The sequence below is a fragment of the Bufo gargarizans genome, chromosome 8 (assembly GCF_014858855.1).
Source record: "Bufo gargarizans isolate SCDJY-AF-19 chromosome 8, ASM1485885v1, whole genome shotgun sequence".
NCBI classification, from domain to species: Eukaryota; Metazoa; Chordata; class Amphibia; order Anura; family Bufonidae; genus Bufo; species Bufo gargarizans.
In genome coordinates this window covers 166,281,578-166,353,666 of record NC_058087.1, presented here as the reverse complement: position 1 = coordinate 166,353,666, position 72,089 = coordinate 166,281,578, and positions in this window count along the sequence as shown.

The following is a 72,089-nucleotide window of genomic DNA, read 5'->3' as shown; positions in this document are numbered from 1 at the left end:
GATTCGTCATCGATGTTGTGGCTCCTTTAAACACAGAAGGCATGATGCTAGCTTGATTTTAAAGGGGTTTTCTAGGTCTTCTATCTTGATGACCTTTCCTCAGGAACTTATCCTCCTGTGAAGGTCTCAGGCTCTTCACAGCTCACCAAGCCAATTCCATCCATTGAATAGTATCTGCTCGGTATTGCAGCCCAGCCCTGTTTACTTAAATGGGACTGAGCAATGCCTCGCCATGGGACTAATGAATGGGACGTCACAGGCCCTAGGAAGAGTGCAGCAGTCTATTTAACCTGCTGATTGGTAGGGGTGCCAGGAGTGTGACACCCACCAGTCAGATATTAATGACCTAACCTGAGGCTAAACCATCAATATCCAAATCAATCAATGTTGTAAAAGTGGATCTTTTTTTAAGCAGATATGAATCAATATGGGAATTATGACGCAGTAACTTTCTCAAAAAATGCAATTTTTAACACCAAGGCAGAAGAGGGATTATCAAGACCATTTACTGATAACGTGGAATTTGTCTTCACCTATAGCAATGTTCCAGCCAACCATGTATTGGTTTCTTTTGTACCTTTACCACTTTGTATTCACTTCAGTAGACCATTTTGTTTCATGGTCATCATAAAAGATTAGTTTTTCAAAAACTTTTGATTTGTTAGAATTTGAATTTCTTGAGATTTGATTCAGGAGGATTCGGAAGAAAGAGAGGGAGAGAGAAAGTGCATCTATAGACTTTAAGGCTGGGAGACAAAGCACAGTAACCAACGTCTCTCCATAGAATCTTGAAAAACTCTGAAATTCCTCTTATCATTATTGTGACCTTCGCACATTTAATGAATGCTTTCATGATACATTGTGGTTGCCAGGCAGCTACTGCCTGGCAACAAGCCCATAGGAAAGTGGTTGATATTGTTGTTGAGCCTACCTTTTGTGAGTCCATTGTTGTGAGAAGGTACAGAAGTACCTCTAGGCCCTATTTATGGCATGCCAATAAAAGATGACCTCCACAAATCAAAGCTAGAGATAGAAAGACAATGTAAGTGATACATTTTTAACTTGAGAAGTTTGTTGGGGGGGTTGGAAAGATATGTTTTCTTCATACTGGAACTCTTCTTTGAGCATGTCAACCAGTAGTCTCCAAGCTGTCGCTCTACAGTTGTTGCAAAACTATAATTCCCACCATGCTGAGAGTTGTAGTTTTGCAGCAGATGTAAAGCCACAGCTTGGAGACCCCCGTTTTCCTGCACAGTTGACTTGCATAAATCATAAATAGGCTTTTATGTATTCCGTAAGTCAAGGAATGGTCACCACCAGCAGTCTTGTGTAATCTACAAGCTGGCTTTGCCATGGATTTGGAAGCTGCCTACTTTCCTGCAGTGATATGTTTCTGTAAAAGCTGTGCAGAGCGGGAGGATGTAGTGGTGATAAATAAGCCTCTTCTATATTGATTCATCAGAGATCACAGCAAGAATCTCATAGAATCAACAATTCGACTCCAGTTCTCTAGCTAATGGTCGAAGCGCTGAGTTTGCCAGGCAGGAGATGTAAGGAAAATCTGCCTCTGGCAAGACAGTTCAGTCTTGAATTCTGCTTATAGGTCTTAGTTAAATAAAAGTGAAATCCTGCAAACGGAAACTGAGGAGATATGATGGAGGACATCAAGTGATTTCAAAGAAGACGTGTTGTAAAGTAACTAAAATTATATAAAATATCAAGTAGAAGGATCCATAAAATGAGATACCTTTTATAGTTATGCATGGAGGAAATGTCATTAGATGTTGTCCCCTGTGGGAGCTTGTTATTAAGGGCACTAATGCATCCAATTAAATTGTTTAGAAACTGCAGTCTGAATATATGTATACATGAGATATATATATGAAATAAAAAATAATTGGTGTCCCCATTACTGACCCCATTATATGAAACCTGTTCTGGGGAAAAAAGAATCCTATAACAACACAACTGGAGGACTTGGGCATGGTTTATGGATAATAAAGGTCATAAATCACTCATATTCCTTTCAGGGTTTGCATTATTAAACTGATACTAACATATGGTGAGATGTATGGTTCTTATGGAGGAGATCTAGCTATGGTATATAGTTTTACAGGCAATGCTCCATGGGAATATGTATGCAAATTAGCTATCATCCAGAAGGAAGAAAGCTATCTGGTTCTCAGAAGATCCAGTTGAGGTAAAGCATCTTACAGGCAATGTTCTATGGGAAAATGTGTGTCAACTAGGGATGAGCGAACTCGAACTGTATAGTTCGGGTTCGTACCGAATTTTGGGGTGTCCGTGACACGGACCCGAACCCGGACATTTTCGTAAAAGTCCGGGTTCGGGTTCGGTGTTCGTCGCTTTCTTCGCGCTTTTGTGACGCTTTCTTGGCGCTTTTTGAAAGGCTGCAAAGCAGCCAATCAACAAGCGTCATACTACTTGCCCCAAGAGGCCATCACAGCCATGCCTACTATTGGCATGGCTGTGATTGGCCAGAGCACCATGTGACCCAGCCTCTATTTAAGCTGGAGTCACATAGCGCCGCCCGTCACTCTGCTCTGATTAGCGTAGGGAGAGGTTGCGGCTGCGACAGTAGGGCGAGATTAGGCAGATTAACTCCTCCAAAGGACTTGATTAACTGATCGATCTGCAGCTGTGGATCATTGAGCTGCTGATCCTCAATTGCTCACTGTTTTTAGGCTGCACAGACCGTTTGTCAGTCTCATTTTTCTGGGGTGATCGGCGGCCATTTTGTGTCTTGTGGTGCGCCAGCACAAGCTGCGACCAAGTGCATTTAACCCTCAATGGTGTGGTTGTTTTTTGGCTAAAGCCTACATCAGGGTGAAGCTGTCACACCAAGTGCATTTAACCAGCAATAGTCTGTTCATTTTTTGGCCATATACAAAATCAGGGGCAAGCTGCGCCTGTCACCAAGTGCATTTAACCCTCAATGGTGTGGTTGTTTTTTGGCTAAAGCCTACATCAGGGTGAAGCTGTCACACCAAGTGCATTTAACCAGCAATAGTCTGTTCATTTTTTGGCCATATACAAAATCAGGGGCAAGCTGCGCCTGTCACCAAGTGCATTTAACCCTCAATGGTGTGGTTGTTTTTTGGCTAAAGCCTACATCAGGGTGAAGCTGTCACACCAAGTGCATTTAACCAGCAATAGTCTGTTCATTTTTTGGCCATATACAAAATCAGGGGCAAGCTGCGCCTGTCACCAAGTGCATTTAACCCTCAATGGTGTGGTTGTTTTTTGGCTAAAGCCTACATCAGGGTGAAGCTGTCACACCAAGTGCATTTAACCAGCAATAGTCTGTTCATTTTTTGGCCATATCCCAGTCTAATTCTGTCACTAAATCCATACCGGTCACCCAGCGCCTAAATACTAGGCCTCAAATTTATATCCAGCTAAATCTGTCCCTAGTGCTGTAGCTGGGCGAGTTATTTAGTGTCCGTTCAAGCACATTTCTTGTTCTGGGTTGAAATACAATTCCCAATTTAGCAATTTCATAATTTAGTGGTTCCTGCTATATCAGAGCTCTTTGAAATCTATCCCAAAAAGGGTATATAATATTGAAGGTGCACATAGGGTCATTCAGAGTAACTTCACACACACCCGCTACTGTGTATTTCCAAGTCTAATTCTGTCACTAAATCCATACCGGTGACCCAGCGCCTAAATACTAGGCCTCAAATTTAATTCCCTCTAAATCTCTCGTTACCCACCGCTGTACTGTTGTTGCTGGGCAAGATATTTAGTGTCCGTCAAAGCACATTTTTTGTTCTGGGTTGAAGTACAATTCCCAATTTAGCAATTTCATAATTTAGTGGTTTCTGCTATATCAGAGCTATTTGAAATCTATCCCAAAAAGGGTATATAATATTGAAGGTGCACATAGGGTCATTCAGAATAACTTCACACACACCCGCTACTGTGTATTTCCAAGTCTAATTCTGTCACTAAACCCATACCTGTCACCCAGCGCCTAAATACTAGGCCTCAAATTTAAATCCCTCTAAATCTCTCGTTACCGTTGTCCTGTTGTAGCTGGGAAAGTTATTTAGTGCCCGTCAAAGCACATTTTTTGTTCTGGGTTGAAGTACAATTCCCAATTTAGCAATTTCATAATTTAGTGGTTCCTGCTATATCAGAGCTATTTGAAATCTATCCCAAAAAGGGTATATAATATTGAAGGTGCACATAGGGTCATTCAGAATAACTTCACACACACCCGCTACTGTGTATTTCCAAGTCTAATTCTGTCACTAAATCCATACCGGTGACCCAGCGCCTAAATACTAGGCCTCAAATTTAATTCCCTCTAAATCTCTCGTTACCCACCGCTGTACTGTTGTTGCTGGGCAAGATATTTAGTGTCCGTCAAAGCACATTTTTTGTTCTGGGTTGAAGTACAATTCCCAATTTAGCAATTTCATAATTTAGTGGTTTCTGCTATATCAGAGCTATTTGAAATCTATCCCTAAAAGGGTATATAATATTGAAGGTGCACATAGGGTCATTCAGAATAACTTCACACACACCCGCTACTGTGTATTTCCAAGTCTAATTCTGTCACTAAACCCATACCTGTCACCCAGCGCCTAAATACTAGGCCTCAAATTTATATCCAGCTAAATCTGTCCCTAGTGCTGTAGCTGGGCGAGTTATTTAGTGTCCGTTCAAGCACATTTCTTGTTCTGGGTTGAAATACAATTCTCAATTTAGCAATTTCATAATTTAGTGGTTCCTGCTATATCAGAGCTCTTTGAAATCTATCCCAAAAAGGGTATATAATATTGAAGGTGCACATAGGGTCATTCAGAGTAACTTCACACACACCCGCTACTGTGTATTTCCAAGTCTAATTCTGTCACTAAATCCATACCGGTGACCCAGCGCCTAAATACTAGGCCTCAAATTTAATTCCCTCTAAATCTCTCGTTACCCACCGCTGTACTGTTGTTGCTGGGCAAGATATTTAGTGTCCGTCAAAGCACATTTTTTGTTCTGGGTTGAAGTACAATTCCCAATTTAGCAATTTCATAATTTAGTGGTTTCTGCTATATCAGAGCTATTTGAAATCTATCCCAAAAAGGGTATATAATATTGAAGGTGCACATAGGGTCATTCAGAATAACTTCACACACACCCGCTACTGTGTATTTCCAAGTCTAATTCTGTCACTAAACCCATACCTGTCACCCAGCGCCTAAATACTAGGCCTCAAATTTAAATCCCTCTAAATCTCTCGTTACCGTTGTCCTGTTGTAGCTGGGAAAGTTATTTAGTGCCCGTCAAAGCACATTTTTGTTCTGGGTTGAAGTACAATTCCCAATTTAGCAATTTCATAATTTAGTGGTTCCTGCTATATCAGAGCTATTTGAAATCTATCCCAAAAAGGGTATATAATATTGAAGGTGCACATAGGGTCATTCAGAATAACTTCACACACACCCGCTACTGTGTATTTCCAAGTCTAATTCTGTCACTAAATCCATACCGGTGACCCAGCGCCTAAATACTAGGCCTCAAATTTAATTCCCTCTAAATCTCTCGTTACCCACCGCTGTACTGTTGTTGCTGGGCAAGATATTTAGTGTCCGTCAAAGCACATTTTTTGTTCTGGGTTGAAGTACAATTCCCAATTTAGCAATTTCATAATTTAGTGGTTTCTGCTATATCAGAGCTATTTGAAATCTATCCCTAAAAGGGTATATAATATTGAAGGTGCACATAGGGTCATTCAGAATAACTTCACACACACCCGCTACTGTGTATTTCCAAGTCTAATTCTGTCACTAAACCCATACCTGTCACCCAGCGCCTAAATACTAGGCCTCAAATTTAAATCCCTCTAAATCTCTCGTTACCGTTGTCCTGTTGTAGCTGGGAAAGTTATTTAGTGCCCGTCAAAGCACATTTTTTGTTCTGGGTTGAAGTACAATTCCCAATTTAGCAATTTCATAATTTAGTGGTTCCTGCTATATCAGAGCTATTTGAAATCTATCCCAAAAAGGGTATATAATATTGAAGGTGCACATAGGGTCATTCAGAATAACTTCACACACACGCTTCTGTGCATTTCCAAGTCTAATTCTGTCACTAAATCCATACCGGTGACCCAGCGCCTAAATACTAGGCCTCAAATTTAATTCCCTCTAAATCTCTCGTTACCCACCGCTGTACTGTTGTTGCTGGGCAAGATATTTAGTGTCCGTCAAAGCACATTTTTTGTTCTGGGTTGAAGTACAATTCCCAATTTAGCAATTTCATAATTTAGTGGTTTCTGCTATATCAGAGCTATTTGAAATCTATCCCTAAAAGGGTATATAATATTGAAGGTGCACATAGGGTCATTCAGAATAACTTCACACACACCCGCTACTGTGTATTTCCAAGTCTAATTCTGTCACTAAATCCATACCGGTGACCCAGCGCCTAAATACTAGGCCTCAAATTTAATTCCCTCTAAATCTCTCGTTACCCACCGCTGTACTGTTGTTGCTGGGCAAGATATTTAGTGTCCGTCAAAGCACATTTTTTGTTCTGGGTTGAAGTACAATTCCCAATTTAGCAATTTCATAATTTAGTGGTTTCTGCTATATCAGAGCTATTTGAAATCTATCCCTAAAAGGGTATATAATATTGAAGGTGCACATAGGGTCATTCAGAATAACTTCACACACACCCGCTACTGTGTATTTCCAAGTCTAATTCTGTCACTAAATCCATACCGGTGACCCAGCGCCTAAATACTAGGCCTCAAATTTAATTCCCTCTAAATCTCTCGTTACCCACCGGTGTACTGTTGTTGCTGGGCAAGATATTTAGTGTCCGTCAAAGCACATTTTTTGTTCTGGGTTGAAGTACAATTCCCAATTTAGCAATTTCATAATTTAGTGGTTTCTGCTATATCAGAGCTATTTGAAATCTATCCCTAAAAGGGTATATAATATTGAAGGTGCACATAGGGTCATTCAGAATAACTTCACACACACCCGCTACTGTGTATTTCCAAGTCTAATTCTGTCACTAAACCCATACCTGTCACCCAGCGCCTAAATACTAGGCCTCAAATTTAAATCCCTCTAAATCTCTCGTTACCGTTGTCCTGTTGTAGCTGGGAAAGTTATTTAGTGCCCGTCAAAGCACATTTTTTGTTCTGGGTTGAAGTACAATTCCCAATTTAGCAATTTCATAATTTAGTGGTTCCTGCTATATCAGAGCTATTTGAAATCTATCCCAAAAAGGGTATATAATATTGAAGGTGCACATAGGGTCATTCAGAATAACTTCACACACACGCTTCTGTGCATTTCCAAGTCTAATTCTGTCACTAAATCCATACCGGTGACCCAGCGCCTAAATACTAGGCCTCAAATTTAATTCCCTCTAAATCTCTCGTTACCCACCGCTGTACTGTTGTTGCTGGGCAAGATATTTAGTGTCCGTCAAAGCACATTTTTTGTTCTGGGTTGAAGTACAATTCCCAATTTAGCAATTTCATAATTTAGTGGTTTCTGCTATATCAGAGCTATTTGAAATCTATCCCTAAAAGGGTATATAATATTGAAGGTGCACATAGGGTCATTCAGAATAACTTCACACACACCCGCTACTGTGTATTTCCAAGTCTAATTCTGTCACTAAATCCATACCGGTGACCCAGCGCCTAAATACTAGGCCTCAAATTTAATTCCCTCTAAATCTCTCGTTACCCACCGGTGTACTGTTGTTGCTGGGCAAGATATTTAGTGTCCGTCAAAGCACATTTTTTGTTCTGGGTTGAAGTACAATTCCCAATTTAGCAATTTCATAATTTAGTGGTTTCTGCTATATCAGAGCTATTTGAAATCTATCCCTAAAAGGGTATATAATATTGAAGGTGCACATAGGGTCATTCAGAATAACTTCACACACACGCTTCTGTGCATTTCCAAGTCTAATTCTGTCACTAAATCCATACCGGTGACCCAGCGCCTAAATACTAGGCCTCAAATTTAAATCCCTCTAAATCTCTCGTTACCCACCGCTGTACTGTTGTTGCTGGGCAAGATATTTAGTGTCCGTCAAAGCACATTTTTTGTTCTGGGTTGAAGTACAATTCCCAATTTAGCAATTTCATAATTTAGTGGTTTCTGCTATATCAGAGCTATTTGAAATCTATCCCTAAAAGGGTATATAATATTGAAGGTGCACATAGGGTCATTCAGAATAACTTCACACACACGCTTCTGTGCATTTCCAAGTCTAATTCTGTCACTAAATCCATACCGGTGACCCAGCGCCTAAATACTAGGCCTCAAATTTAAATCCCTCTAAATCTCTCGTTACCCACCGCTGTACTGTTGTTGCTGGGCAAGATATTTAGTGTCCGTCAAAGCACATTTTTTGTTCTGGGTTGAAGTACAATTCCCAATTTAGCAATTTCATAATTTAGTGGTTCCTGCTATATCAGAGCTATTTGAAATCTATCCCAAAAAGGGTATATAATATTGAAGGTGCACATTGGGTCATTCAGAATAACTTCACACACACCCGCTACTGTGTATTTTCAAGTCTAATTCTGTCACTAAACCCATACCTGTCACCCAGCGCCTAAATACTAGGCCTCAAATTTAAATCCCTCTAAATCTCTCGTTACCCACCGCTGTACTGTTGTTGCTGGGCAAGATATTTAGTGTCCGTCAAAGCACATTTTTTGTTCTGGGTTGAAGTACAATTCCCAATTTAGCAATTTCATAATTTAGTGGTTTCTGCTATATCAGAGCTATTTGAAATCTATCCCTAAAAGGGTATATAATATTGAAGGTGCACATAGGGTCATTCAGAATAACTTCACACACACGCTTCTGTGCATTTCCAAGTCTAATTCTGTCACTAAATCCATACCGGTCACCCAGCGCCTAAATACTAGGCCTCAAATTTATATCCCGCTGAATTTGAATACAATACATTGGGCCAAATAATATATTTGTTGTTGTGGTGAACCATAACAATGAGAAAAACATCTAGTAAGGGACGCGGACGTGGACATGGTCGTGGTGGTGTTAGTGGACCCTCTGGTGCTGGGAGAGGACGTGGCCGTTCTGCCACATCCACACGTCCTAGTGTACCAACTACCTCAGGTCCCAGTAGCCGCCAGAATTTACAGCGATATATGGTGGGGCCCAATGCCGTTCTAAGGATGGTAAGGCCTGAGCAGGTACAGGCATTAGTCAATTGGGTGGCCGACAGTGGATCCAGCACGTTCACATTATCTCCCACCCAGTCTTCTGCAGAAAGCGCACAGATGGCGCCTGAAAACCAACCCCATCAGTCTGTCACATCACCCCCATGCATACCAGGGAAACTGTCTCAGCCTCAAGTTATGCAGCAGTCTCTTATGCTGTTTGAAGACTCCGCTGGCAGGGTTTCCCAAGGGCATCCACCTAGCCCTTCCCCAGCGGTGAAAGACATAGAATGCACTGACGCACAACCACTTATGTTTCCTGATGATGAGGACATGGGAATACCACCTCAGCATGTCTCTGATGATGACGAAACACAGGTGCCAACTGCTGCGTCTTTCTGCAGTGTGCAGACTGAACAGGAGGTCAGGGATCAAGACTGGGTGGAAGACGATGCAGGGGACGATGAGGTCCTAGACCCCACATGGAATGAAGGTCGTGCCACTGACTTTCACAGTTCGGAGGAAGAGGCAGTGGTGAGACCGAGCCAACAGCGTAGCAAAAGAGGGAGCAGTGGGCAAAAGCAGAACACCCGCCGCCAAGAGACTCCGCCTGCTACTGACCGCCGCCATCTGGGACCGAGCACCCCAAAGGCAGCTTCAAGGAGTTCCCTGGCATGGCACTTCTTCAAACAATGTGCTGACGACAAGACCCGAGTGGTTTGCACGCTGTGCCATCAGAGCCTGAAGCGAGGCATTAACGTTCTGAACCTGAGCACAACCTGCATGACCAGGCACCTGCATGCAAAGCATGAACTGCAGTGGAGTAAACACCTTAAAACCAAGGAAGTCACTCAGGCTCCCCCTGCTACCTCTTCTGCTGCTGCCGCCTCGGCCTATTCTGCTGCTGCCGCCTCGGCCTCTTCCTCCGCCTCTGGAGGAACGTTGGCACCTGCCGCCCAGCAAACAGGGGATGTACCACCAACACCACCACCACCACCTCCGTCACCAAGCGTCTCAACCATGTCACACGCCAGCGTTCAGCTCTCCATCTCACAAACATTTGATAGAAAGCGTAAATTCCCACCTAGCCACCCTCGATCCCTGGCCCTGAATGCCAGCATTTCTAAACTACTGGCCTATGAAATGCTGTCATTTAGGCTGGTGGACACAGACAGCTTCAAACAGCTCATGTCGCTTGCTGTCCCACAGTATGTTGTTCCCAGCCGGCACTACTTCTCCAAGAGAGCCGTGCCTTCCCTGCACAACCAAGTATCCCATAAAATCAAGTGTGCACTGCGCAACGCCATCTGTAGCAAGGTCCACCTAACCACAGATACGTGGACCAGTAAGCACGGCCAGGGACGCTATATCTCCCTAACTGCACACTGGGTAAATGTAGTGGCAGCTGGGCCCCAGGCGGAGAGCTGTTTGGCGCACGTCCTGCCGCCGCCAAGGATCGCAGGGCAACATTCTTTGCCTCCTGTTGCCACCTCCTCCTTCTCGGCTTCCTCCTCCTCTTCTTCCACCTGCTCATCCAGTCAGCCACACACCTTCACCACCAACTTCAGCACAGCCCGGGGTAAACGTCAGCAGGCCATTCTGAAACTCATATGTTTGGGGGACAGGCCCCACACCGCACAGGAGTTGTGGCGGGGTATTGAACAACAGACCGACGAGTGGTTGCTGCCGGTGAGCCTCAAGCCCGGCCTGGTGGTGTGTGATAATGGGCGAAATCTCGTTGCAGCTCTGGGACTAGCCAATTTGACGCACATCCCTTGCTTGGCGCATGTGCTGAATTTGGTGGTGCAGAAGTTCATTCACAACTACCCCGACATGTCAGAGCTGCTGCATAAAGTGCGGGCCGTCTGTTCGCGCTTCCGGCGTTCACATCCTGCCGCTGCTCGCCTGTCTGCGCTACAGCGTAACTTCGGCCTTCCCGCTCACCGCCTCATATGCGACGTGCCCACCAGGTGGAACTCCACCTTGCACATGCTGGACAGACTGTGCGAGCAGCAGCAGGCCATAGTGGAGTTTCAGCTGCAGCACGCACGGGTCAGTCGCACTACAGAACAGCACCACTTCACCACCAATGACTGGGCCTCCATGCGAGACCTGTGTGCCCTGTTGCGCTGTTTCGAGTACTCCACCAACATGGCCAGTGGCGATGACACCGTTATCAGCGTTACAATACCACTTCTATGTCTCCTTGAGAAAACACTTAGGGCGATGATGGAACAGGAGGTGGCCCAGGAGGAGGAGGAGGAGGATGAGGAAGAGGGGTCATTTTTAGCACTTTCAGGCCAGTCTCTTCGAAGTGACTCAGAGGGAGGTTTTTTGCAACAGCAGAGGCCAGGTACAAATGTGGCCAGCCAGGGCCCACTACTGGAGGACGAGGAGGACGAGGATGAGGAGGAGGTGGAGGAGGATGAGGATGAAGCATGGTCACAGCGGGGTGGCACCCAACGCAGCTCGGGTCCATCACTGGTGCGTGGCTGGGGGGAAAGGCAGGACGATGACGATACGCCTCCCACAGAGGACAGCTTGTCCTTACCCCTGGGCAGCCTGGCACACATGAGCGACTACATGCTGCAGTGCCTGCGCAACGACAGCAGAGTTGCCCACATTTTAACCTGTGCGGACTACTGGGTTGCCACCCTGCTGGATCCACGCTACAAAGACAATGTGCCCACCTTACTTCCTGCACTGGAGCGTGATAGGAAGATGCGCGAGTACAAGCGCACGTTGGTAGACGCGCTACTGAGAGCATTCCCAAATGTCACAGGGGAACAAGTGGAAGCCCAAGGCCAAGGCAGAGGAGGAGCAAGAGGTCGCCAAGGCAGCTGTGTCACGGCCAGCTCCTCTGAGGGCAGGGTTAGCATGGCAGAGATGTGGAAAACTTTTGTCAACACGCCACAGCTAACTGCACCACCACCTGATACGCAACGTGTTAGCAGGAGGCAACATTTCACTAACATGGTGGAACAGTACGTGTGCACACCCCTCCACGTACTGACTGATGGTTCGGCCCCATTCAACTTCTGGGTCTCTAAATTGTCCACGTGGCCAGAGCTAGCCTTTTATGCCTTGGAGGTGCTGGCCTGCCCGGCAGCCAGCGTTTTGTCTGAACGTGTATTCAGCACGGCAGGGGGCGTCATTACAGACAAACGCAGCCGCCTGTCTACAGCCAATGTGGACAAGCTGACGTTCATAAAAATGAACCAGGCATGGATCCCACAGGACCTGTCCGTCCCTTGTCCAGATTAGACATTAACTACCTCCCCATAACCATATATTATTGGACTCCAGGGCACTTCCTCATTCAATCCTATTTTTATTTTCATTTTACCATTATATTGCGATGCTACCCAAAGTTGAATGAACCTCTCCTCTGCCTGTGTGCTAGGCCTAAATATATGCCAATGGACTGTTGCAGTGGTGGCTGACATGAAGCCTGATTCTCTGCTATGACATGCAGACTAATTCTCTGCTGACATGAAGCCAGATTGTCTGTTACGGGACCTCTCTCCTCTGCCTGGGTGCTGGGCCTAAATTTATGACCATGGACTGTTGCAGTGGTGGCTGACGTGAAGCCTGATTCTCTGCTATGACATGCAGACTGATTCTCTGCTGACATGAAGCCAGATCGTCTGTTACGGGACCTCTCTGCTCTGCCTGTGTGCTAGGCCTAAATATATGCCAATGGACTGTTGCAGTGGTGGGTGACGTGAAGCCTCATTCTCTGCTATGACATGCAGACTGATTCTCTGCTGACATGAAGCCAGATTGTCTGTTACGGGACCTCTCTGCTCTGCCTGTGTGCTAGGCCTAAATATATGCCAATGGACTGTTGCAGTGGTGGGTGACGTGAAGCCTCATTCTCTGCTATGACATGCAGACTGATTCTCTGCTGTCATGAAGCCAGATTGTCTGTTACGGGACCTCTCTGCTCTGCCTGTGTGCTAGGCCTAAATATATGCCAATGGACTGTTGCAGTGGTGGGTGACGTGAAGCCTCATTCTCTGCTATGACATGCAGACTGATTCTCTGCTGACATGAAGCCAGATTGTCTGTTACGGGACCTCTCTGCTCTGCCTGTGTGCTAGGCCTAAATATATGCCAATGGACTGTTGCAGTGGTGGGTGACGTGAAGCCTCATTCTCTGCTATGACATGCAGACTGATTCTCTGCTGTCATGAAGCCAGATTGTCTGTTACGGGACCTCTCTGCTCTGCCTGTGTGCTAGGCCTAAATATATGCCAATGGACTGTTGCAGTGGTGGGTGACGTGAAGCCTCATTCTCTGCTATGACATGCAGACTGATTCTCTGCTGACATGAAGCCAGATTGTCTGTTACGGGACCTCTCTGCTCTGCCTGTGTGCTAGGCCTAAATATATGCCAATGGACTGTTGCAGTGGTGGGTGACGTGAAGCCTCATTCTCTGCTATGACATGCAGACTGATTCTCTGCTGACATGAAGCCAGATCCTCTGTTACGGGAGCTCTCTCCTCTGCCTGGGTGCTGGGCCTAAATTTATGACAATTGACTGTTGCAGTGGTGGGTGACGTGAAGCCTGATTCTCTGCTATGATATGAAGACTGATTCTCTGCTGACATGAAGCCAGATTGTCTGTTACGGGACCTTTCTCCTCTGCCTGGGTTCTGGGCCTAAATTTATGAAAATTGACTCTTACAGTGGTGGGTGACGTGAAGCCTGATTCTAGGCTATGATATGAAGACTGATTCTCTGCTGACATGAAGCCAGATTGTCTGTTACGGGACCTTTCTCCTCTGCCTGGGTTCTGGGCCTAAATTTATGAAAATTGACTCTTACAGTGGTGGGTGACGTGAAGCCTGATTCTCTGCTATGATATGAAGACTGATTCTCTGCTGACATGAAGCCAGATTCTCTGTTACGGGACCTCTCTCCTCTGCCTGGGTGCTGGGCCTAAATTTATGACAATGGACTGTTGCAGTGGTGGCTGACGTGAAGCCTGATTCTCTGCTATGACATGCAGACTGATTCTCTGCTGTCATGAAGCCAGATTGTCTGTTACGGGACCTCTCTGCTCTGCCTGTGTGCTAGGCCTAAATATATGCCAATGGACTGTTGCAGTGGTGGCTGACGTGAAGCCTCATTCTCTGCTATGACATGCAGACTAATTCTCTGCTGACATGAAGCCAGATTGTCTGTTACGGGACCTCTCTCCTCTGCCTGGGTGCTGGGCCTAAATTTATGACAATGGACTGTTGCAGTGGTGGCTGACGTGAAGCCTGATTCTCTGCTATGACATGCAGACTAATTCTCTGCTGACATGAAGCCAGATTGTCTGTTACGGGACCTCTCTCCTCTGCCTGGGTGCTGGGCCTAAATATATGCCAATGGACTGTTGCAGTGGTGGCTGACGTGAAGCCTCATTCTCTGCTATGACATGCAGACTAATTCTCTGCTGTCATGAAGCCAGATTGTCTGTTACGGGACCTCTCTGCTCTGCCTGTGTGCTAGGCCTAAATATATGCCAATGGACTGTTGCAGTGGTGGGTGACGTGAAGCCTCATTCTCTGCTATGACATGCAGACTGATTCTCTGCTGACATGAAGCCAGATTGTCTGTTACGGGACCTCTCTGCTCTGCCTGTGTGCTAGGCCTAAATATATGCCAATGGACTGTTGCAGTGGTGGGTGACGTGAAGCCTCATTCTCTGCTATGACATGCAGACTGATTCTCTGCTGACATGAAGCCAGATTCTCTGTTACGGGACCTCTCTCCTCTGCCTGTGTGTGTGCTGGGCCTAAATATATGCCAATGGACTGTTGCAGTGGTGGCTGACGTGAAGCCTCATTCTCTGCTATGACATGCAGACTAATTCTCTGCTGACATGAAGACAGATTCTCTGTTACGGGACCTCCCTCCTCTGCCTGGGTGCTGGGCCTAAATATATGCCAATGGACTGTTGCAGTGGTGGCTGACGTGAAGCCTCATTCTCTGCTATGACATGCAGACTGATTCTCTGCTGACATGAAGCCAGATTCTCTGTTACGGGACCTCTCTCCTCTGCCTGTGTGTGTGCTGGGCCTAAATATATGCCAATGGACTGTTGCAGTGGTGGCTGACGTGAAGCCTCATTCTCTGCTATGACATGCAGACTGATTCTCTGCTGACATGAAGCCAGATTCTCTGTTACGGGACCTCTCTCCTCTGCCTGTGTGTGTGCTGGGCCTAAATATATGCCAATGGACTGTTGCAGTGGTGGCTGACGTGAAGCCTCATTCTCTGCTATGACATGCAGACTAATTCTCTGCTGTCATGAAGCCAGATTGTCTGTTACGGGACCTCTCTGCTCTGCCTGTGTGCTAGGCCTAAATATATGCCAATGGACTGTTGCAGTGGTGGGTGACGTGAAGCCTCATTCTCTGCTATGACATGCAGACTGATTCTCTGCTGACATGAAGCCAGATTGTCTGTTACGGGACCTCTCTGCTCTGCCTGTGTGCTAGGCCTAAATATATGCCAATGGACTGTTGCAGTGGTGGGTGACGTGAAGCCTCATTCTCTGCTATGACATGCAGACTGATTCTCTGCTGACATGAAGCCAGATTCTCTGTTACGGGACCTCTCTCCTCTGCCTGTGTGTGTGCTGGGCCTAAATATATGCCAATGGACTGTTGCAGTGGTGGCTGACGTGAAGCCTCATTCTCTGCTATGACATGCAGACTAATTCTCTGCTGACATGAAGACAGATTCTCTGTTACGGGACCTCCCTCCTCTGCCTGGGTGCTGGGCCTAAATATATGCCAATGGACTGTTGCAGTGGTGGCTGACGTGAAGCCTCATTCTCTGCTATGACATGCAGACTGATTCTCTGCTGACATGAAGCCAGATTCTCTGTTACGGGACCTCTCTCCTCTGCCTGTGTGTGTGCTGGGCCTAAATATATGCCAATGGACTGTTGCAGTGGTGGCTGACGTGAAGCCTCATTCTCTGCTATGACATGCAGACTGATTCTCTGCTGACATGAAGCCAGATTCTCTGTTACGGGACCTCTCTCCTCTGCCTGTGTGTGTGCTGGGCCTAAATATATGCCAATGGACTGTTGCAGTGGTGGCTGACGTGAAGCCTCATTCTCTGCTATGACATGCAGACTAATTCTCTGCTGACATGAAGACAGATTCTCTGTTACGGGACCTCCCTCCTCTGCCTGGGTGCTGGGCCTAAATATATGCCAATGGACTGTTGCAGTGGTGGCTGACGTGAAGCCTCATTCTCTGCTATGACATGCAGACTAATTCTCTGCTGACATGAAGACAGATTCTCTGTTACGGGACCTCTCTCCTCTGCCTGGGTGCCGGGGCCTAAATATCTGAGAATGGACTGTTCCAGTGGTGGGTGACGGGAAGCCAGATTCTCTGCTATGGAACCTCTCTCCAATTGATTTTGGTTAATTTTTATTTATTTAATTTTTATTTTAATTCATTTCCCTATCCACATTTGTTTGCAGGGGATTTACCTACATGTTGCTGCCTTTTGCAGCCCTCTAGCTCTTTCCTGGGCTGTTTTACAGCCTTTTTAGTGCCGAAAAGTTCGGGTCCCCATTGACTTCAATGGGGTTCGGGTTCGGGACGAAGTTCGGATCGGGTTCGGATCCCGAACCCGAACATTTCCGGGATGTTCGGCCGAACTTCTCGAACCCGAACATCCAGGTGTTCGCTCAACTCTAGTGTCAACTAGCTCTCATCCAGAAGGAAGAAAACAATCTGGTTCTCAGAAGATCCAGTTGAGGTACACAGTCTTACAAGCAATGTTCTATGGGAAAATGTGTGTTAACTAGATTTCATACAGAAAGGAGAAAACTATGTGGGTCCCAGGAGATCCAGTCGAGGTACACAGTCTTACAAGCAATGTTCTATAGGGAAATGTGTGTTAACTAGATCTCATCCAGAAGGAAGAAAACTATCTGGTTCGCAGGAGATCCAGTCGAGGTACAGAGTCTTACAAGCAATATTCTATGGGAAAATGTGTGTCAACTAGATCTCATCCAGAAGGAAGAAAACTACCTGGTTCTGAGGAGATCCAGTTAAGGCATAGTGTCTTAAAGACAATGTGCTATGGGAAAATGTGTGTCGACTAGCTCTCATCCAGAAGGAAGAAAACTACCTGGTTCTCAGGAGATCCAGACAAGGTACAGTCTTGCAGCTAATGTTCTTTGGGAAAATGTGTGTTAACTAGATCTCATCCAGAAGGAAGAAAACTATCTGGGTCTCAGGAGATCCAGTTGAGATACAGAGTCTTACATGCAATGCTCTATGGGAAAATGTGTGTCAACTAGATCTTATCAAGATGGAAGAAAACTATCTGGTTCTCAGGAGATCTAGCTGAGGTTTGGAGCCTTACAGGTATTGTTCTATTGGAAAATGTATGTCAACGAGCTCTCACCCAGAAGGAAGGAAATTATCTTGTTTTCATTCATGAGAACCATCTGTGGTATAGAATCTCACAGGAAAAGCTCCAGGGCAAAATGGTATGCAAATTAGCTTTCTTCCAGAAGAAAATATATATATATATATATTTGACACCTGTAGGTAGCTAGACTGTAAGTCTATGTCCGACTCGTAAAAGAGCCTTTAAACCTGACCAAGATCTTTGGTTTGGTTAAATTGGTGGTCCCTTGATAAACACCAAACCCTTATCTGTAAGACAGTGTCTGATTGGCATAGATCCGACTGGTGGGGACCCCACCGACCACTGTCGGGGATACCTGAGTACAAGTGCTATGGGCAGTGTGCGTGCTTGACTGCTGCCATGTAAGGTTTTATTCACACCAACATGATTACTGTATTTTCATTGTTCTGATTCAAGACAGAACAATGAAAAAGTCACAGAGTTAAACAGACCCCATTAACTATTATAGGGTCTGTCGGGCTTCTATTTGGGAGTCCAGCATTTTACACAAAGAAATAGAGTGGCATGTCCCATAGTCTTGACAGAATCTGAGATTAAGACCCCTAACAGCCTCCGACGCTGATGTTAATTAAACCCTAAAAGGTATATCTATAGAAGTGGCCAAATTATACAAGGATATGTTTGGGAAACAGATTGTAGATCTCCTGTGCAGGCAAATAATGGGTTAACTGTACAAGAAGAGCAGACCGCTTATGTGTAACATAACTGTATTATTATCATATTAGTTGTATCAGCAATAATGTGATATCAATATCTGCGCCCAGACACTACAGAGTCTAGTGAGAGCTATTATTGTATCTGTGAGTCACTATCCTGAAGGTGCTCCAGACTCCGAACACAAGAAGCTTCCGGTATATAGATCTCCAGGGCTCTGTCAAGATATAGTATTATCCAGTGGTTTATGGATGAGACTAATGAGACCAAGTCAGTCCTGGAAAGTATATCTACTGCAACACATGATCTATCTATCTATCTATCTATCTATCTTATCTATCTATCTAAAATAAAAATTGTCTGCAGCACTCCTAGATGATGAAAAAGTATAACAACTTTTATTCAGTCATGTGATGTGCCGCAGACAATTTTATTTTATATTAAACAGATCTCACATTGAGATCTGAGAAAGCGGGCAACCACATTCATCACTTTGTCACCGGCTTTTGTGCTGCTTTTATCTATCTATCTATCTATCTATCTATCTCATATCTATCTATTATCTATCTATCTATTATCTATCTTCTTCTGTCCATCTTTCCGTTTGCCTGTCTGTCTATTGTTGCCAATAGCAACCAATCACAGCATTCATTTTTCAAGAGCACTACAAGAAACAAGAGCTGTGTTGTGATTGGCTGCTATGAGCAGCAAAGAAACGTTTTCTTTTAAAAGTTTTCATAAATCTCCCCTGTACCATATATTTTTTTAATCTAATCATCAGATATTACATAGATAGATAAATAGATATGATATATATATATATATATATATATATATATACACAGTGGATATAAAAAGTCTACACACCCCTGTTAAAATGTCAGGTTTCTGTGATGTAAAAAAAATGAGACAAAGATAAATCATTTCAGAACTTTTTCCACCTTTAATGTGACCTATAAACTGTACAACTCAACTGAAATCTTTTAGGTGGAGGAAAAAAAAAAAAAAAACCTGAAATAATGTGGTTGCATAAGTGTGCACACCCTCTTATAACTGGGGATGTAGCTGTGTTCAGATTTAAGCAATCACATTGACAATCCTGTTAAATAGGAGTCAGCAGACACCGGCCATCGTTTAAAGTGCCTCTGATTAACCCCAAATAAAGTTCAGCTGCTCTAGTTGGTCTTTCTTGAAATGTTCTTAGTCGCATCAAACAGCAGAAGCCATGGTCCACAGAGAGCTTCCAAAGCTTCAGAGGGATCTCATTGTTAGAAAGTATCAGTCAGGAGAAGGGTACAAAAGAATTTCCAAGGCATTAGATAGACCATGGAACACAGTGAAGACCGTCATCATCAAGAGAAAATATGGCACAACAGTGACATTACCAAGAACTGGACGTCCCTCCAAAATTGATGAAAAGACAAGAAGAAAACTGGTCTGGGAGGCGACCAAGAGGCCTACAGCAACATTAAAGGAGCTGCAGGAATATCTGGCAAGTACTGGCTGTGTGGTACATGTGACAACAATCTCCCGTATTCTTCACATGTCTGGGCTATGGGGTAGAGGGGCAAAACGAAAGCCTTTTCTTACGAAGAAAAACATCCAAGCCAAGCTACATTTAGCAAAAACACATCTGAAGTCTCCTAAAAGCATGTGGGAAAAGGTGTTATGGTCTGATGAAACCAAGGTTGAACTTTTAGGCCATAATTCCAAAAGATATGTTTGGCGCAAAAATAACACTGCACATTACCAAAAGAACCCCATCCCCACAGTGAAGCATGGTGGTGGCAGCATCATGCCATGGGGCGGTTCTTCTTCAGCTGGAACTGGGGCCTTAGTTAAGCTAGAGGGAATTATGAACAGTTCCAAATACCAGTCAATATTGGCACAAAACCTTCAGGCTTCTGCTAGAAAGCTGAACATGAAGAGGAACTTCATCTTTCAGTATGACAACGACCCAAAGCATACATCCAAATCAACAAAGGAATGGCTTCACCAGAAGAAGATTAAAGGAATGACCCAGCCAGAGCCCAGACCTGAATCCGATTGAAAATCTGTGGGGTGATCTGAAGAGGGCTGTGCCCAGGAGATGCCCTCGTAATCTGACCATCTGTGCCATGCTGATAGACTCATACCCAAAAAGACTGAGTGCTGTAAGGCCCCTTTCACATGGGTGAGATTTCTGCGCGTGTACAATGCGTGAGGTGAACGCATTGCACCCGCACTGAATCCGGACCCATTCATTTCTATGGGGCTGTGCACATGAGCGGTGATTTTCACGCATCACTTGTGCGTTGCGTGAAAATGGCAGCATGCTCTATTTTGTGCGTTTTTCACGCAGGCCCCATAGAAGTGAATGGGGCTGCGTAAAAATCGCAAGCATCCGCAAGCAAGTACGGATGCGGTATGATTTTCTCATACGGTTGCTAGGAGACGATTGGGATGGGGATGGTTATAAGGGAAAATAATAGCATTCTTAATACAGAATGCATAGTACAATAGGGCTGGAGGGGTTAAAAATAAAGAAATAAAAAATTTCACTTACCTTAATCCACTTGTTCGCGCAGCCCGGCTTCTCTTCTGTCTTCATCTTTGTGTGCACAGGAAAAGGACCTGTGGTGACGTCACTGCGCTCATCACATAGTCTGTCACATGATCCATTGCTATGGTGATGGATCATGTGATGGACCATGTGATGAGCGCAGTGACATCATCAAAGGTCCTTTTCCTGTGCACAGCAAAGATGAAGACAGAAGAGAAGCCGGGCTGCGCGAACAAGTGGATTAAGGTGAGTTGAATAATTTTTTCTTTTTTTTTAACCCCTCCAGCGCTATTGTACTAAGCATTCTGTATTAAGAATGCCATTATTTTCCCTTATAACCATGTTATAAGGGAAAATAATAAAATCTACACAACACCGAACCCAAACCTGAACTTATGTGAAGAAGTCCGGGTTCGGGTCTGAGTACCAAACATGCCGATTTTTCTCACGAGCGTGCAAAACGCATTACAATGTTTTGCACTCGCGCGGAAAAATTGCGCATTTTCCCCGCAACGCACCCACATCTTATCCTGGCAAAAAACATGACGCCCGTGTGAAAGAGGCCTAATAAAATCAAAAGGTGCTTCAACAAAGTATTAGTTTAAGGGTGTGCACACTTATGCAACCATATTATTTTATTTTATATTTTATATTTTTATACTTTTTTTTCCCTCCACCTAAATGATTTCAGTTTGCTTTTTAATTGAGTTGTACAGTTTATAGGTCACATTAAAGGTGGAAAAAGTTCTGAAATGATTTATCTTTGTCTCATTTTTCTTTACATCACAGTAACCTGAAATTTTAACAGGGGTGTGTAGACTTTTTATATCCACTGTATATATATATATATATATATATATATACATATATATATATATATATATATATATATATATATATATATAGCTATGGAATACATAGATAGGTATAAAGATATTAGATAGATAGATAGATAGATAGATATAATAGATAGATAGATAGATAGATAGATCATTTAGTTGTGTAATAGCACAGGTATTATTCATATAATAAGAAACCCTTCATCTCCAGCATGTGACATCTCGTTAACCTGTGAGTCATTCATTGCTAATTGGACCCACAGGGACATCCATCAGCGTTAAGACAATGTAGAGCTTGTTCTATTGATGTACAGAGGCAGTGGTGTGACCTGTCGGCCTGTATTACCTCCCACAGCCGAGCTGATCATCACGCCTTCCCTGCCTGTAACATCGTATTATGGAATTGCTCTGCAAGCAGTTCTCCAACCTCCACTTCTTCTCAGGGTGACATCTCAGCTCCCTGACCCCCTCTTATTACCTCCCATCTGCTATTGTTATTACCATTACTTTCAGGAAGCAGTTATTAATGCAAAGCTTCCAGCCACGGTCTCCTGCCAGCGATGGATATTTCAGGACAATGAAGGACCTTGAACTGTCAATAAGCAAAAAGGGTGGCGGCGGCGGCTTGTAAACTGCAGTGGAATCATTACCGCCTTGATCTCCTTTTATTACCACTCAGCTTTAACACATCAGCGCAGGTTATATCTCCCCTGATGTTCACGGATCATTTGTGGTTAGGAGAACTTCAGGGGACAAACATTACCTGCCGCTTGTGGGCGAGGAACGGATGGCTTAAATCACATGGAAGCCTTGTGGCACCTTGTCGGGAGGAGTTGGGCCACCTCTTATCTTCTCCCACAGTGGGCATCCTTCCCAAAAGCTGTCAGGCTTACAGTGTCCGGGACAGGAACTAGGAGGCGGCGGGAGGAAGGTTACAAGAGGTTATGAGTTCTTCAATAAAGATTAGTTTCAAGGAAAAGATTATATCTCGGATGATTTGCTGTTTGTAACCTCCAGCCCTGAGAAGAAATGGATTTGATGACAAGTCTCGAGACACCGAGCCAGTAACCCTTTAGGTCCAACGGTTCAGGGAGAAGATTGGAATCAGGATGACGTCTACGAGGTGTCGAAAATGGACTTTAAATACAAAATAACTGGAGGGATCTTTCTTCCCGTAGCCATAGAAGATTGGTTGCTTCAATGTAATACAGCTCTGACGTGGTAGGAGAATTTTTCCTATAACTCAGAGAGAGCTCAAATCCTTCGGGATTTCTGCAATAATGTACAATGGCCTTAGCAAAAGCAATACACTTACATTACGGCATGGGTAGGCGTGAGGCGGCATGCAGAATGTTCTGCTGCAAAGAGAAGACATGGACACTGGATGTGGGTGGAATTTGCTGGTTTGGAGATCTGTACTGTAGGGTATCAGTTCTTCAATTTGTTTTTTTAATGAATATAATATTATTGTGAGATTTGTTGTGTCGTGTCAAAATGGAAGCCGAGGCCTGGTGACTGATGGAGCAGGCTGTTGGACCAGTGCTCATACATGTCCATGTTTGGCCCGGCATGGTTGTGTCCTCACTGAGGATAATAGAGTAATCCTCTGCGAGACCACTGAGAACAAAAGGCTCGGGCATGTGAAGCTCATCCTCCTCCCCGCCTGCCATTGGCTGCTCCCCCCTGACACCGGATGTTTTCATCCATGTGCAGGGAAAATCAGCAGTGGCGGTGCGGGGACCAGGAGCGGCGCCGGGAAAGTATATTACCGGTGAGGGGCCCGGCACATGTGGGGGGGTTTTGAGAAATTGGATAACCCCTTTAATTTCCCTAACATTTACCATTAGGGAATAGCTGGGAGGTCAATATACACATTAGCTTATCAGGGGCTTTGGCCGACATTAATTTGCATGGTCAGCTTAAGTGGAACGCCTACCAGGACTAACTAGTATACTATTGCTCATCTGAACAAAAAACTGAATGAGATTTTTAAAACCCTGTTACAATGGTGGCTGGAAGCTGCCGCTGATCCACGTATGCTGTCCAAAGGCACAAACCTGCCTTCCACTGCCTTCTTCCCAGTGCGCCCGGCCGCCCACTCTGCTCTGTACCTGCACACAGATTGCGGACTGCTTGCCGGTAAAGGCCTCTTTTCCTCGGCCTGAAGGCTGTGTGCTCTCCCTCAAGCTCTTCAAAGGCCAGTGTGTGCGCTTCTTAATCTTCTCCAGCCAATGGCTGGTAACCCTAAGGTATACATGGCACCATCTCTTGTGGGAGGCTGCCTGAGCAATAGGTTCCTTAGCCCTCCAAATTCTTGAAACGGTGTGCTGTCTGTGTGCCGACTTTCTGCCCATTTACTATTGTCATCTGGAAAAACGATTCCGGTATTTATATTTTTAACCAGATCGGTTTTTCTGGAACACTTGGGGCCGGATCCGGCATTAATGCATTTCATTGCAAAATAATGCCGGATCCGACATTCCGGCAAGTGTTCCAGAATTTCGGACGGAGAAAATACGTCCAAACACTGTGCAGTGACTGAACTGAAGACATCCTGATGCATACTGAAGGGATTGCTCTCCATTCAGATTGCATTAGGATAAAACTGATCAGTTTTTTTCCGGTATTGAGCCCCTAGGACGGAACTCAATACCGGAAAAGTTTAACGCAACTGTGAAAGTACCCTAAAAGAGAAGTCTGTCCTTTATACTTTCTCTAATTTTATGATACACTGCTGATTTTGGCTTCCAAAACTGCACCAGAAAACTTGAACGTGTGGTTGTACCCTTACTTCCGCAGACATCTGCTTTTTGTGGAGAGTCAAGAAGCCCCCGTGCACATTAGTTGGTTGGGTGGTCCTGCCAAAACACCAGGTTTGGTCAACATTGATTTAGTGTGTATGACCAGTTTTACAGTTCTACAGCCTACAGATAGTCACTAGATGTTTGGTGAGTAAGGGGTTTTATTCTCCTTAGCCAAAAAATAATGGACAGAGAGCATTTTTATGGAGAAACAAAAATAAACTATCTAACCTTCACTGAGAAGCATTGAACCAACACATATTACATGAAGCAGATTTTTAAGATCTATGTTTGTTGAGGGTTAGTTGTAGTATTTAATAGATTTTACCCATTCATCTACCTTGAGTTAAACTGACCCCATAAGAACAGTCCAGTGTGACAATATATTGTACTGCATTCAAGTTTCAGTCCGGAGTGGACTGGCCCACCAAAGTCCTAGAGGAGCCTCTGGTTCGTATGGAATTTAAAATCTTTGAAGTCAATCACTTGTCACTAGGGTCTATTTTTATGGGATGGTTCACAAATAACCTATAAGAACTTGTAGATGTTACAGCTTGGTACAAGGATAACAACAAGGATTAGGTTGGAATCGTAAGTGTACATGTTCTGTAAAAATCAAGGGTGGTTCTTCAGAATCATCTATAGTGGGGCACCTGTCCAACAGATAAACTTCATCCATCTCATTTGGGAAAACAGCAATGCATTTGGTTTGGTTTTTGGAGGAATCAGGTCTCCGTATTGTTTGGGCCTGGATTCTAGACTAGATGAAACAAAGGGATATATATTTTGCACCTTCATTAAATGTTTGGGTCTGTGAGAACTTAAAACATGTCATTGTCACCTAAAGGTGATTAAATCCAAAAATCCCTATACACAAAGTGTCAATATATACTCCACACTGGTGTTCTTTGTATTTTTCTTAATTTTAGGTCCTGCTGCTTCCTTAGGATGTAGACTTTTCTTTTTTGGTCTCCCTTCTTTGTTTCAATTATGTCGTTTTTAAGATTTTAGCATCGGCTTTTGGTTTTCAAACAATATAACAAGTACGTAAAGTAAAGAACTAGGTTACAAAGGCAACAAGAGAATGTGGATACAACAAAGCAAAGAATAATAATGTCACAGGGGAAAGCAGAATCAAACACAATTCAAATTTGATCAGATCTTATTAAAGTCAATGACCTATTCATTATGTAGAGCTGAAAGACCCTATGTCTTAGCTTACAGGGGGCGATGCCAATAGTTTTCTACTGTGTTTTATTATACATGTATGCTGTGTTTTAATTACTTATATTTTTTTTTAAGCTTGTTTTAAGATCTAGAGGGGCTTACTCATCTACAGAAACCCTTTTCCAACTGAAGTCGGCCTGATGATCAGCTAATCAGCCTGGGTCCAGCTTCAGGAACTTGTTGTAATCACCTATTATCCCTGGGGAAGCTCTAGTCATCCATATATTTAAATTTTTTGCCAATCATATATTGGACAAGCCAAAGTCACCACAGAGAAAGTCCGATGCAGCCGTGAGGCTTTAAATATCTACCTCCTCAGACTTCCTGAGCTCTACCCTTTAAGATCGGACAGAACGTTCATGAAACCCTCTACAGTTCAGCTGCACAGTCCTCTCTTTCTCTTCCTTGCACTCATTTCTATGCAAAATAGTGTACAGCTTCCTGTTTCAGCTAGGACTACAATAGAACCTGGAGGACCAGCACTGGACTTCAGGAATTAGCCAATACAGTGCGCAAGAACAGGGATTTTAAAGTTAACCCATTCTTTGGACTATACTCTTTAAGAATTTTGACATTAACCCTTCTCTTCCCTAGACCACCAGAGATTTTTGACATTAATACCTTCAGTGCCATAGACCACCAGGAATTTAAAAAACAACCCCTTCTCTGACCTAGACCCCCAAACATTTTGACATTCATACTTTCTATGCCCAGGACCACCACACACTTTGACATCAACTCTTGCTCTCCCCTAGACCACCAAAGACTTTGATATTAACTCCTCCACTGCCCTAGGTCACCAGACTTGCAGATATTTGCCCCTTCTCTACCCTAGACCACAGGGATGTTGGCATTAGTCTATTAAACACGTTAACCAATTACAGCTAATATTTTGGTGTGTCATTTAGAATTCTGGTGTCTTTTTATGTGGCAGAAGGGTTTTTTAACCCCTAGGTGTGATTGAAGCCCCTATAGCTATGGCCCTGTTAAGGCCGTCTTTGCTCCCTAGCTCACAGAGGTGGGCACTGATTGTGGAACCATTTTGTAGGCCACCCATATGTCCTAATTGAGCGTATGGAAAGGGTTATCTTACTGAGACAACTCCTTTAGAAGCACTATGAAATATGCGTCCATTGAAAATGTTCTACTGAGGTTTTTACATTTCTAAATGAGAAAGAATCCATAGGGCAGACTCAGAGTCAATTCATAAAATCCTCCACCTCGTAGATTTTTTTATGCCACTATATTAGGATGCCTTCTGGAGCAAATTATGGGTTACTTATCAATGTATGACCCGGCTGAAATTGAAATTTCATGTTAATCTGATCCCAAGTTATCATGGGTGTATATAAGGATTGGCAAGGTAGAACCACTTGTCATAAATTTGAGCTTGTTCTTTATCATATGTTTTTAATATTTGTATAAGGCCTCATGCACTCGACAGTATTTTTTCACGGTCCGCAAAACGGGGTTCCGTTGTTCCATGATCCGTGTCCGTTTTTTCTTCCGTGTGTCTTCCGTGATTTTTGGAGGATCACCAGACATAAAGGAAAGTTAAAAAAAAAAGTCGTTTTGGTGTCCGCCTGGCCGTGCTGAGCCAAACGCATCCGTCCTGACTTACAATGCAAGTCAATGGGGACGGATCCGTTTGACGTTGACACAATATGGTGCAATTGCAAACGGATCCGTCCCCCATTGACTTTCAATGTAAAGTCAGGAGTCCCTACTGGCCACCAATGAATTTAAAACTGGGGAGGGAGGGGGGGGTCTTCCCCCTGCTGCCTGGCAGTACCTGATCTCTTACAGGGGGCTATGATACGCACAATTAACCCCTCAGGTGCGGCACCTGAGGGGTTAATTGTGCGGATCACAGCCACCTGTAAGAGATCGGGTGCTGCCAGGCAGCAGGGGGCAGTCATGTACACAGTTCTTAGTATATTCTAACTTGAAGCATCCCCATCTCTATGGGAACGCCTCTGTGTTAGAATATACTGTCGGATCTGAGTTTTCACGATGTGAAAACTCAGCTCTGAAAAAGCTGTATGCAGACGGATCTGCAGATCCGTCTGTGCTAAAGTAGCCTACGGACGTGGATCACGGACGCGGATGGCAATCTTGTGTGCCTCCGTGTTTTTTCACGGACCCATTGACTTGAATGGGAACTGTTGTCCGTCAAAAAAATAGGACAGGTTATATTTTTTTGACGGACAGAAAACACGGATCACGGACGACAAATGGTGCATTTTCCGAGTTTTCAACGGACCCATTGAAAGTCAATGGGTCCGCAGAAAATCACGGAAAACTGAACAACGGACACGGATGCACACAACGGTCGTGTGCATGAGGCCTAAAGTAGATATTTTTTCCAAAAAGAACCATAAATGAGCAGTCCTAAAAATTCTAACAATGTGAATGAGCATCACATGATACATGGGCTTATGCACGTGACCGTATTGCTTTTTTTTTTTTAAGGATAGCCACTGACGCACTTATTTCTATTGGCCCATCCATTTTATTTTTTTTCGAAGATCCGCAAATCTTTGCACAAGTGCTATTCTTGTAAGTATTTGCAGATTACAGATTACAATAGCCCTTAGACAAATAAGAATATAAATGATCCATATTTTGCAGTCCGAAATATAGACACAGCCATGTGAATGAGGCCTATAGCTGATAAGACCACTTCTGCAAAGAAAGTAAAAAAAAATGGGCCATATTGTCAGCTGCCAGAGGTGGAAGGAGACTCATTCTGTCCAGAACGTACCCAGAGCAACACAGATTAACAACAGCACATGGACACATGAAAGCTCTGCAGAGGAAGTAAAGACTATTTTGTCAGCTGCCATAGGGAGAAGAAGACTGATTTTACCAACAACCTTCCCCCAGGAGCACAGGTTAGTAGCTGAACCAAGGGGGACACACATGGAAACTCTGCAAAGGAAGTGATGAAGGGACTATATTGTCATATTCCAGGGGCGAAAGGACACTGATTCTGTTCACAACCTGCCCCTAAAAGCACAGATTAGCAGCAACTACAAGGGGGGTGCATGGAAGCTCTGCAGGGGAAGTAAAGAAGGGACTATATTGTCTTCTGCTAGAGGGGGCAGAGACTGATTCAGTCCACAGTCCACTCCCAGCAGCACAGATTAGTAGCAACACCAAGGGGAACACATGGAGGCTCTGCAGTAAAGAATGGACTAAATTGTCAACTGCCAGATGGGGAAGAAGACTGATTCTGTCTATAACCCATCCCTAGCAGCACAGATTAACAGTATCACCAAGGGGTACCCATGCAAGCAAAAAAAAAGGAATTTTTTCATGCTAGAAACAACCTTTCAGGCGTTATGTTATGAAAATAATTCATTGGATCCCCCCTTTACAGAAATCAGGACAGGGGCCAGACAGATGTAAGATGTCCCAGCATACAAGAGGTTGTTCTCCTGGTTGCATTACTATCTTTGGCCCTGCATTCATCTCCATTACCTGCAGCAATTAAACGTGCTAACAGCTCGTGTGGCCCATTAGACGGGGAGACTTCTTTGTGTCTTGTACATTGTGCCGCATTTTATTTTGAGTGGATCTCTGGCTGTTAATGTTAAATCAATAATGGTGTGTTTAGCGTTGGCTGGATTCTCGCACTAAATGACAAGTGATAAGCAGGCTTAGGGCTTGTTAATTGGCCTGTGTTTGATATTTACCCTAATCAGGAAATTCAAGTCCTGGGGCCGTCATCTAGCACTAGAAAATCTGTGTATACAAACCCCGAGCAGAGTCTGAACTATTGATGGAAAGAAAGCTCTACGCTCATGGTTGGAGTTAATTACCAGCTTTCTAATAAACCATAAAGAGGAGCCTCATACTATAGGCACTCCAGCTTAAAGGGAACCTGTCACATTGAACATGGAATCAGATCTGCAGGCGACACGGTATAGAGCAGGAAGAGCGGAGCAGACAGTATAGCTTTGTGGTGAAAAATTCTGTATAACTTGTAATTTATTATTCATTTTCATCTCTACTCTTCGCAGGCTTAGGATTCCGGTGGACGGTCAGATCATCAGTGATTGACAGCTAAGGCTACGTTCACGCTTGCGCTGTTGTTTTCCGCTATTGAGATCAGAGATCCGTTTCCGTTTAGTCCTCATGCATTCTGAATGGAAAGAGATCCGTTCAGGAGTCTTCTGTTCCAGCAGACACAAAACCGATGCAAGCTGTGGTTTTGTGTTCATAAAAATGTAAAAAAAAAAAAAACCGATCCGGCACTGAACACAATGTAAATCAATGGTGACGGATTGTTTTTTAGGAGTCTAAACATTGACTTTCAATGTACTGTATTTAGTGACGGATCAGTTTTTTGATTTCACACAACCGCATCCTAACGGAACGGATGCATCCTGATGTGTGTGTAATCAAAACCGATCCGTTTAATTCCGGGATTGAGATCCTCTGCCGGATCTCAATACCGGAATTAACAACGCAAGGGTAAAAGCAGCTTAAGGGTCCATTCACACGTCCGTTGTTTCGTTCCGGATCCGTTCAGTTTTTTGCGGAACGTATGCGGACCAGTTGCCTACTAATTAATTTTCAATGGGTCCCGAAAAGATTCGGACAGCACAATGTGTGCTGTCCATTTCTGTTGTTCCGTTCCGCATGTCCGAAAAAATATAAAACTTGTCCTATTACTATCCGCAACATCGGATCCTGGTACAATACAAAGTCAATGGATCCACAAAAAACGGATGACATACGGATGATATACGGAAACATTTTCAGGAACAACAGATCTGCAAAAAACGGACCGCAATTCGGGATATAGAAAAATACTGATATTCTAAATTTTTCAAACCAGCACCTGGATCTGAATACTTTTGTGATTGCATGCAATTAAAAATTTATTATGGTATTCAAACTATTCAAGAAACTGTATCAGTAAAGCGCCACCTGCTGTTTGTTCTTTTCCTTATTTTTATGTCCGTCTGACTGAGCTGGTCGCACGTGCTCATTTTAAATCTTTAACTGCCACCAGCCAAATGTTCTGTTAGAAGCTGTGTCAGTTGCAGGCAGAGAACTGCAGCAGAAAGAACATGCCCTCTTGAGCTGCCTGAAGATAATCTAGCATGCTGCACTGCATTTGTATGGTGACTGGTTTCCTTTAAAGGCAACCTGTTAAATTGATCATGATATCTGATCTGCAGGCAGCATGTTATAGAGCGGGAGGAGCTGAGCAGACTTATATATAGTTTATGTGAAAAGATACAGTATACACAGGACTTCTATCTATGTGTCACGATCAGTGTGGGAGGCAAACTCCACACTGAACACAGGAGGGAAGGAGAACAGTAACTGGGCCTGGAAACTATGGAATAAACAGGTCACCTCCTAGACAACCCTAATCCGGGCCATGACTACCTATCAATATAAATAGACCTTGAAGGTAGGAATATTCATAAGCAGGATACCTAGGCCCTGATTTCCCTATAAGGCCCTGGAATAAGCATAGGACCAGGGACAAACTATTCCTCCCCAGAAGGACGAATGGAAGTCTCTGTCTCAGGCCCAGATACAACAACAGGGAATACAACAAATAAAAACAAACGCAGCACTTAACTTCTGTAGAGATGGAAGAACAGGAACACCAGAGAGGATCTCACACCAGCTCAGCCAAACCCAAATGAAGCTATCAACCGCATAGTCAGAAGGGTGGGGTTAGACTATAACGGAGAGAAGTGATGACCAGTGAGCAACAGCTGAGAAAAGAGAAGTGGTCATTAACCCTATCAACACTGAATCAAGAAAAATCAAGGAGACTGCTAGATTCCTCCAATCTCCTTGATTTCCTGACATCAGTCACCTCAGGGACCATGACACTATGCTTAGGAGTCCCATGGGCGGTCCCGTTTACCGATTAACAGTTAACTCTTTGTGTTATCTGTCAATCACTGATAGGACCACCCACCGCCCAGAAGTAGGAGAGGTGTAATTGAAGAAAATCATTTCCCGCAAACTATATATCAATCTTTTTAGTTCCTGTTGTAAAAAACTCAGTCTAGCTTCTAATGTATTTACATCTGTTTACATCTCTGCTCTTTCAATGCTTAGGAGTCTGATGGGCGGCCCTACCAGTGATTGACAGCTATCTCTGTATGCACACTAATGTCAATCACCGATAGGTGATACATGGTAAACTTCATGTAACTAAAAGCCCTTTTTATTGGTTACTGTGGTTACCTTCAGAACTGTCAATCATCATCGTATGGATTCGGAAGAATGCACCCAATACAATATCCGCTAGCGCTAATCAGGATGCCATCCATATAATTGTGTGTATTTCTGAGATTGGCTGTGCTGTATGTACTGAGTCCTTATCTGTCCTCCCAACAGCGTCTCTGATAGCGAGGAGCTGCAGATAGCGATGTGAGTTATTCCTTATCAGTTTGTGGTTGTAATTAGCTGCATGTATTTTTTTTTACCATCACGCATGCAAATAAGACTCAGGCTTTTTAATTTCCCTTCCCGTATGCCGCATTCCTTTTATTTAAAACATCGCCCCTTAATTAAGTGTTTTTCATAATTACTGTTTTATGTAGCGAACGCTTTGGAAAGAGATTGCAGAATTTTGATTGCATAAACTACGTGGCTCTGGCAGAAACCTACTAGTTTAACCCTCTGGAACCTCTTTGGACAAACCTGCAATGTACTTTAAAAAGAAGTTGAGAGTCGCAGGCTGCCAAGCGCCCGTCTACAGGGATCTGAAATTTGGCAGGATGGTCACTAGTCAGAACGAGGATGAAACATTCAGCACATGGCTGACAGGCAAAGATACGAACCTAGCAAAGTTGGAAGCTTATTTTCCAGGGTGCTCTTGGAGGAAAGAGGATCTATATCCAATAGTCAAAATAAGGGCTTCTCTTAGGCCCCAATCACACGTCCGCAATTTCGTTCCGCAAAATTGCGGACCCATTCATTTCTATGGACTTCTATGCACTTCCGGGTCCGCATTTCCGTTCCCGAAAAAAAAAAAAGAACATGTCCTATTTTTGTCCACAATTGCGGACAAGAATAGGCATATTCTATTAGTGCCGGCGATGTGCGGTCTGCAAAATGCGGACGCACATTGCCATGTCCATGTTTTGTGGATCCGCAAAACACGTTACTGATGTGTGAATGGAGCCTTCACCAGAAAAGAACCACACCTCACATCCAGAGTGTTGTGATAGTTGTTGGTCTCAACGCCTTCTTGTCGTTTGGAGCAGATGTTGTGTGCTTCTTAGGGTGGCCATCCACATGGACTAATGGGGGCAAAATACCTGCTTTTGGAAGATACTGTACAAGTAGTGATGAGCACACAGGCAATATTCAAACTCACGACATTGTGGGAATTTTTTACTGAATATTTGCAATAAATTCCCTATTGCAAAAATCAGCACTGTAATATGCACATATTGCACGTGCAATTTTATTGAGTATAACCAACAATCACACAAATACTATATGCTAAAAGCTGGATATGTGCAAGCCAACAAGCTATCCATAAAACAGGTAGTCAGCATACCTTACAATGGCAGCCTTTTGTGCAATAAAACATTCAAAACCAGCTCTCATCTGACTGAGAGGCAGTAAGCCTCAAAGTTGCTTGTATTGAGTTGAATGGCTTGGGGGATCTGCGCACCTACATGATTATCATTAGGGTGACAAAAATTGCTAATTTCTTTTTTTGGATGCCAGCTAACTCTTCTCTCACTGCTTGGGAGGGCTGCATACAAATGTTCAGTTTTCTAATTGTCCTAACATTTATGTTCAATAACTTTTTATACTGTTTTGTCATGTAAACTCATTTACATAAACATGAGCATATGGGAAAGACATGCAAATTAGCAGAATCTGCTTTGTTTTTCGGCTGAAACACTATTTGCATGTCTTTTCCATATGCCCATGTTTATGCAAATGAGTTAACATGACAAAACAGTATAGAAAAGTTATTGAATATAAACGTTGGGACAATTAGAAAACTGAAAATTTTATTGCAGCCCTCTTAAGCCGTGAGAGAAGAGTTAGCTGGCATCCCAAAAAAATAAAAAAAATTAAAAGTTTTGTCACCCTAATGATAATGATGTAGGGGCGCAGGTCGCCCAAGCCATCCAACTCAAATCAAGTATCTTTGAGGCTTACTGGCTCTCAGTCAGATAAGAACTGGTCTTGACTGTCTCATTGCACACAAGGCTGCCATTGTAAGATATGCTGACTACCTGTCTCATGGATAAATTGTTGGCTTGCACATACCCAGCTTTTGGCATATAGCCTTTGTGTGATTGTATGTTATAGATAATGATTTATTTTAAAAATAATATAGCATCTATAAAAGGAAATTATTTATAATAAAAGATAATGATAGGTTAGATAATTATATAAAAAAAAGAAGGTATGGATGATAGATCGCATAATAAGGATAAAGAGAAGCTATATATAATAAGTGAAAAAATATTATAGCTTTATCTAGTGATTAAAAAAAATCTAGAATATTCCCGATTACGAAGATATAGCACTATATTCTAGAATTTTGTGAATTCTCAAGGTGCTAATATTCGCGATAAAAATTTGCTATTAGAATATTCACACTCAACACTAGATACGAGCAGCCACCTAATGTGGAGGGCTTTCAGATCTACTGTCTGGGAAGTGGAAGATCAGGTTGTTGGGTTTCAAGATGCACAATCCTTTTATTTCATGGCGGCAGATAAGCCACTATCAGAAGTCTAGGGCTGCAGCTCGCCTCTTTCTACACTTTGAGAACATATACAGTACACACTTGTCTGAGCAGAACATTTTTGTGTAATGGTGGAATGGGAGAAAAAGCTGTCAGCTGAGCAAGCATTTGGCTGACATCTACTGTATTTGATGTGTATGGCCAGCCTAGTCTCCATATCTTCTAATCTCTTGTAGGACAAGTTGGTCATCTCACCTTTTCATCGGAGAGAAGGATGCAGTAATCCATGACTTCTCATTTTTTGTAGGAGACAAGTATGAAGCAATTTTTTTGGGTCTCCACAATTTATCATCTGTTGTAGGAGAGAAGTGTGCCATGATGGTTCTTGGTCTCCACAACGTCTCATCTGTTGTAGGAGAGAAAGGTGACATGATGGTTCTTGGTCTCCACTAGAGATGAGCGAATTTAAGCTAACAAAGTGGAATTCGATCCCAATTTCAGGAAAAATTCAATTTGCAACAAATGCGAATTTCCTCGTGCTTCGTGGTAACGAATCACAATTTTCCTAAAATTTTGGCTACACTTGTGAGGACAGAGGACATGGGGCAAGGAACTCTGGGAAGGCGGGATCACCCAGATTGACATGCCTGCATGCAGCCAATCAGCAGCCAGCCAGCCTTGTGATGTCACAGCCCTATAAATACAGCAGCCATTTCAGATTCTGCCATTTTCCAGCGTTCAGAGTGCAGGGACAGACGTGTGAAGGCGCTAGGGACAGCAAGTGGAAAAATGATTGTGGAAAAAAGGGAAAGGATAGGAATCGTTTTACAGCATCTTAGTGCAGGGAGAGATGTCAGAAGGCGCTAGGGACATTGATAGGAAAGTGATTTACAAGTGCAGGGAACGATTATTTGGGGATCAAAATAGTCATTAGATAGCCCTGACATTCCAGCTTTTTGTTATTGGGCTGCAAGTGCAATGTTAAAAAGCCTTTAGTGGCTTATATCTTATTATCTTATTCACTACAACAAGAAAAATATATACGCATTTCACTTCTGCAGTTATTTCTGTTGAAACCGTATAAGGGCGTATTTCAGTACAACATGAAAAATATATTCTCAGTTCACTTCTGCAGTTATTTCTGTTGAAAGTGTATAGGGGCATATTTCAGTACAACAAGAAAAATATATACACACTGCACTGTTGCAGTTATTTCTAGTAAAAGCATATAGGGGCGTATTTCAGTGAAAAAAGGAGTATATATACGCACTGCACTGTTGCAGTTATTTCTGTTGAAAGCATATAGGGCGTATTTCAGTACAACAAGAAAAATATATACGCACTGCACTTTTGCAGTTATTTCTGGTGAAAGCGTATAGGGGCGTACTTCAGTAAAAAAAGGAAAATATATATGCACTGCACTGTTGCAGTTATTTCTGTTGAAAGCGTATAGGTGCATATTTCAGTACAACAAGAAAAATATATACGCACTGCACTGTTGCAGTTTTTTCTGGTGAAAGCATATAGGGGCGTGTTTCAGTAAAAAGGGAAAATATATACGCACTGCACTTTTGCAGTTATTTCTGGTGAAAGCGTATAGAGGCATATTTCAGTACAACAATAAAAAGATATACGCACTGCACTGTTGCAGTTATTTCTGGTGAAAGCGTATAGGGGCGTATTTCAGTAAGAAAAATATATATATGCACTGCACTGTTGCACTTATTTCTGGTGAAAGCGTATAGGGGAGTATTTCAGTAAAAAAAAGAAAAATATATACACACTGCACTGTTGCAGTTATTTCTGGTGAAAGCGTATAGGGGCATATTTCAGTAAAAAAAGAAAAATACTAATGCACTGCACTGTTGCAGTTATTTCTGGTGAAAGTGAATAGGGGCATATTTCAGTAAAAAATGAAAAATATATATGCACTGCACTGTTGTAGTTATTTCTGGTGAAAGTGTATAGGGGTGTATTTCAGTAAAAAAAGGAAAACATATACGCACTGCACTGTTGCAGTTATTTCTGGTGAAAGCGAATAGGGGCGTATTTCAGTATAATAAGAAAAATATATACACACTGCACTGTTGCAGTTATTTCTGGTGAAAGCGTATAGGGGCATATTTCAGTAAAAAAAGAAAAATACTAATGCACTGCACTGTTGCAGTTATTTCTGGTGAAAGTGAATAGGGGCATATTTCAGTAAAAAATGAAAAATATATATGCACTGCACTGTTGTAGTTATTTCTGGTGAAAGTGTATAGGGGTGTATTTCAGTAAAAAAAGGAAAACATATACGCACTGCACTGTTGCAGTTATTTCTGGTGAAAGCGAATAGGGGCGTATTTCAGTATAATAAGAAAAATATATACGCACTGCACTGTTGCAGTTATTTCTGGTGAAAGCGTATAGTGGCCTATTTCAGTACAGACAGAAAAATACATTCTCAGTTCACGTCGGCGGCGGTTATATGTGTCGAAAGCATAGCTGGGAGTCAGCAGGGTGGCAGCAGTGGGAGGTCGGAAGTCAAACGTGCCTGTGTTAAAGCACCTGCTTCGCAGCAGCCTACCTACCCGGGAAGTTCTGGTGCAGGGGTTCATGGAAGTAGCGGTCGTAGTAGTCAGTCAGTGCGGCGGTTATACAGTCATGTGAAAAAATTAGGACACCCTTTGAAAGCATGTGGTTTTTTGTAACATTTTTAATAAAAGGTTATTTCATCTCCGTTTCAACAATACAGAGAGATTAAAGTAATCCAACTAAACAAAGAAAACTGAAGAAAAGTCTTTTCAAGATCTTCTGTAAATGTCATTCTACAAAAATGCCTATTCTAACTGAGGAAAAAGATAGGACACCCTCACATGTATTCCCTCTTAAATTGGCTCAGATCTCACACAGGTATATCACACCAGGTGCACATAATTAGTAGATCGTTACTCTGCATGTTGAATGAGGCTTGCCCTATTGAAACCTCAGACATTTAGTTTGGTGTGCTCCTGACTGTTGAAGTGAGAGTGAGCACCATGGTGAGAGCAAAAGAGCTGTCAGAGGACTTCAGAAAAAAGATTGTAGCAGCCTATGAGTCTGGGAAGGGATTTAAAAAGATCTCAAAAGATTTTGAAATCAGCCATTCCACTGTCCGGAAGATAGTCTACAAGTGGAGGGCTTTCAAAACAACTGCCAACATGCCCAGGACTGGTCGCCCCAGCAAGTTCACCCCAAGAGCAGACCGCAAGATGCTAAAAGAGGTCTCCAAAAACCCTAAAGTGTCATCTCGAGAACTACAGCAGGCTCTGGCTACTGTTGATGTAGAAGTACATGCCTCTACAATCAGAAAGAGACTGTACAAGTTTAACTTGCATGGGAGGTGTGCAAGGAGGAAACCTTTGCTTTCCAAGAGAAACATCGAGGCCAGACTGACATTTGCCAGAGATAAAGTTGACAAAGACCAGGACTTCTGGAATAATGTTCTTTGGACAGATGAGTCCAAAATTGAATTATTTGGACACAACAGCAGAGGACATGTTTGGCGTAAACCAAACACAGCATTCCAAGAAAAGAACCTCATACCAACTGTGAAGCATGGAGGTGGAAGTGTCATGGTTTGGGGCTGCTTTGCTGCAGCAGGACCTGGTCAGCTCACCATCATAGAATCCACGATGAATTCTACTGTGTATCAGAAGGTGCTTGAAGAACATCTGAGACCATCAGTTAGAAAATTAAAGCTGAAGCGGAACTGGACCATGCAACATGACAATGACCCAAAACATACTAGTAAATCAACCAAAGATTGGCTGAAAAAGAAGAAATGGAGAGTCCTGGAATGGCCAAGTCAAAGTCCAGATTTGAATCCCATTGAGATGCTGTGGGGTGACTTGAAAAGGGCTGTACGTGCAAGAAACCCCTCAAACATCTCACAGCTGAAAAAGTTCTGCATTGAGGAGTGGGGTAAAATTTCCTCAGACCGATGTCGAAGACTGGTAGATGGCTACAAGAACCGTCTCACTGCAGTTATTTCAGCCAAAGGAGGTAACACTCGCTATTAGGGGCAAGGGTGTCCTATCTTTTTCCTCAGTTAGAATAGGCATTTTTGTAGAATGACATTTACAGAAGATCTTGAAAAGACTTTTCTTCAGTTTTCTTTGTTTAGTCGGATTACTTTAATCTCTCTGTATTGTTGAAACGGAGATGAAATAACCTTTTATTAAAAATGTTACAAAAAACCACATGCTTTCAAAGGGTGTCCTAATTTTTTCACATGACTGTATGTGGAAGAATCTTTATTGAAGTATTTCAGTCGAAAAACTAAATGTATTTAGCGGTCAGCACTGCGGTTATATGTGGTAAAATCTTAATTGACCTATTTCGGTCGCAGTTATATGTGTTAAAACCTTTTGGGACGTATTTAAGTGGAAAAACAAATTTTGTTCAGCGCTGCAGTTATATGTAGTAAAATCTTTTGTGACATGTTTTGGTGGAAAAACTTATTTTATTCAGCGTTCAGAGCTGCAGTTATATGTGGTAAAATCTTTTGTGATGCATTTCGGTGGAAAAACATAGAAACATAGAATGTGTCGGCAGATAAGAACCATTTGGCCCATCTAGTCTGCCCAATATACTGAATACTATGGATAGCCCCTGGCCTTATCTTATATGAAGGATGGCCTTATGCCTATCCCATGCATGCTTAAACTCCTTCACTGTATTTGCAGCTACCACTTCTGCAGGAAGGCTATTCCATGCATCCACTACTCTCTCAGTAAAGTAATACTTCCTGATATTACTTTTAAACCTTTCCCCCTCTAATTTAAAACTATGTTCTCTTGTAGCAGTTTTTCTTCTTTTAAATATTCTCTACTCTTTTACCTTGTTGATTCCCTTTATGTATTTAAAAGTTTCTATCATATCCCCTCTTTCTTCCAAGCTGTGGCTTCCTCATGCTGCTGCCACCTCCAGACTCGGTCATTGTGCCACTCTGTGGCCTACTCATGCTATTGCCACCTCCAGACCCTGTTATTGGACCACTCTGTGGTCTCCTTATGCTGCTTCCACCTCACCACTATGTCATAGGTCCACTCTGTGGACTTCTCATGCTGTTCCCACCCTTCCCCACTTCATGACTGGTTCACTATTTTGGATTTCGGCCTGGCTGACATCATCATTTATTTGACACTTCTTCTGACCTGTCAGAAGGAAGGAAAAATGAGACGCACAATGGATCCTGTCTGTGTAGCAGTTGTAAGGCCTGCATGGTCCCATCATAATTGGCTTATGAATTGGTAGCCAAAAGCAGGAGTGGGTGCAAAACACAGAATACATGCAAATATTCGTTTTTTTGGGGCTTTAGCAATACTGATGGATTACTGACCAAATGCTGACCGAGTGAAGGCGGATGCTCCACAGACAGGATTAGTTTTTTGGGGGTTATTGTTCTGACGGATCAGAGGAAGGGCAAAATAATCAGTGACGTCAGCACAAACTTACTGCTGACACCCTCTCCACTCTGTCGGGGGGCTCTACTTGTATAAGTGTTTAATAGAACAGGTTCTGTAGACATCTATGTGGAATCAGCTGACGACGGTGTAAAAGGAGTGCACTTCTTCTCGACGCTAACCACTATCTGTAAGGCTGAGTTCATACTTGAGTTATTTGGTCAGTTTTGGCCCCGTGACTGCCCAAATAAGTAAAGTGTGCAGTGATTCTAAGAGCGACGCCTGTCATCTGCATGTCATACTGACTCACAATATTATTTCACTACCACAGCAGACTCCCTATACGTGTTACTGCAAGGCACAGTGTTCTACACCACTATAAAGGCTCTCTGCAGCCAGGAAATAGCATTTTTTTAACGCGATTCGCCGTAAATAAATTGGAATCAAAGCAAATTTTTGAAAAATTCGCTCATCTCTAGTCTCCACAATGTCCCTTCCTATATAGAAAAGATAGGTGTAGTGCTGCTTGATGGTTTACACACCTTCTCATCTATTGTAGGAACGATGGCTTTCATGCCTTAATATCTCTTGTAGAAAAGAAGAAGGCCAAGATGTTTCTTGGTCTTCCTACCTTCTTGTCTATTGCAGATGAGAAGCGTGCCATGAACCTTAGGTGGTTATACCCTTTCTATGTTGGAAATAGTTGCAGTAAAGGTTTATGTTCCTTAAAGAAATGGATAACTGACCCAATGGCAAGAGCCACCTCCAGGTCAAAACTATAGTATGCTCTTGACAAGATGGGATAAGAACAATTCCTAACTCCCTTATTTGATCAAGTATGCTAATACATTAAATTGGCAAATGTCTATAATGGTCAAATTAACTCATGACATTGCTTACTGAAAAACTTTTACAGAACTTCTAATTTCTGTGCCAGAAATGCATCTAATATAGACGTATTTTCTGTTAGTAAAAAATCCCCATAGATTTTTCTACAAGAGGTAAAAAAAAGGCTACCTCCACTAGAACAAGTTTGGTAGAAATCAACTAGGACAGCGTATAATAAAGATTTATGATTTTCATTCTGCTGAGGCCAGAGATGCTGTTGCCTTTGATAGAGGCTGAATCGGAGCTGCCTGACTGATTCCCATCACTTCCACGAGCTGTTATTTAATGTCCGTCCGGAGAACTGTCAGGCGCTTCTGTGGCTTCAGATAACAGTGCATTCTGCTATCCTCCAACTGATAGCCCATCTCATACCCTTCTGAGTTTGGGGGGAATGAACAGCAGCAACAGCAACCAGTACTAAATGCACAGGCTGGGGGGGATTATTGTAAATCTTGACACTGAGAGGATGAACAGGTTGGGATCACCTTGGGGTTGAAGTCAACGACTGGTCTCTGCTAGTATTTGCAGAATAGTCCATCTGCTCTGGGGAGTGATTTCATGAGATCGGCAGTGCACTGTGTTGATAGTGGAGGACAATGGACATTGCTACTTGTGTGGAATATATCCTCACATTCGGTACACTTAAAGAGATTTTCCCACTAATCACATATATGATCTCTCCACAAGACAGATGATAAATGTTTGAGTGCTGGGGACACTGAGCAATGTTAGATGGAAGAACGATCATGCCTCAACCCTTGATCCAATGGGAGAAAAGTCACTGCCATAGTTCTGTGACAGTGGCTTATTCTCCTCTTCACATTCAAAAACACATCTATGCTTTGCGAAAGGTGTATGCATGTACTGTATATGAGTCAGAGGGAATAGCCTTTTACAGTAGTAGACTACAAGTGAAGGACAGTAATAGCCAGTAAAGATCATCTTTGTAGCATTGCCATGTTAAAGCCAGATGGTGAGCTTGATACCATGGAGGCCAAAAGATGTTATCTTCTAAACTGCAGATAAATCTAAGTGGAAAATCAAATATTGACAAATATCTTTTGAAAACCTTGCAATGTAGACCATACCAGTCAAGCCAGCGACATCAATCTGTGGACAGCCGTTTCAGGTTTCTTGCCCCTCATCAGCAAAGAGTAGGTATTGGTTGGCTGGATGAAATTCAGTCAAGAGGGGGGCACTGGATATACACATTGGGGCTCCGTTATTTTCTGATATACGCAACTTTTGTGGCTTGTATCGGTTCCAGATTTTTTGTCGCAAAATCCCACTCACACCATTTTCCCGACAAGTCAAAAAAAAGGGGTCCTGGCCTGGACGGAGAAGAGGGCGGGCTTGCAGGTGCCAGCTTTTGGTGTAATAAATGACTTAAATGTACGCCAGCAAGAGAGCTGGCATGGATTTTAGATTGTCACACATCCTGCTGGAGGAAACGACAAAGTTATGTAGAGACCTGCACCTTCTCATTACTTTGGCTCTTCCTCCAGTAGGGCAGGTACTAAGAAAACCGATGTCTAAATTGTCAGTCTTAATAAATGTGCCCCCTATTTTTCAGAAAGTGCTCCATGGGAAAAAATATGTGAATTTTTGATCACACCAGCCAAACCAGCGACACTAATCTGTAGACAGTTTTAGGTTCTTTGCCCCTCATCAGTACAGAGCAGGTACTGGTTAGATGGATGAGATGCTTAGGATGCAGTTCACAGGGAGGTCCTATTTCTCATCGAAGAGTGGGTGCATGGAGACTTATTTTTCAGGCAAAGCCCCATGGGAAAACGTATGGATATCTGATCACACCAGCCACTAATGTGTAGACAGCTGTTTCTGGTTTCTTGCCCCTCATCAGTACAGAGTAAATGCTGGTTTCCTGGATGAGATGAGTTTAATGCAGCAAAGAGGGAGGTCCTATTTCTCATCAGAGAGACAAAGCGGGTGCATGGAGATATGTATGAATATGAATGTATGAATATGTGATCACCCCAGCTAAACCAGCAACATCAATCTGTAGATGTCACAGGGCTCCGGCTTCATCCTCCTTCCCATAGGGGCCGCAGGCGCCCTGCGATAACTTCGGTGCGAGGACGTGCGCTGCGTCCTCGTCTCTAAGGCAACGGGGGGAGGAGAGGACCCGGCCGCGCACGCCTCTTTAGCGTGGCCAGCGTCCTCCGCTCCTGTAAGTTCGACGAAAAGTCTGAGTGCCGAACTGGACACTTGGCACTCAGCAGTGTGCAGGGGGATGAGTAATGTGATGCTGGCCACGCCACATGACTCCTTCGCTCCCCTATTTAACAGGCAGCCTGCTGGTCACAGGTTGCCTGTGATTGAGGTCCTACCTTGTGAATATTCGGTTGGCACTTTGTATTTGCATTTGAACTTCGGCTCGTTACTTGACTTCATCTCCTGCTTGCTCCTTTTGTCTGACTTGCTTCTCCTGGTATTGACTTTCGGTTTGCTCATTGACGCTGCTTTTGCCTTTTCCGTTGTACCGCCTTGACCTCCTGGTTTTGACCTTGCTATTCGACTCCTCTTTGTTTGTATGTTTGTTTGTCTCTCCGCACTTACGCAGGTTAGGGATCGCCGTCCAGTTGCGCTCCGTTGCCTAGGACGGGTAAGTGCAAGTAGGCAGGGACAGAGGAGTGGGTGGAGTCAGTTTGCACCTTCCCCATCCCCTTCTTGTGACAGTAGACAGCTGTTTCCGGCTTCTTGCCCCTCATGAGTACAGAGTAAATATTGGTTGGCTGGATGAGAGGATTCAACTCAGAGGGATTTTCTGTTTCTCATTGGAAGGTCTATGGAGGCTTATTTTTCAGGTAGTGCTCCATGGGAAAATGATGCAAATTCGATCATATTATCCAAACTAGTGACACCTCTCTGTTTCAGGTTTCTTGCTTCTCATCAGTACAGACCAGGTATTGTTGGCTAGATGAAATGCCTTAGATGCAGCTCACGGGGAAGGTGGGGTACTGGTTCTCTTTGCAAAAACAAATAGTAAGGCTGTTAACAGCCTGCATTTGTGGGAGGGGCGTCTGGCTATTTATGCCCCGAGCTACCGCTCAGCCAGGCGCCCGAGCCTCACGCCCCTCCCTCCCGTCCCTTTTTTCTCAGCTTCCTACAGGTATGCCCCCTTTTTCATTGGTGTACCCGCGCACGTGGCTCCCGGCACAATCCAACCACTATGTTCAGGGCAGGCTCCTCTGCGTACGCCGACGTTCTCCTAGCCCTGACCATAAATGAGTGTATGGAGGCCTAATTATCAGGCAATACTCCATGGGGGAAAAAAATTTGCAAATTCGATTATACCAGCCAGATACCAATCTGTAGACAGATGCTTCAGGCCTCTTGATGGGAAGCAAAAAACCCAAAACAGCTGTCGACACATGGGTATCTCTGGTTTGGCCTTTATGCTCTGATTTGCATACTTTTTCCCATGGAGCAATGCTCATACAAGACTGGGTCTCTTCAACGAGGATCAGTAGTGTTTCCCCAGCTTTAGAAAAGTTTTAGAAAGTCTCTTTGAACCAAACATCATACATTGACTTTTGATTCTAGTCTGATGCTGCTCAATTTAACCATTATCTTTTCTTTTTTTTTAACCCTTTCTCCAGCCTTGACCTTATAAATGCTATGCTAGTCTGGGGCTTTATATTTATTGATGTCATCTTAAAATGGTGATGTTCCCCCATTTAATTTCTGCATTACAATCAACCTTCCATTACGTTGACAGCTTTGTTACAGTCTTACCTGCTGTGTACAATTGATCAGTATGACGACGGTTACGTCTTTATGTTGTGTATTGTCATAGGGCAATGGCTGGGGCACATTTGTCAGTAAATAAATATTAGAAATCAATATTAAAGACAGCTTCCCTTGTTAACACATGAAAAATAGCATTTCTGTTAGTTTGCATGCTCGTAAATTTTTTGCTGCAAGGTCGGACGTCTAATAAGGTCAAACGTCAGACTCAAGGCACTAGATTTGGATGTTCACAGTGATTTTTGATGTATATAACTTTGGAATAATCCTAAGGACGTTTTCCTAGTAGTCTCCTGGTTTTTACCCCTTAACTACCGTACAAGGATCTGGACTTCCCTGCAGGGGAACCACCTCCTCCTGGAGTAGTTTATGTATGATTAACAGCTGACCCAGGCAGAGCAAAGAGGGATCAGAGAAAACCATAGTCAGGGACAAGCTAAGGTCAGGACATTCCATGTTCCATGTTCAGGTCAGGCAGCGAAGGGTCAAAAATCTAGGGAATGGGCCAAAGTCAGTACACAGGCAAGCAAACAAATACAGCACCCCTTTGCGGTAACTAGCAAGCTAGGAATCAATTGCTCAGGCAACCTCCCACAGGAAAAGATGCCTTGAACACCCAAAGGCATCTACAGTATTTATTAAATACCGCAGTATTGAATTACTGGTAAATTATAACATTGTGACTGACTGCAGCCACTAGAGGGAGCTGAGGAGTTTACTGTTTTATATTTTTGGGTCAGTGAATAAAACATATGCGGGGCACCCCTAACCTCCCTCTAGTAGTGGTTGAAGGCATCGAAAATGTCATTATTTAGCAACAGGAGACTTGGAACTTTGCTTCAGTAAATCAGTGCCCTGGACCCTATAAAGAAATAGAAATAAATAAATAGATAGATATTTAACGAGTGCCGCATTTTGGACCTAGAAACATGATGATTAAAGATGGATATTCACCTTAAATGGGTTGTCTCATCTTAGATATTGGTGGCATATTGCTAGGATATGCCACCAATATAAGATAGATGTGATTCCTCAGAAGTGAGTGGAGAGCTGCTGCGCATGCTCAACTGCCCTCCATTCATCTATATGAGACTTCTGAAAAGAATTGAGCGCTGGCTCACTTGAATAGGAGTGAATGAAGCGATGGCCGCCCTTGCGCTCTCTTACTATTTCTGAGCGTGTTCGCACAGCTATTTTTGGAACTCCCATAGTGTTAATGGCTTGTGCCATGTGCTCTCCTTTACTTTCAAGGGCCCATTCTGGATATAGGTGCAGGTCTCACCTCTGAGACCCACACCTGTGTGACTTTGATGGTATATCCTAGTGATATCAAAGTCTGAGATGACAAAACTCCTTTACGGTGTAAGGAACAAGTTATACCCAATCCACTGGATATAGATAACTGGGATTCCCACCGATGACGATAACAAGGGTCCTATGTCTACCTGTATCAACTAAGTAGTGGTTGACTATGTGCACTGCCATTCTATTCATCTATATGGAGGGTACAGCCTGGGGCTATCTCCGGTAGTTTTAATGGGGAGACAATGTAAACGCTCAACCACTTCTCCATTGAAATTGGATATGCAATGAGCAGGATACGGGTACGCTGACACCACTTATGCAGTGGGTCAGCATATGGGTGGTTAATAGTCTATAGTTTGTTTGTAACGCCAATTTCAGCGTGCGCAGGGTACTATCACAGGGCCCTCCCAAGGTGTTATAACGCACGTCCCAGGTTAGGAATGCCAGAGTGTTGTAATGGCCTATAATGTCTCTATAGGTGGTGATTATGGTGTCAACGGTGTCTCCTACCTGGGTATGGCTAGACTCCTGGCTCCTGGCTCACTTGCAAAAAATTTGAGTGTAGTGATAGTAGGAGTAATAGAGGAATTTTGCAGCAGAAATTATGTCCAGACCTTTAGATGAGGTTCAAACTTTTCTTTACTGATGATAACTTGAATCCAAACAGAATACAGCTTTGGTCTTTGGTCCCAGCAGGTTTTGGCAATGGTTGGCAGGAATAAATCTTCTGCACTATAAATCTGGAGCTTGCAGGATAAGACATCTGCTTAGTAGCTCTGTAACTGTGGCAGGAATTTATCTTCTGCGCTTCTCTATATCTTCTGCTTTGTGGGGACAGACTAGCTGAGGAGGATATGGCTTCTCCTAGGTCTCTGGACTTACTCTCGGATAGGCTCTCAGGGAATGCTTTTGTCCTGGGACTCTGGAGGTTGTCTGCTTTCTTGTCATCCAGCTGAGGCTGCAGGGCTCAGTCTGGGTATTTGATCAATGTCTCAGCCGAGACAAGATCCTGGCTTTCTTCCCTATACAGGGGGATTCCTTACACACACCCTACCCCTAGCAGGGGGTGGGCTACACTAACTCTAACTTCCTTCTCCACCCAAGGTGCAGAATGTGGGAAAAGTTTACACCTCCACAGAGAGGGAACTAAGCTGGAATGATCCTTTCCAGCCTAGATACACTAAACTGTAACTAGTTCCTTACCAACGCATTGCTGCAACCTGCTGGTCAACATGGAAAATTACAAGGAAATGGAATTTAACATGGTTTTACATGCACATTTGTGGAGACATAATACAAATTATATCAGATGACAATATAAAAGCTCTTACAAGACAGTAGCGGGGTAGAGGCGTGTAGTACCACAACTCTGGGGTGTTACAGATACACAGGATCAATGGGGGTCCTTGCGGTCAGATGCCCACCAGTCTAACAGTTATGCCCTACCCAGTAGATAGGGGATAACTTGATGCAATTGGAATAACTCTTTAAATGGGTTGAAAACAGTGTTGGCTGCCATTATATCAGTCTCCCTCCCACCTGTTGTCCACCAGCAGCAGCAAAGCTATAACTTCCAGCATATTGGGAGTTGTAGTTTAGCAACAGCTGGAGAGCCTCAGATTAGGAAACACTGCATTCGACTCTAGCTACCACCCTTAGCTTTTTATGCATTATACTAAGTTTGCCTTTTATGCATTTGATTGTTTTACGCTATCTTTTGCGTTGTTTGCACCACCGCTCTGTCATCTAGGGGTTTTGTGGGTTGCTGGCACCCTTTGGCAGGATGTTGCTCTAGGCCCGTACTGTTCTTATAAAAGCTGACAACTAAACGACATTGAGGAAATCAATAATATTATCGCTGATCATTATAATTACAGTGATTATTGTTGTTATTACGCTTATTGCAGTCAGTGCTGCTAAGTCAGCGGATGGCTCCAGACTTATCACATTAATGAGCGTCCTGGCCACACACAGATAAATGGCAGCTGCGCATGGGAAATAAACAGAATAATCTGGATTGAAATAATCCATCTGGGGTCCCTGCTAGCCTGTAAATGCATACAGTTGACAAAATGGATTCATTGTGTATTAATAGCCTCTTTGAAGTCCATCTCTATGAACTCCCGCACATGCAAAAAGGATGGGTCTGACCGCTGAAATAAGCACCGGCACACATCTCCTCATTAGTCTCAAGGTGAATGTTCCAAACCAACGTTTTGTCTTCTAAGGAGAAAAAGTCTAAAGATGCTTGGCCAGTATCTGCCTGTATGGATAGTTTTCATTCCTAGACAACAGTATATTTTCTTTGCACACAAAGACGTAGCTATAAGGGGCTGCGGAGGTAACAGTTGCACCCAGGACCTGATAGGGGCTTATGCACATGACCATATTTTGCATCCGTGTCCCCATCTGTAGGTCCAAATGATAAAACATGTCCCATTCTTGTCCGTTTTGCAGACAAGAATAGTGATTTGTGGTGCAGATCACACACGGAAGTTATCTATATTCTATAAAAAAAACAACAAAAAAACACCTATTTGTTGAGATATTATATCTTATAAGAAAACGTCCAAGCTCCTCTTGAACAAGTTTGGTGAATCCTCTTCTTCTAGCAGAGAGTCCATAGTCACTGCTCTTAGAGCAAAGATTCCCGTCTATAATGATAATGAAACCTTTTCTCTAGATGTAGAGGATGTCGTCTCATCCTGGTGACAAGTCTAGTTATTAAAAGATCCTGTCCTGTTAGTTCATAAATTTGTATATTCTAATTACATCTCTCTTAATCTCCAGAATGGGGCCCCTGAAGTGAAGGAGACACACCGAGTGTGTGCGACATGCTCTCCATTCATCGTCGTGGGAGTTCTGAAACTAGCCAAGTGAGTGTGGTTGGCTGTTTTGGGAAATCCTGTAGCAGCAGGGGCGTAATTATAGGAGGTGCAGAGGTAGGAGTCACTACTGGGCCCAGGAGCCTGAGGAGGCCCAAAGTTCCTTGTGGTGCGTAAGAAGACACCAGTATTACAGAAAGTGCATGCTGGTCAAGTTATACCTCTGGCTGTAAGGAATGGGTTAGGTTGAGAATTTGGCATGGGGGAAGGGGTGCTGTTTCAATTTTTGCCTCAGGCAGCACGAAGGCAATGTGCTTCCCTGCCCCTGGCCACAAAGCCCTGAGGGAAAGGGGGCCCAAGCGGAACTCTTGCACCAGGGCCCATGAGCCTTTAGCTATGCCCCTATGTTGCAGTGATTGGAGAGTGCACTGTGCAATTCACCTCCATGGGAATGCCGAAGATAGCCGTTCCAGCGACTGGCTATTTTTGAATGTCACAAAGTGAGGAATGGACGGTGGGCACGCATTTGTGCCCGCTCTAGGTTCACTTTCGGGGCTCACTTACACAAATGGACATGTACCTATCTGACATTGATGGCATATCCTAGCAATATTCTAGCAGTGTCTGAGAGTGGAATAGCCCTTTAAATACAATTTATATTCCGCTGTCCTCCTTCTCATTTTCCCTAAGTATATATTCCCGATATAATGCATAGTATAATTTGCATCAGTAGATAAGAATTCTAGCAGTTCTGGAATTTCACTGGAGACAACTCAGAGGCTGAATGATCACTGTATATTCACTCCTATGAATAAGCCTGGAGACACATATCTGACTCACATGCATGCTTTTCATAAAATCCACTCCGATGGAATGGGACGGCCTAGATTGTTGGAAATCCTCTGAGCGTTTGAGCCGATAAGCTGCCGTTTCAGTGGAGAACGTCCAAGACCTACATTAAAATACAAAGCAGAAAATCACCCAACATCCGCTCTTCTTGTTCATCTGGTTGTTGAATATAAATGTCCTAGCATTTTAGACATTGACCTTAGTTTGATCCTTCGCTGTCAAAGCAAAGGGCACGAGCCAGTTCCAAATCTTGGATGAGAAGAAATTTCCTTCAGCTATTCTGCAACATCAAGATATCATTCTTTGATGTCGTGAACAGAATGGAATTAGTCTCTGAAACGCTGCTTAATGCAAATCTAAAATGAAGAAGGCTACTTAAGGATATTGTGCAGTGGGAAATCTTTTCTGCTAAAAACTTTTTGTAAGAGCAGATTTTAGAAGAGAATTTACCCTATTCTTCAATGCATACTGTGTTCACCAAGGCAATTGTCCATAACTTGCTCATGGGCGGCATGGTTCATCCAAAGACATAGGCAAAGAAACCACATGTTCTTTCCATGCCTATGTGATTTTTTTTCCCAGGTTTTATGGTTTTTCTCCCACAAATCCAAATCTATGCAATGGACCCTACATGTGCTTGAGATAGAGGATTAGATTGCGAGCCCCAATGGGGACTTAGACCGATATGAGCTCTGCACAATATGTTGGCACTTTTTCTTAGAAATGATTAGATGGTCTTCCTAAATTATAACGGTCTATAGAATAGTTTCATATACATGATGGGGTTGATTGACTATTGAAAATGTGCCATAATTCTGTCTAAAAGAGAGCCACAGTTGTGAAAGGGGTTGTCCCATCTGAGATGTTTATGGCATATAGTAGGATATGCCATAAATGTCAGAAAGGTGTGGGTCCCATCTCTGAGGCCTGCTCTTTTCTCAAGACTAGGACCCCAAAGTAAGGCCTCATGCACACGACCGTTGTGTGCATCCGTGGCCGTTGTGCCGTTTTCCGTTTTTTTTCGCGGACCCATTGACTTTCAATGGGTCCGTGGAAAAATCGGAAAATGCACCGTTTTGCAGCCGAGGCCATGATCCGTGTATCCTGTCCGTGAAAAAAATATGACCTGTCCTATTTTTTTGACGGAAAACGGTTCACGGACCCATTCAAGTCAATGGGTCCGTGAAAGAACACGGATGCACACAAGATTGGCATCCGTGTCCGTGATCCGTGGCCGTAGGTTGCTTTCATACAGACGGATCCGAAGATCCGTCTGCATAAAAGCTTTTTCAGATCTAAGTTTTCACTTCGTGAAAACTCATATCCGACAGTATATTCTAACACCGAAGCGTTCCCCTGGTGCTGGGGACGCTTCTAGTTAGAATACACTACAAACTTTGTACAAGACTGCCCCCCGCGGCCAGGCAGCACCCGATCTCTTACAGGGGGATATGATAGCACAATTAACCCCTTCAGGTGCGGCACCTAAAGGGGTTAATTGTACTATCATATTCCCCTGTAAGAGATCAGGGCTGCCAGGCAGCAGGGGGCAGACCCCCCCCCTCCCCAGTTTGAATATCGTTGGTGGCACAGTGTGCGCCCCCCATCGGGCCCCCCCTTCCTCCCTCTATTGTTAGAAATCGTTGGTGGCACAGTGTGCGCCCACCATCGCCCCCCCCCTTCCCTCCCTCTATTGTAATAAATCGTTGGTGGCACAGTGTGCACCCACCATCGGCCCCCCTCTCTCTATAGCAGTAACAACATTGGTGGCAGTGTGCGGCCTCCCATCTCCCCCCCCCCGATCATTGGTGGCAGCGTGGTTCCGATCGGAGTCCCAGTTTAATCGCTGGGGCTCCGATCGGTAACCATGGCAACCAGGACGCTACTGCAGCCCTGGTTGCCATGGTTACTTAGCAATAGTACAATAGTAGAAGATTCATAGTTACCTGCTTGCTGCTGCGATGTCTGTGTCTGGCCGGGAGCTCCACCTACTGGTAAGTGACAGGTCTGTGCGGCGCATTGCTAAATGAACTGTCACTTACCAGTAGGAGGAGCTCCCGGCCGGTCACAGACATCGCAGCAGCAAGCAGGTAAGTATGAATCTTCTACTATTGTACTATTGCTAAGTAACCATGGCAACCAGGGCTGCAGTAGCGTCCTGGTTGCCATGGTTACCGATCGGAGCCCCAGCGATTAAACTGGGACTCCGATCGGAACTACGCTGCCACCAATGATCGGGGGGGGGGGGATGGGAGGCCGCACACTGCCACCAATGTTGTTACTGCTATAGAGGGAGGGGGGGGCGATGGTGGGCGCACACTGTGCCACCAACGATTTATTACAATAGAGGGAGGGAAGGGGGGGGTGATGGTGGGTGCACACTGTGCCACCAACGATTTATAACAATAGAGGGAGGAAGGGGGGGGGCCCGATGGTGGGCGCACACTGTGCCACCAACGATATTCAAACTGGGGAGGGGGGGGGGTCTGCCCCCTGCTGCCTGGCAGCCCTGATCTCTTACAGGGGGATATGATAGTACAATTAACCTCTTCTGGTGCGGCACCTGAGGAGTTAATTGTGCTGATCACGGCCCCCTGTAAGAGATCGGGTGCTGCCAGGCAGCAGGGGGCAGTCATGTACACAGTTTTTCAGTATATTCTAACCTGAAGCGTCCCCATCACCATGGGAACGCCTCTGTGCTAAAATATACTGTCGGATCTGAGTTTCACGATGTAGCTCATATCCGACAGTATATTCTAACATAGAGGCGTTCCCATGGTGATGGGGACGCTTCAAGTTATGTTCGGGTGTCCGCCTGGCCGTGCGGAGGCAAGCGGATCCGTCCAGACTTACAATGTAAGTCAATGGGGACGGATCCGTTTGAAGATGACACACTGTGGCTCAATTTTAAAACGGATCCGTCCCCCATTGACTTTCAATGTAAAGACTGGACGGATCCGTCTGAGGCTACTTTCACACTTAGAAATGTTTTAACAATATAATGCAGGCGGATCCGCTCTGAACGGAGCCACCGTCTGCATTATATGAACGCAAGTGTGAAAGTAAAGGGACTCCTGACTTTACATTGAAAGTCAATGGGGACGGATCCGTTTGCAATTGCACCATATTGTGTCAACGTCAAACGGATCCGTCCCCATTGACTTGCATTGTAATTCAGGACGGATCCGTTTGGCTCCGCACGGCCAGGCGGACACCAAAACGACTTTTTTTTCATGTCCGTGGATCCTCCAAAAATCAAGGAAGACCCACGGACGAAAAAACGGTCACGGATCACGGACCCACGGACCCCGTTTTTGCGGACCGTGAAAAAAAACTGTCGTGTGCATGAGGCCTAAATGGGAGAAGGTGCACATGCACTGCTACCCCTCCATTCACTCCATTCAAGCACTGGAGAACCTTCATATGGAGGGATGACCATGTATGCATGGGTTGCACCCCAATAAGTGTGATGGGACTTCCAAAAATAGCCAGGCACACTTGTGCAGCTATTTTCAGAAATCCCATAGCAGTGAATGGAGAGGATCCAGCTGATTTGTGGTGGGGTCTTTGTTCAAGCCAGGGCCCTGTTGTTTAAATAGGAGTGGCAAGAGGTGAAACTGACACTTTGGACATTTATGGCATAGCCTATCAGAATGCAATAAATTAACCAGATAGGAATACCCCTAGACACTTTTTTTTGCCTTACTCTACAAGAGGACAGAAGTATGGGGCATGGTTTAGTGGTGCAGGCGTCTTGGCTTTAGGTTCACCAAGATTCAACCGCAAGATTCTGGCACAAAGCAAACCACCTAATAGGTGGTATTAAATTAAACAAGACAGTCTAAAGGTCTGTCAAATTTACCATCCAGCATTAGCTATTGGGATAAATATGGCACATTTTAGACTGTTTAGTCGGGCTGATTATTGGTAATATAGTAAGACTAATTAAACATACTTAAATCTTGGTTATCTATTTTCTTTAGACACTAAATCATACATTCTACAAGATATATAAGGGTATAAGTAGCCTGTAATATCTGGTATATACTATATGTAGAGGTTCTCATGTATTCAAATAAATTTATTTGGTTTTCTGCACAGGACATCCGTAATTGTTGCAGATGGAAGGTTTTGAAGACATATAGATCTGTCTGGCATAAAACCGTTGGATAATTTATACCTAAAGTGTAAGGAGGGGGAACCTCCCAGGAGTTTTCACTATAATAAAGGAAGTTTGGTTTCAGAATCGGATAGACTCCAATACCACCATGAGTCATGTCTTCTCATTCTTTTGCCCCTAGACCAGGGGTCAGCAACCTTCTGCACTCCAGCTGCTGTGATACTACAACTCCCGGCATGCACACTTACTCCACTGTTCTTGTAACCTCTCTAGAAGTGAATAAAGCATTCTGGGAACTGTAGCTTCAGAACAGCTGGAATGCCGAAAGTTTCTGATCCCTGTGCTAAACTAATTTTAACATTTGGAGATTTTCAGACAACATGGTTAGATCCCTTGTTTAGGGATGGTACAAAAATTCTACCGTGACATTAGGCCAATGATTGGGAATGAATGCTCATTCCCGATAATTGCCCCATGGGAAGGTGCTGCTGAACAGCGAACAAAATTAGAAAGACACTCATTTTTCAGGTCATTCATAGTTTTTGTGGCACTGGGACATGATGCTAAAAATAAAAATTCAACTGCATGAGAATGTAGGATCACAGTAGTATTTGTATGCCCCTCTGTATGGGGATGAAGGCTCACAGTAGTATCTGCATGCCCCTATGTATGGGGATGAAGGATCACAGTAGTATTTGTATGCCCCTCTGTATGGGGATGAAGGCTCACAGTAGTATCTGCATGCCCCTATGTATGGGGATGAAGGATCACAGTAGTATTTGTATGCCCCTCTGTATGGGGATGAAGGCTCACAGTAGTATCTGCATGCCCCTATGTATGAGGATGAAGGATCACAGTAGTATCTGCATGCCCCTATGTATGGGGATGAAGGATCACAGTAGTATCTGCATTCCCCTATGTATGGGGATGAAGGATCACAGTAGTACCTGCATGCCCCTATGTATGGGGATGAAGGATCACAGTAGTATCTGCATGCCCCTATGTATGGGGATGAAGGATCACAGTAGTATCTGCATGCCCCTATGTATGGGGATGAAGGATCACAGTAGTATCTGCATTCCCCTATGTATGGGGATGAAGGATCACAGTAGTACCTGCATGCCCCTATGTATGGGGATGAAGGATCACAGTAGTATCTGCATGCCCCTATGTATGGGGATGAAGGATCATCTGATTGAAGTCTGATAATCTGATAACTCTACAGCCATTCTAACTATGCTTTAGAAAAACATGACCATCACCTTCTCTGTCCATGGGTTGTGTCTGGTTAATCCAACTCAGTTCCTCCGAAGTTAATTGTGGCTGAGATGTAATACCACACACAACAAGTGCGATGACTTTACTTTACATTAAAATGACTCATATAGCACAAGTGGAGATGAAATCATCAAGAGTGAGTGACTGTACTGTTCATCATATTAATGCTTAACATAGTCACCTATTGTGTTGTATGAAGGCATCAGAGTTGACTAAAGATTGAAGGAACGGATGAAGGAGGAGGTTAGAATAGAAATGGCATGCTCTATAAAGGCTTTACACCCACTAACACATTTAAAGACAAGTGGTAGTTATGCCATAGGTATACATTAGGGGCAGGGGGGGGGGTATGTTGAATCACTCACCTATGAATAACACATTACACTATGATCATTTATAGCCATATGTCCCTCATCCCATTAACTACAAAGCTATAGCTAGATGATGGCTCTAGATGTGACTACTGCGTTACAGTCATTACATCCTTACGATAGCATACAGGAATCGTATGGTTGGTAAGATTAGCTTTATCTAGAAGTTGAGGACATCTTTCAACTGTTGAGAGGCTTTTGTCAACAAAATATGATTGAAACGAGTTGGTTAAAAGGGGTTGTTCGGCTTTTTGTATATTTTTAACTATTGATGCTCACCTGCTTCCAGCTCCCTGATCCCCATCCTATAAACTTCAGAGCAGATGGGGTCACTTGCGCCTCTGCAGCCAATGACCGGCCCTGGCGGTGGCATGTCACTGCTGGGTAAGGATCAGCAAATTTCTTAAAATTCTGCCAGAATCTAAGGCGTTTTGATTGTCTGGAAAAGCTTCTGTCTTTCACTTAAAAGTTGGATTCGGTAGAATCAAAACTTTTTGAAAAATGTGGGCATCTCCACTGCTGGGTCATGTGCCACCTGGGGACACTTCATCACTGAGGCTAGTTATTGGATGCACGTAACACCATACCTCTGGATGTTTACAGGACAGGGACCAGAAGATTGCTTAAAGGAGCCGAAATGGAGCGGCGGGGAGCAGATGAGTATAGTTTCTACAACAGGCTGCTGGAGAAACTAAAGTTTGACAACCCATTTGACCCTTTAGAGATTGTCCACTTTGCAAAATACTTTTTTTGTTAGAATAATGCCCTGGGGAAAAGACTGGCAGGAGGAGTGCATCTCAATTTAGATGGGAGGATCTGGGCAACGTTAGTGCTAGGAACTGCCCAATGGATTTGTTTTCTCTCATTTGCATCGGGCAAAGTTGTTTTACAGGGGCATAGTAGAGGAAAAAATATTTAACAAAAGGCATGTGTAGACAAGTATGTGTGACATCTAAATGGTGGGTAAAAGGTAGGTAACAGACTTAAAATAAAACACATAGGTATGGATCCGGGCAAATTATTTTCCCCTAGAGGAATGTTCACAAGCAGTCACTCTCCTGGAGCCGTCTCTCCTTACTCCTGGCTTTCGGCTTCCTCGATCGCTGAACCGACCTGCAACAGAAACCTTTCGTCTGGACGAAGATGGTAGCGAAACGCGGGTCGGGCAGAGATACACAAAAACTTTGTATAAGTGATGTGGATAGAAAGGGTCTTGTAAGTACAATAAAAGCACAGTGAAGCTGTACTATATTTATGTCCTTTTGAAGGAAGGAAAGGTTTCTGTTGCTGGTTGGTTCAGGAATCGAGGAAGCCGAAAGCCAGGAGTAAGGAGAGACGGCTCCAGGAGAGTGACCGCTTGTGAACATTCCTCTAGGGGAAAACAATTAGCGCGGACACATACCTCTGTGTTTTATTAGAATTTTATGGGAGTGCGGGCCTGCTCCTGTTTTTGGGACTGCAGCTGTGAGAAAGTTCAAGAACCTGCACACTAAATTGTTTTGTTTGTGGTGAGGTAACAGACTTAACCTCAGGGTCGGACAAGCCTTTTCATCGGCAGACAATGGTGGACCTATTTAGGAAGATATTAATTTCAATATATATTCCTTTTACTGCCCTAGAAACTATATACCGTATATAATGTCACATCTTTAAATATTAACATAAAGCATAGTGAATTCAAATGTAGGCTTCCAGCTCCCTGAACACTGGGCGTATTTACCGTAACTCTAAGTACTGGGTTTTACCGGCAGATTAGTTTCTGAATTCTTGGCCTTTGTACGTGGATTTTTTTCGTACATTAGGCAATCATAGCTACACATAAATAAAACCATATAATTATGTTACTGTTGATTTAAGACTATATAAAGTACTTCAAACCCGTTCATTTCACACCAGAGGAGCTCCGCTTGTAGCTCCACACACGCGCCCCTGAAAACGGATCTGTTTTTAGAGGATAATCTACTTGAGGGGCGGGAAAATCTTATCAAATTAACAAGTGCTCTGGCCACACACAGATAAATGACAGCTGTGATTCCTCAAATAAACAATATAATCTGGATTTATATAATCCACAGAGGTCTTTGGCAGTAAAACGCTTCTCACATGCTGCAAATGGGCCTGGTTACATTGTACTTGTTTAAAGCACTCATCTCCCAACAATTATCCAAAGACTTTCTTTTGAAAGGATTGAGTTAGATTTTTTGGCTGGGCAAGACGCAGCCTGGAGGAGGCCGTTTAGAGTCTCTTGTTAGGGTCGGTTTGAAGTATGGCTAACTCTGCTTATGAAGGACAATAAAGGAAAAACCATCTGGAAAACCTCAAAGAAAAAAGTTGTCTATTTCATGATGTTTCAAACATTTTAACGAGTGCTAGTAGAAAGAACATCTTACTGCCGTAGTCTGAAGAACAGCATGTCGGTCTAATTCCGATCTGTTTTATTTTTACATGGATTTGTCAGAGCTAGTTTGGTCCATCATCAAATACATAGTGTCGTGTCTCTTATCACAGAGTGCGTAACAGATGGAAATTCAAATTACATGTTTCGTTAGTGTTGTGGGAAAGATATGAAGTCAACCTTGACCTCAAATTTTAAGGGTTTCCTCTTTTTGGACTCACATTCGTCTTCTGCTTTTGCCTAATCTGATTCATGACTGTTATGAACATTTAGAATCCACCAAAGTGCATTTCACTGTGATGTGGAATTGGACAGAGGTTCCTTGGGCCAATCAATGTACATCATTCTTAAGGTCCACCTTCCATTTCTACAGGACTTGTACACATGCACCTTTAAAGTTGAAAGGCAATCTATTCATGTTGTTATCATTGCACACGTGGGAATATATCATTAATAGGGTCTCATTTGGGAATTATCCCATAATAAATAGATCCTCCCGGCGAGGGATTGGCTCCAAAGTGACCTCCAAATGTACAGGTAGTTGTTGCTGGACCTTTGGGGCCTTATTATTGCAAGTGTTCATTTTTATGCCACTGGAGGATGCTTTGGTGGACCGGTCCAAACTAGCACTTGGCAAATAAATCGAGGTTTAGGGGCAGAGACTTATTTATGTTCATTGTGTTACACTAGAGATTGGTTTGAAGGAGTATAAAAAATAAGAATGACAATAAGATTTTTAATAGTCATTTAAGATTCCATGGTGCATCCTGAACTCATTTGTAGGGAAGTTTGTGGAGCAATTTCTGAAGGTCTTCTATTTAAAACTGAGGTGGCAGCCATATCTTAGACATCAAGTCCACTTTAATAGACTTGTTTATTACTCTATGTGCATAGAACTCCTATACAAACTTTTTTGCGTTCATTGTTACACTTTGGAAGTCACTCTGTTTTTGGTCTGAGATCCTAAAGTTACTTTCTTCCATTTTTTGGTCCCTCTTTTACTGTCTGTAGGTTACCAAGAAGAAGGGCTGATGGAATTCATTGACCCTATGGTGTTGTACTAATAAAACGAATATAATCACACTGCCAGCATGACTGTTGCTCCATTCAAACTAGAGACATGGGACCCCCATTCTTCTGATCGGTGGGATTTCCTTTCCCATCCTATAGAATGGTGATAAGTGGTGATTGTGGGACAAACCATTTAATGGAAATGGATCACTATGTAATCTCCTACACATGTTTAACCAGATACCCCCCACCAATCAGACAATGCTCGTACTTAATGAGGAGGATACCCCTGAGGGTTCATCTTGCCCTATGAACCACAAAGCGACCACAATGTTACATCTGTCTTCTTTCTACTGGACAGTGGCCATTGTACATAAGGGGGTCCAAAGTACTGTCCTGTAGCACACCAATTTTATAAAATGGCAATGGTAGATGAGGTTCCCATGACAGATCTTACATTCAGGACCAGAAACTTCAAGTCGTGTCTGGTCAACTGAATATTGGTGTCCAATAGATCAATCTATTCTTGCTATTCCTGGTTGTATCTCACCTTTCACCAGGGACGGATTGACCATAGACCTTACAGGGAAATTTCCCGGTGGGCCGATGCCAACGGGGCTGGCCAGTGGATATTTTTGGGGATGTATTTTGTGCTGCTGGCAGTATTTTGTGATGGATTGTGGTATTTGGCTCCGTTGGGGTGGTATAATGTGCCACAATATGGTATTGCTGGCCCCCCCATCCATCAATTTGGACCCAACTAAAAAACGGGGCCACTTTTAGTATTTTTTCCAGGGCCACTTTAAGTCAGCTCCTACCTTTCACTGTGCACTTATCTCCACTAAATGTACCTTCATTTTACAGTTTTTACATTGATAGGTAACCCCATGCCTCCGCCCATACGTCCCTGTAAAATGACTGACAGCAGTGACCCCAACCAATCAAATAGACAACACTAATACACTATATAGCCTAATGACTATATGTTGGAGAAGACACCCCAGGGTTCCTTTTGCCTACGGAACCACAAAACAACTACAATGTGACATCCACCTATCTTCTACTGGACAGGTGCCCTTGTGTAGGGCGTCGTATGGACCGTCCATGTACCACACCAATTTTCTAAAATGGCACATGGTAGATGAGGTTCCTCATGACAGATTTCACATCAGGGAGCAGGAACTTCAAGTCGTCTCTAGTTAACTGGATATTGGTGTCCAATAGATCAATCAATTCTTGCTATTCCTGGTGGTATCTCGCAATGTCCCCCGATACGGTCTGCTTGTCACTGTGCACTCATCTCTGCAAAATCCACTGTCATATTACAGTTTTTTAAATTCATAGGCAGCCCAAGTGCCTCCATCCATACGTCCCTGTACAATGACTGACAGCAGTGACCGCAGGTTTCTGATTATTTCCCATGCTTGTAAAATCCCTACTCCAGACAAGCTGTCAACCGGCTTCATTACAGCCGCCCTCCCTTCCCTTTGGTTCCAGCTGCGATACAAACCTTCAGTTATATCACAAGCTCTTCTCCTCCATGCCCAATCCAGTGGAACATCCTTCTGGGAAATCTATTCTTTCATTATATTTCCACTCTAAATGTGATTGACAAAAAGGCTTTTTCGGTGGCGCACACAGTTATTTTAACTCGCCTCCCGTTCCCTCTTTCTAATTGTTTTCATTTTTTCCTGCTATTTATAATCTGTCTAATCCTTCTTCTTGTCAGTTATAGGGCCTGGAATTATCCGAGCAATGCCATTTAGCTTTCATACTGTTTCTAGAATAATCACGCTCACTTCGGCTGTCGCATTCGATACTCATATTTTTGCATTAATCGGAACGCTGAGCTCTGGCGCTCGCATCCTCTCCAATGTTCATTTCTTCTAGATGTCCAATAGTTGTCATCTGATGTGCTCTTAATAGCATGTAGACAACATATATCCCACACAAATATATATCTCGTGACAATGATGTATTAGGCAGCAAGTGAAAAGTCAAGTCTTGACGTTGATGTGTTGGAAGCTGGAAAAACGGGCAAGCGTAAAGATCTGAATGACTTTGAGAAAAGCCAAATTGTGATGGCTGGATGACTGGGTCAGAACATATCCAAAATGTTGGGTCTTGTTGGGTGTTCTTGGCATACAGTGATGAACTGGTGACAAGACTGCGGGTGCCCAGGGCTCATTGATGCACACAAGGAGCGAAGGCTAGTCCACCTAGTCCGGTCCTACAGAAGTGCTTACTCTAAAATCAATTTTGGACGACTTCAGAGGAATTGTTTTGGTGGCTAGAGGGACACCTACATAATGTGATGGCTAATCGGTGAATATATTGAATATATATTGCTGTATAGAGCAAATGAAAGAAATCACAGCTGGTTAATGGTTCTAATGAGGTTTATTTACTCTGCAGACTATAGAGCTGACATTTGTATGGACACTCCATCAGCAGAATAGTGAGTGCAGCTCTGGGGTATAATACAAGATGTAATTCAGGATCAGTACAGGATAAGTAATGTAATGTATGTACATAGTGACTCCACCAGCAGAATGGTGAGTGCAGCTCTGGGGTATAATAAAAGATGTAATTCAGGATCAGTACAGGATAAGTAATGTAATGTATGTACATAGTGACTCCACCAGCAGAATAGTGAGTGCAGCTCTGGAGTATAATACAGGATGTAACTCAGAATCAGTACAGAATCAGTAATGAAATGTATGTACACAGTGACTGCACCTGCAGAATAGTAATTGCAGCTCTGGAATATAATACAGGATGTAATCTAGAATCAGTAGAGGATACGTAATGTAATGTATGTACACAGTGACTCCACCAGCAGAATAATGAATGCAGCTCTGGAGTATAATGCAGGATATAACTCAGGATCAGTACAGGATATGTATTGTAATGTATGTACACAGTGACTTCACCAGCAGAATAGTGAGTGCAGCTCTGGAGTATAATACCGGATGTAGCTCCGGATCAGTACAGGATAAGTAATGTAATGTATGTACACAGTGACTGCACCAGCAGAATAGTGACTGCAGCTCTGGAGAATAATACAGGATGTAACTCAGGATCAGTACAGGATAAGTAATGTATGTACACAGTGACTCCACCAGAAGAATAGTGAGTGCAGCTCTGGAGTATAATACCGGATGTAGCTCCGGATCAGTACAGTATAAGTAATGTAATGTATGTACACTGTGATTCCACCAGAAGAATAGTGAGTGCAGCACTGAAGTATAATACAGGATGTAACTCAGGATTAGTACAGGATAAGTAATGTATGTACACAGTGATTGCACCAGCAGAATAGTGAGTGCAGCTCTGAAGTTTAATACATTATGTAATCTAGGATCAGTAGAGGATAAGTAATGTAATGAATGTACATGGTGACTCCACCAACAGAATAATGAATGCAGCTCTGGAGTATAATGCAGGATATAACTCAGGATCCGTAATGTAATGTATGTTCACAGTGATTCCACCAGCAGAATAGTGAGTGCAGCTCTGGAATATAATACAGAATGTACAGGATCAATACAGAATAAGTAATGTAATGTATGTACACAGTGACTCCACCAGCAGAATAGTGAGTGCAGCTCTGGAGTATAATACAGGATGTAACTCAGAATCAGTACAGGATAAGTAATGTAATATATGTATACGGTGACTCCAACAGCAGAATAGTGAGTGCAGCTCTGGAGTATAATGCAGGATGTAACTCAGGATCAGTACAGAATAAGTAATGTATGTACACAGTGACTGCACCAGCAGAATAGTGAGTGGAGCTCTAAAGTATAATACAGGATGTAACTCAGGAATAGTACAGGATAAGTAATGTAATGAATGTACATGGTGACTCCACCAACAGAATAATGAATGCAGCTCTGGAGTATAATGCAGGATATAACTCAGGATCAGTACAGGATAAGTAATGTAATGTATGTTCACAGTGATTCCACCAGCAGAATAGTGAGTGCAGCTCTGGAATATAATACAGGATGTACAGGATCAATACAGGATAAGTAATGTAATATATTATATGTATACGGTGACTCCACCAGCAGAATAGTGAGTGCAGCTCTGGAGTATAATACAGGATGTAACTCAGGATCAGTACAGGATAAGTAATATATGTACACAGTGACTCCACCAGCAGAATAGTGAGTGCAGCTCTGGAGTATAATACAGGATGTGACTCAGGATCAGTACAGGATAAGTAATGTAATGTATGTACACAGTGACTGCACCAGCAGAATAGTGAGTGCAGCTCTGGAGAATAATACAGGATGCAACTCAGGATCAGTACAGGATAAGTAATGTATGTACACAGTGACTCCACCAGCAGAATAGTGAGTGCAGCTCTGGAGAATAATACAGGATGCAACTCAGGATCAGTACAGGATAAGTAATGTATGTACACAGTGACTCCACCAGCAGAATAGTGAGTGCAGCTCTGGAGTATAATACAGGATGCAACTCAGGATCAGTAGAGGATAAGTTATACAATGTATTTGTTATGTCCAGTAATTTTCATGCACATTACTGTAGCTTTATAGCATATGTATCACACCAACAGATTACCTGACAGATTTTCTGACCAATCAACGATCAGATGGCCGTTTACACACACACCAACCTCTGTTCTGATTGGACAGAAATTGGTCAGATAATCTGTTGGTGTAATACAGCCCTCAGTAATAATGCGATATATGATTACTGGTAATAATGATATAGTTGCTGATTTTTTTAACACTTGCTGACAAAGCAAACAGGACTCCCCATGAGTGCATCGCCTGCAGGCCCCCCTCTGCCTGCCTTCATAAGAGACGGATTGCAGAATTATATTATATTTTTCAAAGAACTGCAGATGTAACAGTGCTGAGACTGTTGACATAATCTGCTTTCATAATGTATTATTCAGTATGGTCAGGCGTAATATCACATTATACTATCCATGACTTTCCATGTGACTGCAGATAAACCCAGTGGGCAGATTTACTAACCTGTCTAGCATTGAGGCAGTGCAAATGGAGACCGGGCTGTCTTAAAACGTGCCAAAAACCATCACAATGGCTCGCGCTGTATGATAAATTAGGTGCGTCATGCTAGACTTGTTAGACACATATGTGTAAATTTACACACCTCTAGTGAGGCAAAAAGTGTCAAAAACACATAATAATGTGGTGCATGGGACGCCAGTTTTTTTGTGCAAATTGAGCTACAATTCTGGCAGATTTAGCTTAGTAAATCTCATCTTTGCTCTGAGAAGTATAACCAGCACTAGTACGACAAAAAAGCTCATTGAAAATTCACCTCTGCTACAGGTATATTAGTATCTTTACAGCACAAATCCAAGGGAGACTTTTCAGGTTGGTTCAAGCAGACTGCATGTTATGGTATCTACAGGATATGCTAATGTATGAACTTGAGTCTTACACAGCATGCAGTGCCCCAGACAACCACTGTAAGGGTTAATTATTGCTAAAAGGGTTAATACCATTCATTCCGTGCACTGTGTATCCAACATGGCTGAATGTCTGCAAGGACATAGTTCAGTCTGCCAGACTCTTGGTATGGTTGCCAGAGGGATGTGCTGGTCCCGCCCCTGTCTGGTTAAGTTTTTGTCTAGTTTAGAGTAGATTCTGGCTCGGGCTGTGAGTGAAGCTACAGCTTGTGAGCCTGGCAGAAGCTGAAAGTGGATTCTTCTCGGTTTCTTCGCTCCCTCGCCTTGGCTGCTTCACTCAGGTCCACGTCTGTCAGCATCTGCAGTCAGTGGGGGAAATTAATCAAAGCTGGTGTAAAAGAAAACTGGCTTATAGTCGCCCATAACAACCAATCAGATTCCACCTTTGATTTTTCACAGCTCCTTTGAAAAATGAAAGGCGGAATCTGATTGGTTGCTGTGGGCATCTATAAGCCAGTTTTCCTTTAAACTGTAACCAGTCACGTCAAAATTGGAAAAAAAAACCCTCCCAAAAATGTAACTTTTTTAAATTGTAGATTTTTAATGTGTGTCTGCATCAAATCTTGTTGGTGCACAACTTAGGGGACACTATTGCATTTTTAACCCCTTAGTGACATAATTCAATTTTAGCCTTAAGGACCAATAATATTTTCCCCCTTTGTGTTCCAGCAGTCATAACGTTTGAAATTTTTTATTTTTTTTTAAGAATTAGTTGTAGTTTGTTAGGAACCATTTTGGGGTACATATAGTGTATTAAATAACTTTTATTATTTTATTTTTAGGGGGAAAGATTTTAAAAAAAGCAATTTTTACATTATTTAGCGGAATTTATTTACAGCGTTCACTGTGTGGTAAACATAACATAACTTTATGTGGATCAGTACAATGATGATAAAAACACATTTCTATATATTTTTACAATTTTTCCTTTCCTCCTGCAGCTGTCAGCTCTACAACTGCTTCCCCACCTCCTCCAGACTGACAGAGAGGGGGGCAGCTGCTTTAGCGGTGGCATTCCAAGCTTTCAGACAATACCAGAATGACAGTTAAATCTTCAGTTCATGGGAAGATATCACTGTTAGAAATCAAGATGCATTGAATACAGCTGAAAGTGATTATTCGGACTCAATTTCTAACAGTGATATCTCCTGTTTAGCTTGGAATTTAGACCAGTTCCATGCTTCTAGCTGCTACCATTCAGGAGATATCAGCAGCTAAAGCAGCCCACTCCCCCTTGCACTTTCTGCCCGAGCTGAGTTAAAGGGCTATTCCCATGGCACCTTTTCATACTTACCTGCTTCCAGCGCGCCGTTAACTTCCATGGATTCTGGCTGGGGGCTGGCTTCATCTTGATTGACATCTTCTCCCGGCCGCACCGCGCGCTGGACTGAATGCGCGGCTCTGTACTATTTTGGTCAGGAAGAAGTCACCATGGCGCAAGCGCTGCAGTGTACACATTCAGAAGAGCGAGCGGCCCGGCCGGGAGAAAAGAAGGATTCTCCTGCACAAGTGCGGCCACAGGGATTCTGGCCATAACCAGGGGAGACCAAATGACAACAATGAGGTAAGTGGGGATGAATTTTCTCCTAAACGGTGGGAATTGGTTAATCAAATATATTTACAAAAATAATCACTGTCAAATGATTAACAGATTTAGCAGTGATCATTATGATGGGAATACCCCTTTAAGTACTTTTCCTACAGCCTAAACTAAGCTTGGGCAGAACAGTTAGGTGGTTAAATCCGTTTTGATAAATCTCCCCAATTGACTGGGCGCAGCGGTGACCTGACCACCTTCATGTCAATTGGTCATGTGACCCAAGGGGGTCATGTCATCACTGTAGCCAGTCATTGGCTGCAGGGGTCTTGAAGCAGATGTTTACAGTGAGGACATCCAAGCAAAGCAACTGAGGCCGGGGAGAATTGAGAATCCTCAGGATAGATGATCAGTATCTGATCGATGCGGGTCCGACACCCTGGACCACCGCCGATCAGCTGTTTGAGAAAGCACTGGCACTGGCACTGGCGCTGCTAGCGCCGCGTCCTTTTCCAGCTTTCACTGGGCCAATGACATCACATTTATCGGTCACATGACCTAGGTGCAGCTCAGTCCCATTAAAGTGAATGTGGCTGAGCTGCGATACCAAGCACAGCCCCTATACAATGTGCAGTGCTGTGCTTGGTAGGCAGGGAGAGGACCATGGTGCTCACAGGAGCGCCTGTGCCTTCTCAAACAGCTGATCGGCAGGGGTCCCGGGTGTCGCACCCCCACCGATCAGATACCGATGACCTATCCAGAAGACAGGTCATCAGTATAAAACTCCTGGAAAACCCCTTTTAGTTTTAGAGTTCACATAGTGAATTGCAATGAAAACGGAACAGTGGACGGAACAATCCGTGCAATTGCATTTGCAATGTAGAAGAATCTGCTGACTTTTTAGGGGGTGAATACTTTTGCAAGTCACTATATATATAGTAAACTATATCCCGTGTATGTTTTCTAATTGTACACCTACCTCTGGAAGACGAGACGGGCAGCAGACAGTTGACGTGGGGGCGTTAGCAGTAAAAGACGCAGGGCGGATTTGTGTTTACAGATATGTGCTTAACGGCAATGTTCCTCAGCCTCATCCATCACCGTGACTCGAAAGTTTTGGTTTAATGCTGCTATTTTTCCTTTGATGGCCAATGCTAAGGGGACTGGAAATGATGCTTCTGAAACTACTGCAAGGGCCGTTGCCAAACCTCATCCATCATCCATACACAGCTCTGTCCTACCTTATCCCATGGCCAAATATTACACAGAGAAATTCCCAATCACCCCATACTTAATAGGCAGCTCATTGGACGCGGCGAAGAAAGGCCACTCAAGTGACTGTTCCCGAACGCTGGCCTAGCGCATCCCATCTGTGCCCCGTCCGTCAGACTCAGCCTATTAAGCAAAGTGCAGATGAACGTGGAGGATTCTGCTAAAGCAAGCAGAGCCGTGCAATCTCTGTAAAATGACTCCGTGCCAGTGTCAGAGATTATATTACATATGGTGCGGAGCAAGGTGCTCGCTCCATTTTTTTAAATCATAGTTGAGTAAATGGCTTGACATCTTGGAGCTGTATCAAATATCTCGTCGTCTGTTACTGATTGAATAAAAGGCTTTCGAAGGCTCCCTCCTGCCTTTGCCCATATGGAAAATGTGAATATTAAAATTTGCACGGACCTATATCAGATTTGTCGCAACACGGTTATTTTACCGTAAACATTGTGGCTCTTAGACAATGGCAGAAAATTGTACGATCGTTATAGAAAACCTGTGGCCCCAAGCAATTGCAATACAATTTACAACATTGGAGTAAATAGATGTATAAGTGGGGGGCACGCAATATCTGGGAACACATGGACCACTACAGATAAAAATGAATGTAAAAACGATATATTCACAAATATATACAAAACAGAGATAAAATACTTGAACGGAACTATTGCAACCAGCCCAATAAGTTCAAATGCCTGAATCCACGAGTGGCGTGAACATAGTCAAAAGCAAATTTATGCTAATGAAATTATAAGAACGATCAATCCAGATGTAAACACAACCTCAGTGGATGTACAGTTAGTCCGGACAAGGAGCGCAGCGGTGGGGGAGGACGCCCATGAAGAGGCTTGGCTGGGCAGGACTGGTGAGGAAAGGGTCAGTGGGGAGTGGGGGCGGGAGCAAAGGTGAGGCGCGAGTTGCTGGGGCGACGGGGGGCGTGGCCGGAGGTGAGAAGGAGGAAGAAGGCGGAAGTGTGAGCAGTGCTGGCCAGGAGACGGAATCGCCCACCCGCCCGACCCTATTGGAAGAGGTGGTGGAGAAGTTGGGGTTGTTATATGTCGCGGCAGTCGTGGAGGCGGGGGAGGTCCTTGAAGTGGTGAAATATGGTGGTACCTGAGGATGGGAGGGCCCCGCGGGAGGGGCTGGACTCTCATTGAGGAGCTGATAGGAACTAATTACGCGGCCATCAGTTGCTGCCTCCGAGCTGGGTTCAACGGCTGGGGGCAAGATGGAGACGCAGGTGTTCCAGTGTTTATAAAGTTATTGGGGCTTCTAGGACCTCCCTCGTCAGGGGTTAACTCATGTTATATTTATGTTGTATTTATTTAATAAACGGCTGCTGTGGCCGATTAAATCCAAGCAGTGGTGTGGTGTGTTTATTTATATGGGTTAGGGTGAGGGGTGGAGGTTATGGGATGGATAGGCTTATAGGACTGAACGATTAGCCAATGCCTGCTTCATGTTTATACACCTATATAATGTGAATAAAAGTCCCTTGTAATGTACAATGAAAGCGCTAGTGTTTCGTATATGAACCCCGTTAATTGGGAGGTATGATGAAGTTTATATCAATCCCTATGGAGCGATAGATGCGTTCATCTTGAAGATATAAATAGATTACAGGGTACTTGGTGTGTACACCCCGTCAACTGGCGAGTATAGTAAAGTTTGTACCAGTCGCTGTATTTCAACAGTGACGGAACTTGTACTCAATATTATACATTCACACGTTGAGATAGTGTACTTTACCACTCCATGTGTCGTCTCTTGTCAAGGCTCCGTAACTAGAAGGTGGCCGTGAGACGCGGGATCCAATTCTTACTTTGCCCTGCAAAGACCTGCGAGGCGTCCCACGTGGTCTGCCGGTCTCCCCGTGATGTGCCACGTGACTCAGGAGGTGGGGAGAAACTTGGTCCCGTGCTTTGGACGTGGAAGTTCAACTGTAGTCCCCGCTTGGTGTCAAGGGGAAATAATGTAAATGTCTCCAAAGTCAATAATATTAGAGCCGCATCAGCTCTATACAATCCCTCACTGTTCGATACCAGACGCGTTTCGGGGTTAAGAATACCCCTTATTCAGTGGCTGAACAGTGGGTGTCAAAAGCTTCATCTAATGATAGAGCGATAGATGCTGGGACAGTGAGGGATTTTCAAAACACGGAAAACAGCTCCTAATTGGAATTGGATTACAGGGTCTCTGTTAGGGCTCATGCACACGACAGTATTTTGTGTTCAGTATACTGACCGTTTTTTGAGTTCAGTATGCGGTACATATACTGAACCATTCATTTCAATGGTTCAGCAAAAAAAACTGAAGTGTCTCCGTGTGCATTCCGTTTCAGTATTTCCGTACCGTGAAAAGACAGAACATGTCCTATTCTTGTCCGCAAATCACGGTGCTTGGCTGCATTCAAGTCAATGGGTCCGCAAAAAAAATGGAACACATACGGAAATGCATCCGTATGTCTTCCGTATCCGTTCCGTTTTTGCTCATGCCCAGCCCAATTTTTTCCATGTAATTACTGTATACTGTATATGGCATATGGAAAAACGGAAAGGAAACGGAAACAAAAAATGGAACAACGGATCCGTAAAAAACGGACCTCAAAACACTGAAAAAGCCATACGGTCGTGTGCATGAGCCCTAAGTCAATATACCCTAGGGGCTGGTGCTTTATGGGGATTCCTATTGCTTCCAGAGACAATATCGTTTACAAATACAAATATAAATATGGACATGTAAATAAAAACATATTATCTCATTAAAATCACATTTACTATGAAATCGCAACAAACCCATAAAAAGTGCTTAAAATGTGAAAAAGCACATGCGGCAATCATGAGTTTTCAATGCGTTTTTTAACGAAGGAAAAGACAAATATATAAAAAGTTGGAAAAGACAAATATATAAAATATTCAGAACCTTGCGGTCTTCTTAGCAATCTGGAGAATGCGTATCAAAGATTTTGAACCAGAAGGTGATTTCACATCAAACCTCTATCACTAATGGTTCCATTCTCAGCATCAGGATTCATAATATAAAACACTGCATATATGGACATACAGTATATGGACATATGTAGAAACCCGCCACATTTGATGTGAAATCACCTCCTGGTTGAAAATGTTTGATATGCTATTCCCATGAGAAACAGACCTTACCGGTGAGTGATTGACTCCAATTGTTGTCTTCTGCTGGACCTTTGTTGGTGGGTCTTTGTTGTGTCAGAGCCTGGACTCTCTGGAGGAGCATCCGTTATACTGATGGACCAGTCCAAACCTTTGTTCATTAACTATCCATTGGATCTGATCTCATGTTTCCATTGGCTATGTAGACTTTAGAAATGCAAATTTATGTTGCTGATTCTCCTTGCAGAGATCCAGCTCGTGTTTAGAGCAGTGATTCTTGGGAAAACATAAGAAAAACAGTTTTCCTCAATAACTTTATTGAGCTAGCTATAGGTGGCCTCCTTGTATTTCAATGATCAACCCTATAAAGAATTTTTAAAGGGGTATGCCATATATAATCATTAATTAACCACTTGATTGGTAAGGTTCTGAATGTATGGAGATCTACTGATGGTCAGGACTAGAGCTTTGTATTCCAACATCTAAATGCAGCTCAGTATGAACATAGGACAACCACAACCTATCAGTGGCACTAGCAAAAAAATGTTTCCATTTGGTGGATTAATAATTTTGCATGATTGCGCATGATCTATAGCCAATCTAAGCCAGGTAAAATGGGTGTAAAAATGGGCAGGTCTCTCTTAAAGGGAACCTGTCACCCAAAAATCGCCTATTAAGCTGTTTACAGTACCTTATAGTGCTGTATACTCGTTTCTTGATGCACTTTTTGTTCGTTTTCCCGCATGTCTGCTCATTCAGAAAACGATGTTATATTCAGCTGCTGCCCCGTGCTTCAAGTCAGGCTTGAAGTCACGGGGGCAGCGGCCTCGGCGTCTTACATGGCCCTCTCCCCGCCCCCTGCCTCTGTTACTGACAGCCGAACTCCGAATCCGGGACCGCGCTCAACGGCCGCATGCGCAGTAAAGGGCGGCAGGAGCGCGGTCCCGGCTGCCGCGCGTACTACGCGCCGTCTTACTTTCGCCGCACTGCGCATGCGCCCGACATCCTGTATCAAACGCGCCCGCGCCCGGCATCTGGGCGCGGGCGCGTTTGATACAGGATGTCGGGCGCATGCGCAGTGCGGCGAAAGTAAGACGGCGCGTAGTACGCGCGGCAGCCGGGACCGCGCTCCTGCCGCCCTTTACTGCGCATGCGGCCGTTGAGCGCGGTCCCGGATTCGGAGTTCGGCTGTCAGTAACAGAGGCAGGGGGCGGGGAGAGGGCCATGTAAGACGCCGAGGCCGCTGCCCCCGTGACTTCAAGCCTGACTTGAAGCACGGGGCAGCAGCTGAATATAACATCGTTTTCTGAATGAGCAGACATGCGGGAAAACGAACAAAAAGTGCATCAAGAAACGAGTATACAGCACTATAAGGTACTGTAAACAGCTTAATAGGCGATTTTTGGGTGACAGGTTCCCTTTAAAGAGGTTTCCCCATTGCAAACACTTAGGGGGTCATTTATTCCGACCGGTGATTTAGATATCGGTCTTAACACCCCACCTGTGCTGGTGCCAGATGTGCCAAAGTTATGTAGAGGTGCAGGCGTGTGGTGCAGCCGGCTGTGCGACATGATTTAAACTATGCCAACTCCCTTGCTGGTGTAGTTTAAGACCATTTTCCATGCCATAAACTGCCGTGAAAAATGGTAAATGAGATGGACCGGCTGACCACTCCCCGTTTTTCTGCCACCTTTGAAAAGTGCTGTGATCAAGGAAAAGTCGCAGAGTCGGTTGCAAAACTCTGTGCCAAATTTACTTCAAAAAGTGATGTGCTAATAATAATCAATGACCCCCTTAGCCCTGAGTTCCCCTGTTTGAATAAAGTGGGGATCACGCTTGTCATCGGCTATCCCCAGCAGTCCCATAGAGCTGAATGGAGTGGTAGCACTCAGGCATGAACACTACTCCATTCAAATGGGGGAACACAGGGCAGACATTCTTGTGATCGGTGGGGTGGGATCCCAACCAATCACAATCAGATACTTATCCCCCAGCCTCTTTAATTACTTCCTTAGGCTACATTCACAT